Below are 72,089 nucleotides of genomic sequence, written 5' to 3'. Positions count from 1 at the left end.
AAACAAATGGCACATGAACTTCTCTGGCTACCTGTCACTTCTCAGCTCCCAAGTTACGGTGACGCTTCCCCTTCTAGTCACCATAACAGAACCATTCTAACCACCCTTCTCTATCCACTGAAGTGGCCTTTCCCCAGACCATCAATGCCTGTCATGTTACCAAATTCCATGGATATGACTGTTACCAACTTACCTAAACAGCCGATGAGTTTTAATACCCTTTTTTAAAAAAGATTTTCTTTTATTTATTTGAGACACACACACACACACACACACACACACACACACACAGAGTACAGGAGCAGGGGCAGAGACAGAGGGAGAAGCAGACTCCATGCTGAGCAGGGAGCCCGACTTGTTGCTCGATTCCAGGACCCTGGGATCATGACTGAGCTGAAGGCAGATGCTTCGCCAAATGAGCCACCAGGCATCCCGGGTTTTAATATCCTTGACCTCTTTGAAAACCTTTCTTCCTTCCACTGCCATGACTCCTCCTGGTTTTTCTTCTGCCTGACCCAGCCCTAGTCTGTGTCCCTGGCCCAGTCTCGCTGTCCCTGTCATGTGTCTCACCATCACACCTGGTTGCAGCACGCACAGTATTGTTGTGGTTCAGGGTATCTTGGGAGGGGGGACGGAGGAACTGGAACCAGCCTTCAGAGTGGAAAGGTAGTAAGCAGTAAAATGAGAGGGGTCTCCCTCTCCAAAGTAAAAAGTGCCCTAGCAGAAGGAGCAGGACTCTGTCTGCTCTATTACAAATGCCATATATGCTGTGAAGGAAAGGTCCCTTCATATTTGAATTCACTGCAGCAATCGGAAAGCAATGTCACTGGGCTATAGTCAAAGTGATAGCACAGCAGCAATTCCCGTTCCTTTAACGTGTGCTCTCAAAGGTAGGTGATAAAATCAGTTGCTGGTCAGTATCTGGGCAGTCACCAGGCACGGCCCTGCCGAGCCACAGGAAGCAGCAGCCTCCTGGGTGGACCAGAGTCAAAGTAACCCCAACAGGGCTCGGCAGCCTGCTGGAAGGTGCAATGCGTCACGGAGAGATGAATCTCCTATCAATCAGAGTGTTGCTCAGAAAGACTGGTGGTCAAGCCAGAGCTGTCAGAACAAAATGAAGGCATCAAAAATCAAAGGCAAAGCTTTGTAATTTAGTTCAGTGAGTGAACTGGGGGAGAAAAGTGAGTCCATTTCAACAGAGAGGATGAATTTGTCAAATTTGTATTAGGATTCCATTATCACCTTTAATAATGACTATTTTCTACTTCTTACTAAAGATGCACAGAGAAGAGATTTTAGATTCCATTCACTGTTCCAGCTGATGAGGGAGAGACGCATAGCCTAGTCAGTTATTAAAATGATTAATACGGGCAGCAAGCTACTGTTTTCCTAAACACAGAGCAGCAATGTGAAAGTTTTCCTATTTTTTATTGTATTTAAGAGTTGCAAGAAATGAAGGGTGAGTCAAAGGTGTACATTTTCGGATATCCATTTAATCTATAGAATTTTTGCAAACATTTCCATGTTCCAGTACATGTTCCTGAAAAAAATAGGCAATTATTCCATGCCTCCAGATTAATTTAAGTATAAGGATTTATAACCATGCCCTAATCACCCTGTGGAGGTCAACGTCTCAACTCCCAGAAAGAGCCATGTAGGTTCTGAACAGTTTTGAAGTCATCTGATTTTGCACAGTGACTTAGGAAAAAAAGGTGCACAGTCTCACCCTCTAAACCAGCGCAGTTCCCCAAGTCCTGCTGTATCCCCAAGTCCTGCTGTATCCCCAAGTCCTGCTGTATTCTGGTTCCGGGCCTCACGATACAGGTCACTGTCATCCCCATTGCGGGTGGGGTGGAGCTGGCCTTTCTGCTCAGGTCATAGCTCTGTCGATGAGGGTAGAGCTCCCCAAGTGGGAGTTTGTAAGTAGAGGAGTTTCTGCATACTGAGCAGAAGCGAACGTTCTCTGTGAAAGTGGGAAGCGCGATGAGTAGGTAGGCGGTAGAAGACAATAGCCAGACGGATAGATGATAGACAGATAGACGATGGTCAGACAGCCCAGGATCAGTTGGAGGAAGAAAGCCAGGTGTCGCACTTATGTGAAAGTGACTTGTTCCTTGCCTTCCTCCTCAGGCACCCTCTGACCCATGCACCGGATCAAGTCTCCCCTCCTGCTGTCAGAAAGCTCAGGACTACATGGAAGCTCTTCCCTGACAGGTATAAGGATCGTCATAGGCTGCGTCTCAGATGCTGACCTCAGTCTTGGGTCCCCTCATTTTGTTTTTCCTTTCCCTAGAGTTTTTGTTTTAATTTAGTCTGGTGTTTATCTTTATGAACTGTGTTTTAAAAATAAAAGGGGGGGGGGTGGAGTTGGGAGGTTCAGGCTAGAACACGGGACCAAAGAGGATAACAGGGTGGGAGAAAGGTCACTGTCCTTACCCAAGGTCCCCTTCTTTCTTTTGCAAGCCTCCATTTTGCAGCAGGGGAGGCAGAGGCTCTCAGAGGCTGTCACATCCTCTGGTAAGTGGCTGAGGGGTCTTGCGCCAGACTTGGATGACTGGACCGGTCAGGATCCCGGGGTCACGCCCTCTTCCCTCCCCAGACACCTGGGTCATCTCAGGAGCCCTGCTCTGACTGTGTCACCTTGCTCCACATCCAGGTCATGCCCTGGTCTGGCCATGCCCTGGCCTGCCTCCTCGCCTTTGTGCCCAGCCTTCCTCCGCACAGACGCTCCTCCTTCACAGCCTCCCTGTGTGCGGAACCCAGCTTAGGGACAGTCTTCTTTCAGAAATCTTCCCTGGTGCCTGGAGGCCCTCCAGTCCTCCCTGAATTCCCCACCAGGGCTTAGAACCTTCACACCGAGCTACACAAGCAACCTCTCCTGGGCTCAGTCCCACCCACACAAAGGTCTCAGACACTGAAGGTGAAGTGCTGACCTGAGCGGAGGCACCATGAGGGACTTGTCAGAGAAACTACTTTCTCGCAGAGAAACTACCGGGGAGTTTGAGAAACTACTTTCAATGGTCAGGAGACCCTTCACCTCCCCCACCCAGGCGGTTCTGGGCATCGACGCTTACAGATGGGGCTCGGTAGAGGTAGATTTCCTGAATCTCGGTGGGATTTGCTGCATGGTGGGTGAAGCAGCCAGTACCACGGAGGGACCAAGGCCTTGAAGGCCTGGAAACAGGCCAGCTTTTACGCTGAACCATCACCAGCTACACTGCTCAGGCTGGAAACCGTTTTGAGTGGCAAACAAATGTCCCATCTCCCCCAAATCCACACAAATCTGTATTAAGCAGCTCCCCCAAATCACGGCAATTGTCACCAGGCGTTGGAGGTCATCAGCTCAGGGCTCCCCCAGTGCCTGGTGAGGGATAAAAGGAATCTCCTTACATAAATCCCAGCCATGCAGAGGGGCTGTGTGAAAAGCAGTCATCGATTTTGAACTCCACAAAGCACATTCACTGAAAAATCTTGATTCAACTCCAAATTAATGATGGATTATTTACAATAACAAAATTAATATATAACACACAATATATAATAATGTAATGAATAATAAGGGATATAGATACAAGGGTACATTGCAGGGGCATCCGGGGCTCAGATATAAGTCAGGGGAGTCGGTGCCTGGTTCTGGGAAGGCAGTGTTTCCCATGGCTTTAACGACAGGGCAGAGTTCTTGCTCCAGAAAATCCAAAGGGAAGAAGAACACTCTTTTCTGAGCTTGTGGCTCCCATGGAGCCTTCCATATCCTCTCCATCTCCTCCCAGACACAGGCAAAGAGGTGGTCCCGAGCCCAGGCTTGCTAGAGCCCGTGTAGAGGGATGAGCGTGCTCTCTGCTCTCCCCAGACAGCACACTGTGGCCTCTGGGGATTCTTCCAGCTGGCATCAGGAGGCTCAGTCCTTCCCCCACTTGGAAGCAAAGTGCCCAGTATGGAAAAAGAATTCAAACTGCCGCTTAGAGTTTTGCAACCAGCCTTCCACAAACAACAAGGTGACGCACAAGCCACTGGGAACTCGGTAGCCCCCTTTGCCTCCGTTCATAGAAAGAAATACTAATATTTCCTCAATCCTTTCAACCATAATCCCACGCCGTGTTTCCTCAGTGGCTGCATTTGCATATGCATTGACTAGGATTCTTTCTGCATAGATGTGATATTTATTAGCCAAGTGGATAAATGCTACAGTTCGAAGCACATCAACAAACCAACTGGTGGTTGTTTTATGTATTTGTATCCAGCAGAGTGCTGGGGCAGCGGTTCTGTCCAGGAAGCTGGCTTTATTGTTTGAACCGAGGGGCAGGGAGAAGCCGAGAAGAGTGCCATATTGGAGCAGGCGAGCTGGGACACCACTGGTTGTAGTCGTCGGAAGCGAAGACGTGTGTTGCCCAGCCTCTCTGAGATTTGTCTAGTGAGTAATACGCTAGTGCACATTTCAGAGGATTTTTGCGAGAATTAACAAGGAGTCTATGAAATGTCTGTGAGCAGGTGCTCAGTGAATGACGTCTTTGTTCCTTTCCATGGGTACAGATCCCATGCTCAGTGCTCCCAGCATTGTCCCCTTATCTGGAGATGGGGCGGGACTTCCCCACGAACCCATGGCCAGGGAGGGACTGAGCCCTAAGCTGGGCTCCATGGACCCTGCACTGGGGACCCAGAATCTGAGCTCTCCTCGAGGGCTTCTTGAGGAGCCTGTGCAAACAAGGGGTCCTGGTGGGTTGTGGACTCTCCTCTACCATCTGCTGGGGTACGCGTGTGCCAAGTGGAACGGACAGGGTGGGAATGGAGACTGTGCCCGAAAAGGAAGGCAGACCTGCCGAGAGGGTGCCGGGGGTGGCATGGTCCCAGAGGGGCTGAGGAGCGTGGGGGTGGGGAGGCACCCCTGAGAGTCCGGGGTGTCCCCAGCCCCCCTCAGGCTCAGCTGCAGTAGTTTCTGGGAGCTTGGTTGCATGGTGTGCAAGGCTTGTGTGCTCCCTGCACGCACAGCAGGCTGCTGGGCCAAAGCTGGTTTGCCAGGTCAGAGTTGAAGCTATTTCAAGAGTTGTCTTTGATATATAAGAGCTGAGGCCTGGAAACTTCTAGAAGAGGCAAACGCCTTGCCCAGTGTGACAGCTTCTGATTATTTTCTTTGGCAGCCGATCCTCTGTAGCTGATCCAGACACGACACCACCAGGCCCTAACGGCTCCAACCAGACCAGAGACCCACTGGAGGAATGACGCCACCCCTGGGCAGCCTGAGGATTCCATGGAAAAGCCATTTCCATGGCAACAGACCCTTCACCAAAGAAACGGTGTGAGGTCACTTGGGACAGAAATAGAACTGTTTTCACCTTTGCTCCAGGATAAAGGGATTTGGGGTTTCTGTCAGTTGAGACAGAAGAATAAAAAAGATCCCTCTGGGGGCACCTGGGTGGCTCAGCGGGTTAAAGCCTCTGCCTTCGGCTCAGGTCATGATCTCAGGGTCCTGGGATCGAGCCCCCGCATCGGGCTCTCTGCTCAGCTGGGAGCCTGCTTCTTCCTCTCTCTCTCTGCCTGCTTCTCTGCCTACTTGTGATCTCTGTCTGTCAAATAAATAAATAAAATCTTTAAAAAAAAAGATCCTCTGCATTTAAGAATGAGGATAATTATGTAAAATTTTGACTGCCCTTACCTAGCTGAACGTCTTCCCAGAGAAAGTTGTTCATCATTTATTGCAGACAAAGTACAATAATGGAGAATCAAAGGAAAATGGGATTTCTGATTTATTGGTTGGGAAACAATAAAACTGATGGACATAAAATATGCAAACCTTAGTACAGCATAATTTGTTTGCTGTAATTATGCAAATGCAGTCTGTCCCTGCCCAAGCTAGTTGTTCCTTTTATAAAGCAGTGGAGGCAAACACTATTTTAAACAATGTGTTTATTATACAAGTAACAATTATTCTCAGTGAAACTCTGGAAGAAAGAGGAGAGTATAAAGAGAAAATAAACTCTGACCCAGACTTCAAGGCTGATCCTCAACTCCAGATATCATCATGCTCTCTCTCCTTCTTTCTGCATTCAGTGTTCTTGAAAAACTGTAGTCACTCAGAGGATTCTTTCTTCTTTTTCTCTTAAGACAATACCCAGGATATTGATATTATGACTATTCTTCATTCTGTGTTTAAACAAAAGTGTGGTAGTTGTCTACTTCTGAACAAAATGAAAATATGATTATTCTATTAGAGTAATTTATAAATCGTGCTTGTCTTCAAATAGAATTTCATTAAACTGCTTAGAGCCTGTCACCCAACCACAGCCAACATTCATACATGGTGTAAAATCTTCCAGTGTGTGTCCATGTAGGGATGTGTGGGAAGTACACTGCACCATGACTCACACTATGGTTGCCTGCCTTCCCATTGCTTGGCTCTGGGGTTATACATTCATTTTGGGGAACATTCCAATTTCTTACTGTTAGAACAAGGAGGTGATTAACCACTTCATCTATGTGACTGACTGCCCCTTCCCATAATTTCCTGGAAGCCTTCAGAGAGGCCAGTGTGCATGTGATCAGATTTTCTACAGACTGAAACCTTGTTACTTTCTCCCTGTAACAGAGATATACTTCTCTACCTCTCTGCCCACTAGGGGGTTTTTGAATCTTTTCATTTTTCTCCTAGTAGTTCAGAACTTCTAATCTTAACTCTTTTAAATTCAATCTTTGGTAAGTTAAGTTCAAACACTTCTTAATATAATTATTGGCCCCTCATATTTCTTCTTTATAATTCCTCAATCAAACATTTATATGTATCCTTTTCTTAATGATTTGTGAATGTTTTGAAACATTAAAAATATCAAACCTTTGCCCTATACTTTGGACAATTTCTTCCCACTTGTTCTTTGTCTTTAAACTTGATTATGGCGTTCCTAGGTATGCAAAGTGTTTTTACTTGATGTAGCAGATTATTCCCATGATGGATTTTTGTCCAGGTTTTGCTTAGAAAAGTTTTTGCAACCCTCGGATATGATAAGTCAACGAATTCTTCCTTAGAGATTTATGCTTTTATTTTACTCCATTTTAATTTATTTTATTTTAAGGCAGATAAAGAAACAAGGACCTAATTTGTAGGTCTAATGTGAATGTGGCACCTTTTTTGGCAAATAATTTTCCTGGTACTGTCCTTTACTTGTCTGCTCTAAGTACCACATTGCTCCTGTTTCTGTTCAATGTGGGAAAAGAATTCACCCCGGAATCACAGAACCAGTGTGAATGCAGAGGTGTGAAGACACGCTGTCTGACCCTCGCAACCCTGTATGTAGCTCTTGTGGAGGTGGGAGGGGAGCGGCAGGCCTGGGAGGCGGAGGCCAGTTGGGAGACGCGTGCCAGCTCTGGCAGAGATTCGACTCTCACTGCACCTCTGACAGGCTGTGTGGCTTTGGGCAAGCTGCCCACTTTTCTCAAGCCCAGTCTCCTGGAAAAGGCGAGGCATGGACCACGAGGTTCCTAGGTTCCCAGGGGTCCTATAGGACCCGGGACAGTGGACCCAGTGGCGCTGTTGGTGTGGATGGGCGGCGCTTGGCTATGCACATGCCAGGCCCCAGGGAGTTGGTGGATCCTCTGCCCCATGAGTCAGCTCTGCCATGTGGAGGCCAAAACCAGTAGCTGCAAAGAGCTGATGTGAAAGTCTGCTCAGAGAACAGGCTGATGGCCAGGTGGGTCCCAGGGCAGGGCCACCCTGCTCCAGACACCGGAGCCTGTGCTTGACTCAGGCCTCACTCTTCCAGGAAACGGTCTGGAACAGGGGACCTGAAGGTTCCAGCCTGCCCTAAGAAGTATTTATTCTGCCTAGACTTGGTCTACATGATGGGGAGTTTTGTTGGTTTGGTTTATCATTAAATTGGTTGTGAAGGTTTAAAACTCACCATAATCTTGAGGTAAAGTTTCCTTCTTTTTTTTTTAATTTAAAAAAAATTTTAATAAACATATAATGTATTATTAGCCCCAGGGGTACAGGTCTGTGAATTGCCAGGTTTACACACTTCAGAGCACTCACGATAGCACTTACCCTCCCCAATGTCCATAGCCCCCTCCCCCTCTCCCAATCCCACCTCCCCCCAGCAACCCTCAGTTTGTTTTGTGAGATTAAGAGTCTCTTATGGTTTGTCTCCCTCCCAATCCCATCTTGTTTCATTTATTCTTTTCCTACCCCCCAAACCCCCCAAATTGCATCTCTACTTCCACATATCAGGGAGATCATATGATAGTTGTCTTTCTCCGATTGACTTATTTCACTAAGCATAATACCCTCTAGTTCCATCCACGTTGTCCCAAATGGCAAGATTTCATTTCTTTTAATAAGTCAGAGAAAGACAAATGCCACATGATTTCACTTATGTGTGGAATTTAAGAAACAAAGCAAATGAGCAAAGGAAGCAAAAAAAAGAGAGAGGCAAACCAAGAAACAGACGCTTAACTATAGAGAACAAATCGATGGTTACAAGAGTGGAGGTGAATGGGGGAATGGGTGAAATAGGTGTTGGGGATTAAGGAGAGCACTTGTGATGTGAACACTGGGTGTTGTATGGAAGTGTTGAGTTACTATACTGTACACCTGAAACTAATACTACACTGTGTGTTAAGTAACTGGAAATTAAAAACTAAAAAAAAAAAAAGATTTCATTTCTTTTGAAGAAATGAAATCATGCCATTTGCGACGACGTGGATGGAACTAGAGCATATCATGCTTAGTGAAATAAGTCAATCGGAGAAAGACAACTATCATATGATCTCCCTGATATGAGGACATGGAGAAGCAACATGGGGGGTTAGGGGGATAGGAGAAGAATAAATGAAACAAGATGGGATTGGGAGGGAGACAAACCATAAATTACTCTTAATCTCACAAAACAAACTGGGGGTTGCTGGGGGGAGGTGGGATTGGGAGAGGGGAGGGGGCTATGGACATTGGGGAGGGTAAGTGCTATCGTGAGTGCTGTGAAGTGTGTAAACCTGGCGATTCACAGACCTGTACCCCTGGGGATAAAAATACATTATATGTTTATTAAAAAAAAATTTGGAAGGGGAGGTGAACCATAAGAGACTATGGACTCTGAAAAACAACCTGAGGGGTTTGAAGGGTCAGGGGTGGGAGGTTGGGGGAACAGGTGGTGGGTAATGGGGAGGGCACGTATTGCATGGAGCACTGGGTGTTGTGCAAAAAGAATGAATACTGTTACGCTGAAAAAATAAATAAAATGGAAAAAAAAAAGATTTCATTTCTTTTGATGGCTGCATAGTATTCCATTGTATATACACCACCTCTTCTTTATCCATTCATCTGTTGATTGATGGACATCTAGGTCCTTTCCATAGTTTGGTTATTGTGGACATTGCTGCTATAAACATTCGGGTGCATGTGCCCCTTTGGATCACTACGTTTGTATCTTTAGGGTAAATACCCAGTAGTGCAATTCCTGGGTCATAGGGTAGTTCTATTTTCAACATTTTGAGGAACCTCCATGCTGTTTTCCAGAGTGCTTGCACCAGCTTGCATTCCCACCAACAGTACAGGAGGTTCCCCTTTCTCCGCATCCTCGCCAGCATCTGTCATTTCCTGACTTGTTAATTTTAGCCATTCTGACTAGTGTGAGGTGGTATCTCATTGTGGTTTTGATTTGTATTTCCCTGATGCTGAGTGATATGGAGCATTTTTTCATGTGTCTGTTGGCCATCTGGATGTCTTCTTTGCAGAAATGTCTGTTCATGTCCTCTGCCCATTTCTTGGTTGGATTACTTGTTCTTTGGGTGTTGAGTCTGCTAAGCTCTTTATAGATTTTGGATACTAGCCCTTTATCTGATGTCATTTGCAAATATCTTCACCCGTTCTGTCTTTTAGGTTTGTTAACTGTTTCCTTTGCTGTGCAAAAGCTTTTGATCTTGATGAAGTCCCAATAGTTCATTTTTGCCCTTGCTTCCCTTGCCTTTGGCAAGGTTCCTAGGAAGAAGTTGCTGCGGCTGAGGTCGAAGAGGTTGCTGCCTGCATTCTCCTCAAGGATTTTGATGGATTCCTTTCTCACATTGAGATCCTTCATCCATTTTGAGTCTATTTTCATGTGTGGTGTAAGGAAGTGGTCCAATTTCATTTTTCTGCATGTGGCTGTCCAATTTTCCCAGCACCATTTGTTGAAGAGGCTGTCTTTTTTCCATTGGACATTCTTTCCTACTTTGTCGAAGATTAGTTGACCATAGAGTTGAGGGTCTATTTCTGGGCTCTCTCTTCTGTTCCATTGATCTATGTGTCTGTTTTTGCCCCAGTATCATACTGTCTTGATGATGACAGCTTTGTAATAGAGCTTGAAGTCTGGAATTGTGATGCCACCAACTTTGGCTTTCTTTTTAAATATTCCTTTGGCTATTTGAGGTCTTTTCTGGTTCCATGTAAATTTGAGGATTATTTGTTCCATTTCTTTGAAAAAAAAAAAAAAGGATGGTATTTTGACAGGGATTGCATTAAATGTATAGATTGCTTCAGGTAGCATAGACATTTTCACAATATTTGTTCTTCCAATCCAGGAGCATGAAGCATTTTTCCATTTATTTGTGTCTTCCTCAATTTCCTTCATGAGTACTTTATAGTTTTCTGCATATAGATTCTTAGCCTCTTTGGTTAGGTTTATTCCTAGGTATCTTATGGTTTGGGTGCAATTGTAAATGGGATTGACTCCTCAATTTCTCTTTCCTCTGTCTTGTTGTGGTGTAAAGAAATGCAGCTGATTTCTCTGCATTGATTTTATATCCTGACACTTTACTGAATTCCTGTACAAGTTCTAGCAGTTTTGGAGTGGAGTCTTTGGGTTTTCCACATATAGTATCATATCATCTGCAAAGAGTCATAGTTTGACTTCTTCTTTGCCAATTTGGATGCCTTTAATTTCTTTTTGTTGTCTGATTGCTGAGGACAGGACTTCTAGTACTATGTTGAATAGCAGTGGTGATAATGGACATCCCTGCCGTGTTCCTGACCTTAATGGAAAAGCTTTCAGTTTTTCTCCATTGAGAATGATATTTGCAGTGGGTTTTTCATAGATGGCTTTGATAATATTGAGGTATGTGCCCTCTATCCCTACACTGTGAAGAGTTTTGATCAGGAAGGGATGCTGTACTTTGTCAAATGCTTTTTCAGCATGTATTGAGAGTATCATATGGTTCTTGTTCTTTCTTTTATTAATGTATTGTATCATATTGATTGATTTGTGGATGTTGAACCAACCTTGCAGCCCTGGAATAAATCCCACTTGGTCGTGGTGAATAATCCTTTTAATGTACTGTTGGATCCTATTGGCTAGTACTTTGGTGAGAATTTTTGCATCTGTGTTCATCAAGGATATTGGTCTGTAATTCTCTTTTTTGATGGGATCCTTGTCTGGTTTTGGGATCAAGGTGATGCTGGCCTCATAAAATGAGTTTGGAAGTTTTCCTTCCATTTCTATTTTTTGGAACAGTTTCTGGAGAATGGGAATTAATTCTTCTATAAATATTTGGTAGAATTTTCCTGGGAAGCCGTCTGGTCCTGGGCTTTTGTTTGTTTGGAGATTTTTGATGACTGTTTCACTCTCCTTACTGGTTATGGGTCTGTTCAGGTTTTCTATTTCTTCCTGGTTCAGTTGTGGTAGTTTCTATGTCTCTAGGAATGCATCCATTTCTTCCAGATTGTCAAATTTGTTGGCTCATAGTATGTTCTTATAATTGTTTGTATTTCTTTGGTGTTGGTTATGATCTCTCCTCTTTCATTCATGATTTTATTTATTTGGGTCCTTTCTCTTTTCTTTTTGATAAGTCTGGCCAGGGGTTTATCAATTTTATTGATTCTTTCAAAGAACCAGCTCCTAGTTTCATTGATTTTTTCTATTGTTTTTTTGGTGTCTATTTCATTGATTTCTGCTCTGATCTTTATGATTTCTCTTCTCCTGCTGGGTTTAGGCTTTCTTTCTTGTTCTTTCTCCAGCTCCTTTAGGTGTAGGGTTAGGTTGTGTACTTGAGACCTTTCTTGTTTCTTGAGAAAGGCTTGTATCGCTATATATTTTCCTCTCAGGACTGCCTTTGCTGTGTCCCACAGATTTTGAACTGTTGTGTTTTCATTATCACTTGTTTCCATGAATTTTTTCAATTCTTCTTTAATTTCCTGATTGACCCATTCATTCTTTAGAAGGATGCTATTTATTCTCCATGTATTTGGGTTCTTTCCAAATTTCCTCTTGTGATTGAGTTCTAGCTTCAGAGCATTGTGGTCTGAAAATATGCAGGGAATGATCCCAATCTTTTGATACTGGTTGAGACCTGATTTATGACCCAGGATGTGATCTATTCTGGAGAATGTTCCATGTGCACCAGAGAAGAATTCTGTTGCTTTGGGATGGAATGTTCTGAATATATCTGTGATGTCCATCTGGTCCAGTGTGTCATTTAAGGCCTTTATTTCCTTGTTGATCTTTTGCTTGGATGATCTGTCCATCTCAGTGAGGGGAGTGTTAATGTCCCTGGCTATTATTGTATTATTGTCGATGTGTTTCTTTGATTTTGTTATTAATTGGTTTATATAGTTGGCTGCTCCCATGTTAGGGGCATAGATATTTAAAACTGTTAGATCTTCTTGTTGGACAGACCCTTTGAGTATGATATAGTGTCCTTCCTCATCTCTTATTATGGTCTTTGGCTTAAAATCTAATTGATCTGATATAAGGATTGCCACCCCAGCTTTCTTCTGTTGTCCATTAGCATGGTAAATTGTTTCCCACCTCTTCACTTTAAATCTGGAGGTGTCTTCAGGCCTAAAATGAGTTTCTTGTAGGCAGCATATTGATGTTTTTTTTTTTTTAATCCATTCTGATCCCCTGTGTTTTTTGATTGGGGCATTTAGCACATTTAAATTTAGGGTAACTATTAAGAGATACGAATTTAGTGCCATTGTATTGCCTGTAAGGTGACTGTTCCTTTCTGATCTACTACTTTTAGGCTCTCTCTTTGCTTAGAGGATCCCTTTCAATATTTCTTGTAGAGCTGGTTTGGTGTTTGCAAATTCTTTCAGTTTTTGTTTGTCCTGGAAGCTTTTTATCTTTCCTTCTATTTTCAATGGTAGCCTAGCTGGATATAGTATTCTTGGCTGCATGTTTTTCTCATTTAGTGGTCTGAATATATCATGCCAGCTCTTTCTGGCCTGCCAGGTCTCTGTGGATAGGTCTCCAGCCAACTAATAATTTTACCATTATATGTTACAGAGACCTCTTGTCCTGAGCTGCTTTCAGGATTTTCTCTTTGTCACTAATTGTCACTATTAGGTGACAGGGTACGGACCTATTCTTATTGATTTTGAGGTGGGTTCTCTGCACCTCCTAGATTTTGATGCTTGTTCCCTTTGCCATTAGGGAATTAGGGAAATTCTCTACAATAATTCTCTCCAATATACCTTCTGCTCCCCTCTCTCTTTCTTCTTCTGGAATCCCAATTATTCTAATGTTGTTTTGTCTTATGGTGTCACTTATCTCTTGAATTCTCCCTTCATGGTCCAGTATTTGCTTGTCTCTCTTTTGCTCAGTTTCTTTATTCTCTGTCATTTGGTCTTCTATATCATTAATTCTTTCTTCTGCCTCACTTATCCTAGCATTAAGAGCCTCCATTTTTGATTGCACCTCATTAATAGCTTTTCTGATTTTGTATTATGCCTCCATCAGAATGGATGAATACTCAAATTTTGTAGCAATGTGGATGGGACTGGAAGACATTATGATGAGTGAAATAAGTCAAGCAGAGAGAGTCAATTATCATATGGTTTCACTTATTTGCAGAGAATAACAAATTACATGGAGGACATGGGGAGATGGAGAGGAGAAGGGAGTTGAGGGAAATTGGAAGGGTAGATGAACCATGAGAGACTAAGGACTCTGAAAAACAACCTGAGGGTTTTGAAGGAGCAGGGGGTGGGAAGTTGGGGGAGCCAGGTGGTGGGTATTAAGGAGGGCATGTATTGCATGGAGCACTGGGTATTGTGCAAAAACAATGAATACTGTTATGCTGAAAAGAAATTAAAAAAAAAAAAGAAGTTGTGCTCCAAGGTGGTGCCTGAACTCAGGATGACAGACACACTCTGAGACACTGACTATGAGGGACATCCACCACTACATCAGCTGTTGGAGATGGCATCAGGAGAGCTTCATACAGAAATATGAATAATTCCAGCAGGAATAGTTGGCATAATACCACCCACTCAGAAAGAACATGTTTTCCAGGAGGTGGAGAATAGCCCTTTTCCTCTGGACTATCACCTGGCAATGCCATCTTCACTCTAATTAATTCCTTTTAAAATCTAACCTGTTTCCCTCTATTCACTAGGTATTATTTCAAGAGATATGGCAAAACAAGAGAGTTAAAGTAGGAAAATGAAAAGTGCATTTCATGGATCTTCAACAATCAAACAATCAGCATGGCAATATACACATCAGATCACATAAGCCTTGATTTGATCATTATGATAACTGGTACTATTGAAAATTTTCTCTGAAGGACAAAGCTCCAGTATATTGATTGGTGGATAACAAACATGATTAACCCTACATTTATATTGTATATTGGCACAGAGATCATACACAATAAATCTCTACATGCGCAACCAAAAAAAAAAAAAAAAAAGCTTTTCTGATTTCAACTTGGTTAGATTTTAGTTCTTTTATTTCCCCAGAGAGGGCTTTTATCTCTCCGGAGAGAGTTTCTCTAATATCTTCCATGCCTTTTTCGAGCCCAACTAGAACCTTGAGAATCATCATTCTGAACTCTAGATATGACATATTACCAATGTCCATATTGATTAGGTCCCTAGACTCCTTCAGTACTGCCTCTTGGTCTTTTTTTTTTTTTTTTTGTGGTGAGTTTTTCCACCTTGTCATTTTGTCCAGATAAGAATATATGAAGGAGCAAATAAAATACTAAAAGGGTGGCAAAGACCCCAGAAAAATGTATTTTAACCAAATCAGAAGAGACCCCAAATCATTGAGGCGGGGGGAGAAAGGGAATAAAAAGAAGTTCAGAGAAAAAATATTAAATAAAGAAAAAATATAAAAAATAAAAAAATATATATATTAGACTGGTGACTAAAACAGGGTCACCCACTTAATTTTGGAGTATTTTGGTCTCTTAGAAGAAACTACCTCCAAAAATATTAAAGAATGAAAAACATAAATAAGAGTAAACATAGTGAAGGGATGGAATATGCCTACAAAGATGAAAAAATTTGTTTTTAATTTTAATTTTAATTTTATTTTATTTTTTTAATATTTTATTTATTTATTTGACAGAGAGAGAGGTCACAAGTAGGCAGAGAGGCAGGCAGAGAGAGAGGGAGAAACAGGCTCCTCAGTGAACAGAGAGCCCGATGCGGGGCTTGATCCCAGGACCCTGAGATCATGACCTGAGCCAAAGGCAGAGGCTTAAACCACTGAGCCACCCAGGCACCCTGTTTTTAATTTTTAAAAGAGGAGTTGATAAAGTAAGTTGGTTGGGAGAATAAAGAAAAAGAAAGTGGAGAGAATTTGCTCGGGCTGGAGACTAGAACAAGCCCGGAGCTAGATGTAGAGTATATTTTGATCTATTAGAAGAAGTTGTCCCCCAAATTTTTTAGAAGAAAATACCCTATGTGTATACAAAAAATAAAGTTAGATACAATGAAAGATAAAATATGACTATAAGAATGAAGGTCCAAAAAAGATTATTATTATTTTTTTTAATGAAAGGTATTATTAAGATAAACTAGTTAAAAATGTTAAAAGTGGAAAGGATAAAAGTTAAAAAAAATAAACAGAAGAAAAAAAAAAGTAAAAAAATAATTAACTGCAGAACTAAAGAATCATGGGGAGAAAGCCATGAATTCCATGCTTTCCTTTCTCCTCCTCTAGAATTCCGCTGTTCTCCTTGGTAAGTGAACTTGGTCTTGACTGGATTTCTTGTTGATCTTCGGGGCGGGGGGGGGGGGCTGTTATAGAGATTCTCAAGTGTCCTTGCCCAAGGCAGAACTGCACCGCCCTTACCAGGGACCAGGCTAAGTAATCCACTCGGGTTCGCTTTTAGGAGATTTTGTTCCCTGAATGCTTCCCGTAGAGTTCCAGAGGACAGGAGTGAAAATGGCGGCCTCCCAATCTCCAGCCCGGAGGATCCGAGAGCTCGGGGCCCCACTCCTCAGTGCGCCTTCAGAGAAAAGCGCTCAATCACTCCCGTCTCCCTGCCCTTTGGCTGCACTCCGAGCTCACTCAGCCTGTGACCAAGTGTTCCTGTCTCTGACACACCACTCCACCTGGAGTCTCTGAACCCTGCAGATCCCTGAGCTCTTCTAGGGAGTGTCTCCCCAGATCTTGTGGGGACCCCACTCACAGAGCAGTGGCCTGTGCCATGGATTACAGCTCAAGGTAACCCCGAGTTGAGAGCTCACTCCTCAGCTTTGTCTCTGTAGCTGGCTTCCCTGCTCTAATATCTGCAAGCTCTGCGACACTCAGACACCCCCGATCCTTCTGTGACCCTGCAGGACCTGGGGCCATGCTGATCCGTGTGGGGTTTACCCCAGTTTAGCCTATGGAGTGATGTCCCTCAGTGGAACAGACTTTTAAAAGTCCTGATTTTGTGCTCCATTGTTCTGCAGCTTGCCGGGAGCCGGCACCTCCCCCCGCAGTCTATCTTCCCATCACTTTGGATTCACTTCTCCACCGGTCCTACCTTTCAGAAAGTGGTCAATTATCTGTTTCTAGAATTGTTGCTCTTCTTCTCTTCGATCTCCTTTTGGATTTGTAGGTGTTCACAATGGTTTGATAAACTACCTAGTTGATCTCCTGCTACCTGATGTCATTTCAGCCTGTTACTTCTCTGCCATCTTGACTCTTCCCCATCATGTTTCTTTTTAAAACTTACAGGGTCCTAACAGACCCCGAACAAAGGTTCCAGTACAGCCCCAAGGATTGCTTAGTGGGACACAGGCCATTCCTTCATCTCCACCATGCTCTACCACTTCAGGCAAAGTCTTCGGCTGTCATGGATACTCATTCATATGCTGCTTCTCTTGTAGTAAGAATGAGGTATTTCTTATATCCTTTCTGTGCCTATAAAAATGCAAAAACCCGCAAAAAACAAAACACAAGAGGACTGCAGCATCCAAGAGGAAAAATTAGAGCAAACCAATGGATGCGCAAAGGTGAAAAAAAAATGCTCTATGCTTACTTCACAAAGCACATCTGTTCCAAATGAATTCAAATTAAGGCATTTTTATGGAACATAAATATACACAGTAATAAGATCTATGAGCAATATAACAAAGAGAGGCATAGTGGAAAATTTAGTGAATTATGAAAAAGAAACATTCCCATAGGCCTTTTTAATTTTAATTCAGTAACTGATGTGGCTGAGAAATCTGCACATCTGCAGATTTATAGGGCACATCTGCAAATGAAGTGACAAAATTGCCCAGACATGGTGGCTCATCGCTAACATGTCATAGAGAATGATACACTCTGATGGAGCAGAATCTTGAAAAATGGAGGTCTAACTGGATTTAGTGCTGTTCAGCCTAGAGCTGTCATAGCCAAGAACTTACAGGCCAGTTCCAAGGAAAATTGAGACCAGTTAATCATTTGCAGCATTATCTCCTCATAAATGATGAGAGTCCAGGTAGAAATAATGCTCCAGGTGTCTGGCAGAATCTTTGGGAGGACAAGACATCTGTCCTGATTGTGAAAGAGAGCTTGGATATCTGAGAAGTGACTTACTCTGAAATAGTGAAGTCATCAGGTCCGACATAGACGAGTCAAAAGAACATATGTGACCACAGGGTAGGCTCCTTCTACAGTTGCTTCAAATGCTGGGCTTGTTATCCAATCCAAGATGTTCCCCCCAAAATGGTGTATCTCCAACATGGCACATGGGTTTCCCATCACGTCGCTCCGTGGGGTGCACTGTGCTGAAGCAGGGTGTGTCGTGGGTGAGGAGCTAACCCAGCAAAACTCTCACAGTCCTGTGCTGAGCCTGCTGGCAGCTCCCCCAGGCCCATGCTCTTGGGTGTGAAGTGTCATTATTGACGATGCAGAGGGGAGGTCAGTTGCTCTAGCCTGGATGTGATGCCAAAAAAAAGGTGTTTTAAACTGGAAAGTTAAGATCTTACATGGAAAGATCTCTCCCTAGTAACAAACTTGGAATCAAGACAACTTTCCCATAAATTCAACAATCTCTCTCACACCTGAGTTGTTCCTCTTCTTCTTCTTCTTCTTCTTCTCCTTCTCCTTCTCCTTCTCCTTCTCCTTCTTCTTCTTCTTCTTTTCTTTCTCTGCCAAGCTTAGTTTGTGATTCAGCTCATATCCAAAATTGCCTTTGGAAAACTCAGAATGATATAGCCCATTTTCCTTGGCTCAACCTGAATGACAGCCCTCAAATTGCAGAGCTGAAAGCTGATGTTTAAAGGAAGATTTTATGTTGTCAAGCTTTATGAATACGACCTACTATTGCCCATTTTGCCTTGCTCATTTATACGGCCATGGGAGTGAGAGCTTTTAATACAAGTTATTGAACTACCATGCCATTTAGCACAGAAAACCATAGAAAACCTAAGCAAACCTAAGATCCCAAAGGATAACTTCGGAGAACCAGAATTCTGTCATATTGGTAGAAAAACCAACCCTGCATAGGTCACTCTGATGATCAGAAGTAATGTTGAACACAAGGGCTGTTATCAACACTTTAGTACAAAAGATATTCAAGATTTTTATTCTAAATCAAGAAAGGATTTGGGGCGCTTGGGTGGGTCAGTGGGTTGAAGCCTCTGCCTTCAGCTCAGGTCATGATCCCAGGGTCCTGGGGTCAAGCCCTGCATTGGGCTCTCTGCTCAGCAGGGAGTCTGCTTCCCTTCCTCTCTCTGCCTGCCTCTCTGTCTACTTGTGATCTCTGTCAAATAAATAAATAAAATCTTAAAAAAAAGAAAGGAATACTTTTCCAATAGATAATCAGATCAAAGAATGTTCCTCTCTTTCACTTGCATTTTGTCAATTTTGACTTTAGAACAAAGTCCTTATCATGAGGTCATTCAATAACATTATAGTTTCAATTTATTCTTCTTCAGTGGCTTTCCTTCTCAGGTCCCTTTATTTGTTTATGTCACCATCTGGCCCCTGATACTGGGGATTGTGGCTGCTGGTATGAGGGCCCCTGGAGGAGTGTGGGGTCCCATGCAGACAGGCTGTGTCCTTCGGAGCCCACTGTGCTGCTCTGAATTGGTGTGGTGCCTCGGGGAACCATGGCAGAAGAAATGAGTGTGGACTATGTTTAAACTTGGGGCCCAAGTGAACATCTGCGGGGTGACTTGGGAAGGGATATGGATGGGCAAGGGCATCCCGACCAGTGACAAGCATCCCTGAGTGATGTCTGCCTGTGTCCAACAGCAAAACCTAATCCAGGGAGTGCATTCCAGATACTCACGGACTTTCCAGCCCTTTCCATCCAGGATTTGGAACAGAGCTAGGATGGAGGTCACCTCCAGAATCTTGGTCAGTTTGGAAGTGGGGCTCATAGGGGAATCACTGATTTTTGACACTAGGGGTAAAGGTTTGGCAAACAGCTAATTGGAAAGACAAGAGTTATAACCATCCTAGGACTCCTGTCAGATTAAAAAAATAGTGTTGGTTAGTTTTTATTTTTTAAAAGATAAACTTCAATTTTACAGGCTTAGATTTATAGAGAAGTTGTGAAGAGGGCTGTATAAGTCAGCTCAGGCTGCCATAAGAAACATCACAGACCAGGGGTCTTAAACGATGAACACTGATTTTTCTCATGATTTTGAAGGCTGTAGCCTGAGATGGTTGGATTCAGTGAGAGTTCTTCTCTAGCTTTTAGATGGTTACCTTCTTGCTTTTTCCTTGTGTAGCAGGGAGAGAGAGCATGAGGTCACCTTCTTCTAAGGCCACAGTCCTTTCAGATTTGGGCCCCAGCTTTATGACCTCGTTTAACCTTATTTATTACCTCCTACAGATATGATGATACATTCTCATTGGGGGTAGGGCTCCTAACATATGAATTTTAAGGAGATCAGTCCACAGTGACAGCGCATTAAGTCCTCTGTGTCCTGTGCTCTGTTCCTCCTCACGTTGACCTCTTCTGTTTCTAAGGTATACCTGTTACGGCCGATGAACTAATACTATTACCCTAGTATTGACAGAGGTCCACACTTTGTTCAGATCTCCTCCTTTTTTCCCTAAATCTCCTTTCCCCTTCCAGGATCCCACAGGATGTGGGCTATCTGGGTCTCCCTAGGCTCCTCTTAGCTATGACAGGTCCTCAGACTTTCTTCGTTTTCTTTTGATTCCTTTTGAAGGCCTTGTCAGTTTTGAGGAGTATTGATCAGGTACTTTGTAGAATGTCCCTCGTTTGGGGTTTGTCTGATGTTCTTTTTATTTTATGGGGGTTCTGTGTTTTCAAGAGGAAGATGACAGAGGAACACTGTGGTCTCATCATAACGCATCAAGGGTGTGCACTCTGAACACGACTGATTATTGCTGAAGCTGACCTTAATCACATGGCCAAGGTCGGTCGTATGTGTCAGTAACTGTAGAGTTATTCTTTCCAACCCGCCCTTGCATTCTGCTGTCTTTGGAAGGAAGTGACTCTTGCTCATTTATTTGTTTTCTCCTTTTTAATTTTTTGAACATTTCCTTATTTCCTGTCACTACAAGATGACCAAGGCTCATTTTGTCTATTTCCTGCCCCAGCCCTAAGAGTCCCCCATTTCTCCAAAGAGTACTGGTTCCTTTTATTGAAGGATATATTAGAAACCAAGATTTGGGATCAGGTGTAAAGGTTTTGCTTTTAAACTATGGTTTTAAATTTCTGTCTAATATTCTACTCTACAGATCATAATTCATTTAAACATGTTGAGTCTTAAACATTGGGGGTACATATGGCCCTTCTTTTCACTACATCTGTATCTTTGGGGTAAATACCCAGTAGTGAAATTTCAGGGCCATAGGGAAGCTCTATTTAAAATTTTTTTTAAATTTTATTTTATTTTTTCAGTGTTCCAACATTCATTATTTATGTACCACACTCAGTGCTCCATGCAATACATGCCCTCCTGAATACCCACCACCAGGATCACCTAACCTCCCACCCTTCTCCCCTCCAAAATCCTCAGTTTCTTTCTCAGAGTCCACAGACTTTCATGCTTCATCTCCCCCTTTGATTTCCCTCAATTCACTTTTCCTTTCCTTCTCTTTTTTTTTTTTTTCTCATTTTATTTATTTTTTCAGCGTAACAGTATTCATTCTTTTTGCACAACACCCAGTGCTCCATGCAAAACGTGCCCTCCCCATTACCCACCACCTGTTCCCCCAACCTCCCACCCCTGACCCTTCAAAACCCTCAGGTTGCACCAACCTCCCACCCCTGACCCTTCAAAACCCTCAGGTTGTTTTTCAGAGTCCATAGTCTCTTATGGTTCGCTTCCCCTCCCCAATGTCCATAGCCCGCTCCCCCTCCCCCAATCCCACCTCCCCGCAGCAACCCCCAGTTTGTTTTGTGAGATTAAGAGTCATTTATGGTTTGTCTCCCTCCCAATCCCATCTTGTTTCATTTATTCTTCTCCTATCTCCTACCCCCCCATGTTGCTTCTCCATGTCCTCATATCAGGGAGATCATATGATAGTTGTCTTTCTCCGATTGACTTATTTCACTAAGCATGATACGCTCTAGTTCCATCCACGTCGTCGCAAATGGCAAGATTTCATTTCTTTTGATGGCTGCATAGTATTCCATTGTGTATATATACCACATCTTCTTGATCCATTCATCTGTTGATGGACATCTAGGTTCTTTCCATAGTCTGGCTATTGTAGACATTGCTGCTATAAACATTCGGGTACACGTGCCCCTTCGGATCACTATGTTTGTATCTTTAGGGTAAATACCCAGTAGTGCAATTGCTGGGTCATAGGGTAGTTCTATTTTCAACATTTTGAGGAACCTCCATGCTGTTTTCCAGAGTGGTTGCACCAGCTTGCATTCCCACCAACAGTGGAGGAGGGTTCCCCTTTCTCCACATCCTCTCCAGCATCTGTCATTTCCTGACTTGTTCATTTTAGCCATTCTGACTGGTGTGAGGTGATATCTCATTGTGGTTTTGATTTGTATTTCCCTGATGCCGAGTGACGTGGAGCACTTTTTCATGTGTCTGTTGGCCATCTGGATGTCTTCTTTGCAGAAATGTCTGTTCATGTCCTCTGCCCATTTCTTGATTGGATTGTTTGTTCTTTGGGTGTTGAGTTTGCTAAGTTCCTTATAGATTTTGGATACTAGCCCTTTATCTGATATGTCGTTTGCAAATATCTTCTCCCATTCTGTCAGTTGTCTTTTGGTTTTGTGAACTGTTTCCTTTGCTGTGCAAAAGCTTTTGATCTTGATGAAATCCCAACAGTTCATTTTTGCCCTTGCTTCCCTTGCCTTTGCCGTTGTTCCTAGGAAGATGTTGCTACGGCTGAGGTCGAAGAGGTTGCTGCCTGCGTTCTCCTCAAGGATTTTGATGGATTCCTTTCTCACATTGAGGTCCTTCATCCATTTGGAGTCTATTTTTGTGTGTGGTATAAGGAAGTGGTCCAATTTCATTTTTCTGCATGTGGCTGTCCAATTTTCCCAGCACCATTTATTGAAGAGGCTGTCTTTTTTCCATTGGACATTTTTTCCTGCTTTGTCGAAGATTAGTTGACCATAGAGTTGAGGGTCGATTTCTGGGCTCTCTATTCTGTTCCACTGGTCTATGTGTCTGTTTTTGTGCCAGTACCATGCTGTCTTGATGATGACAGCTTTGTAATAGAGCTTGAAGTCCGGAATTGTGATGCCACCAACTTTGGCTTTGTTCTTCAATATTCCTTTGGCTATTCGAGGTCTTTTCTGGTTCCATATACATTTTAGGATTATTTGTTCCATTTCTTTGAAAAAAATGGATGGTATTTTGATAGGGATTGCATTAAATGTGTAGATTGCTTTAGGTAGCATAGACATTTTCACAATATTTATTCTTCCAATCCAGGAGCATGGAACATTTTTCCATTTTTTTGTGTCTTCCTCAATTTCTTTCATGAGTACTTTATAATTTTCTGTGTATAGATTCTTAGTCTCTTTGGTTAGGTTTATTCCTAGGTATCTTATAGTTTTGGGTACAATTGTAAATGGGATTGACTCCTTAATTTCTCTTTCTTCAGTTTTGTTGTTGGTGTACAGAAATGCAACTGATTTCTGTGCATTGATTTTATATCCTGACACTTTACTGAATTCCTGAACAAGTTCTAGCAGTTTTGGAGTGGAGTCTTTTGGGTTTTCCACATATAGTATCATATCATCTGCGAAGAGTGATAGTTTGACTTCTTCTTTACCAATTTGGATGCCTTTAATTTCTTTTTGTTGTCTGATTGCTGAGGCTAGGACTTCTAGTACTATGTTGAATAGCAGTGGTGATAATGGACATCCCTGCCGTGTTCCTGACCTTAACGGAAAAGCTTTCAGTTTTTCTCCATTGAGAATGATATTTGCGGTGGGTTTTTCATAGATGGCTTTGATAATATTGAGGTATGTGCCCTCTATCCCCACACTTTGAAGAGTTTTGATCAGGAAGGGATGCTGTACTTTGTCAAATGCTTTTTCAGCATCTATTGAGAGTATCATATGGTTCTTGTTCTTTCTTTTATTAATGTGTTGTATCACATTGATTGATTTGTGGATGTTGAACCAACCCTGCAGCCCTGGAATAAATCCCACTTGATCGTGGTGAATAATCCTTTTAATGTACTGTTGGATCCTATTGGCTAGTACTTTGGTGAGAATTTTTGCGTCTGTGTTCATCAAGGATATTGGTCTGTAGTTCTCTTTTTTGGTGGGATCCTTGTCTGGTTTTGGGATCAAGGTGATGCTGGCCTCATAAAATGAGTTTGGAAGTTTTCCTTCCATTTCTATTTTTTGGAACAGTTTCAGGAGAATAGGAATGAGTTCTTCTTTAAATGTTTGGTAGAATTCCCCTGGGAAGCCGTCTGGCCCTGGGCTTTTGTTTGTTTGGAGATTTTTGATGACTGTTTCAATCTCCTTACTGGTTATGGGCCTGTTCAGGTTTTCTATTTCTTCCTGGTTCAGTTGTGGTAGTTTATATGTCTCTAGGAATGTATCCATTTCTTCCAGATTGTCCAATTTGTTGGCGTAAAGTTGCTCATAGTATGTTCTTATAATTGTCTGTATTTCTTTGGTGTTAGTTGTGATCTCTCCTCTTTCATTCATGATTTTATTGATTTGGGTCCTTTCTCTTTTCTTTTGGATGAGTCTGGCCAGGGGTTTATCAATCTTATTGATTCTTTCAAAGAACCAGCTCCTAGTTTCATTGATTTTTTCTATTGTTTTTTTGGTTTCTATTTCATTGATTTCTGCTCTGATCTTTATGATTTCTCTTCTCCTGCTGGGTTTAGGGTTTCTTTCTTGTTCTTTCTCCAGCTCCTTTACGTGTAGGGTTAGGTTGTGTACTTGAGACCTTTCTTGTTTCTTGAGAAAGGCTTGTACCGCTATATATTTTCCTCTCAGGACTGCCTTTGCTGTGTCCCACAGATTTTGAACTGTTGTGTTTTCATTATCATTTGTTTCCATGAATTTTTTCAATTCTTCTTTAATTTCCTGGTTAACCCATTCATTCTTTAGAAGGATGCTGTTTAGTCTCCATGTATTAGGGTTCTTTCCAGCTTTCCTCTTGTGATTGAGTTCTAGCTTCAGAGCATTGTGGTCTGAAAATATGCAGGGAATGATCCTAATCTTTTGATACCGGTTGAGACCTGATTTGTGACCCAGGATGTGATCTATTCTGGAGAAGGTTCCATGTGCACTAGAGAAGAATGTGTATTCTGTTGCTTTGGGATGAAATGTTCTGAATATATCTGTGATGTCCATCTGGTCCAGTGTGTCATTTAAGGCCTTTATTTCCTTGTTGATCTTTTGCTTGGATGATCTGTCCATTTCAGTGAGGGGAGTGCCTTTCCTTCTCTTAATGTCCTCCATGTTATTCCTTATTTTCCACAAATAAGTGAAATCATATCATAATTGACTCTCTGCTTGACTTATTTCACTCAGCATAATCTCCTCCAGTCCCATCCATGTTGATACAAAAGTTGGGTATTCATCCTTTCTGATGGAGGCATAATATTCCATTGTATATATGGACTACATCTTCTTTATCCATTTGTCCATTGCAGGGCATCTTGGCTCTTTCCACAGTTTGGTGATTGTGGCCATTGTTGCTATGAACATTGGGGTACTCTGTTTTTAATTTTTTGAGGAATCTCCACACTGTTTTCTAATGTGGCTGAACCAACTTGCATTCCCACTGGAGGGGGTTGGGTGTATGGGTGAGCCTGGTGGTGGATATTAAGGAGGGCATGTATTGCATGGAGTGCCGGGTATGGTGCATAAACAATGAATCTTGGATCACAGAAAAAAATTAAAAAAAAAACGCATTGAGTCTTCTCCATTTTTCTCTGTTACAAACTTTGTTCAGTGAATCCTGTAAGCATGTGTAATGGAGAAATTTTAGAAGAACGCACTTCAATCCCTTATTTCACAATAATAACCTCTAAAATGAGTTGATCTGTCACCTTCCATCTTAGAAATAGAGGTCTGTGGGCATTGAATCTGTTGGCCATGGAGAAATTCCTCCACTCCTCCTGTCCCAATACTCCACCAGGGCTGCTCACCCTTCTGGAGTGGGAGAGAAATTGTGCCTAGAGGGTTGAGTTTCTGTGGTCTGTAGCCACACCAGCCACCCCCTGCCTCTGCTCTTCCTCTCCTCTGTGTTTACCCAATAGAAAGTGAGTAAATCCCGAGTTCTCCCTGCTCCCTCCAGCTGGCCACAGCTTCAAAGGATCCTAGCTCAGAGTAGGAGCAGGTGCCCCATTTGGTCATGTGAAAGATAAGGGCTCAGTTTATCACTGTAGGACAGAATGGGGAGGGGTGCTCATCGGCAAGGTGGGCTCTGTTAACAGGTTGGGTTTATAACTGTTTTAACCTCTGCCCCTCTGCTGTTGAGTCTCCCCAAATATGGTTTTGGAACAAACTATTGGTGGTTTTCCTTTTTTCTTGCTTTCAAATTCCCAAAGAGCCTCAAACCATACTTTTTTTTAAAGGATTTTATTTATTTATTTGACAGACAGAGATCACAAGTAGGCAGAAAGGCAGGCAGAGAGAGACAAGGAAGCAGGCTCCCTGCTGAGCAGAGAGCCCGATGTCGATCCCAGGAATCTGGGATCATGACCTGAGCTGAAGGCAGAAGTTTTAACCCACTGAGCCACCCAAGCACCCCAAACCATGCATTTTTAAAAATGTGTTAGCCTGTAAGCTGCTTCTCTTTACATCCAACATCACCTTATGTTCATTTTTAATCATTCTATTTCAAGTCCTCTTGGAAGAGCCAGCCATGCAGAGCTCTATACCATGTCCATGGAAAGTACAGCACAGACAGCTGGAAGTGGAGTGGGAGCACCAAGCATGCAAGCAACCAGCAGACTCATATGGGCTCTGGTCTCTGATGGGCCTGAGGCTGGACTCCATAGCCCCATGGTTCTTAGGAAGTGATCCACTTCTTCTTTCTTCTGCCTTCTTTTTTCCTCTCTTGCCCCCTCCTGACTTATTCTTCCTTCACCTCTTGGAGAAAACAGAACAAGAAACACTTTTCTCTGGGGGAATTATCAGGCTTTGGAGATCAGATGTCTCAAGGGTCCATGGCAGCTGTGGAAGCCTGGTCCACATATGTTTTACCCAAAGCCCTGCCAGAAAAACCACTCCCATGGAAGGCAGCTCCGAGACATGGTTGTTAGGAGCACATGCAAGAATCCAAAAAAAAAAAAAAAAAAAAATGCTTCCTGAAGTCTGGAGTTGTTAAACTGCATGCTAAAATTTGACCTCATTTTTCCTTTTCTTATTCTTTTTTCAGGTTGTAACATAAATTATTCTTGGAGAAATTAGTGAATTTCAGAGTCTTTGGGACTTCCACAACCTATGGATGTTAACACTTACCTGCCATGTGGAATTATGATGATAAAAAAGGATAATAAGGGGCCCCTGGGTGGCTCAGTGGGTTAAAACCTCTGCCTTTGGCTCAGGTCATGATCCCAGGGTCCTGGGATCGAGCCCCGCATCGGGCTCTCTGCTCCGCAGGGAGCCTGCTTCCTCCTCTCTCTCTGCCTGCCTCTCTGCCTAGTTCTGATTTCTCTCTGTCAAATAAATAAAATATTAAAAAAAGGATAATAAATGTAGCCAGGCACAGAGGTTCTTCTAATTTTTCCTTTTATAAGCAGTAGTGTTTGGAGGGTAGGAAATGTTTGAAAAAAAATCAACAGTGAGTAAACAATACTATGAATTGGAATTGTTATTTATTTATTTAGTTTTAAATTTTCAGTGTTCCAAGATTCATTGTTTATGTACCACACCCAGTGCTGCATGCAATTGGAATTATTCTTGACAGGTTTACATTCAGTTCCTGGGCATCTTGTTCTCCTTGCAATCCTAAAAGAGATCCATGACATATTGTTTAAAGACAGGGCTCTTTCTTATGGGATGCACCACACACTTTGAATCAGAGACCTTATAGCCAGGATGCATGGGTCCAAGAATCACATTGCCATCCTGGCACTTGGGGTCCGATTGTCTTGGAGGTCTTAGATTCCCAGGTGAGAACAGTTCCATCAAGTGACATTTCAATGACTCCACTAAATGGAGGAGGAGTCATCCGCTACCCTGTGGCCACTGTGAAGTCCTGAAACCACTTCCTTGCCAAAAAGCAAGGAAGTCTACTGGCTGCATTATTGCCTCTGATGACTGAGAGGGTATAGGGTAGCTACTAAACATTGGGGGCACAGAAGACCATACGGCTGGGACCGGGGGCATTCTCCAAGTGCCTCTTAGCACTTCTATGGAAGAATTAGCTAATAGTAGAGTTTAACGGAAAACTAAAGAAATATACCCCCCCCTCCAAAAAAAAGCAGGATGGCAAAGAACTCAGATCCTTTCGGAGTGAAGGCTTGGGCTCCTCCACCATGTAAAGAACTCAGAGCAGCCCAGGTTCTGGCTGAGGGCAAGGGAAACATAAAACAGTGGAAGAAAGAAGCCCTAGACAGTGGCATGACTTCATGACAAATTACAGAAATAAGTATTGTAGGCACTTTGTGTATACATTGCATATTTTCTATTTGCTTATATGTACATATTTTTTTCTATATGTTTACTGTTCTGGACTCTTCCCCATGTTTCTCTTATGTGTAATTTGTTGGACATTAATTTCATAATCTATGCAACAAACCCCAGAGAGATGGTGACTAAATGTAAAGAATGATTAATCCAGCCAACAACCAATGCAGTTGGTGGGGTGCTATATCTCTTTATCTTGGGGAAAGGGTGAGGATTTCCTCACCTCTAAGACACATGGCTGTATTTTGTTAGAAAGAAGTATAGAGCTATTTTGTTATAGGGAAGTTGTAGTTGTGTAGGAGGCCATGTGTACAAAAGGGGTGGACTGTGTCAGCTGTTGATTTATTGTCTCCACACTCCAAACTGACCCTTCATAGACCCTTTATATATTTTCCCCTTGCCAGCTGGCACAATATTTGTCAGTGAGGCTGCTGGAGAGTCATTGCCAGAGGAGGGGGTTTTCCCTCCTGGATCTGGGGTGTCCTGGCAGGCTTCTGCAGTGGCCAGTATTTCCCTAGCACTTCAGGACATCCTCTCAATAACCACCTTTTCATGAACCACCTTCTCATGAACCACTCCTGAGAACACATTTCCAGCAAGCTCTAGAGGGCTAATTTCTAGAAAGATCTATTGATGTGATACCATGGCAATTTGTCTGCCACCTGGTGAAATGTGGCTATGCCCTCTATGCCCTGTCTCACCAGGCTGAGCCCCTCTGCTCTTGGCAAGGGTGGGGGATTTCTATGAGCCCTCTGTCTCAGACCTGGGGTGGGGCTTGGAGAGTGGCGGCTGCTTCTATCTCTGCTACGCCACACTCTTGGGAGGTCTTTCATTTCTTCCTAGCCAATCCTGTGTTACTCCAACCCCCCATTTTACCCAATTCTGTATAGTAAACTTTCCCTGTCTAAATTACTCTGTGGTTTCTGTCTCCTGATGAATCTATAATTGAGAAAAGACTATAAACCCTTGAGGAGGAAAAAAATACAAGTTTGAAAATTTTAAAAATCAATGTTGGAACATATTCTTCATGGGTTTATTCATTTGATTTCTGTGGGTCCTTTCTTCTGCCCCTTTTGCTAAAGCAGCTTCATAAGATATTATTTAAAGCTTCATTTTCTCCAGTGTTGATCAGCTTAATGCATAAAATGCCTCCATTTCAGGAAAACCTTGTAAGCTGAATCCCTCCAATGCTTGCCAGCCTCAGCCTGGTCAGGCTGGAAACCATCTGGGCCTTCATGAAATTTAAAATGGGAACATGGAGGGTGGAATTTTACCAAATCTAATGTGTGCATGTTTGTGAATTCTTTGTGTCTTTTTTTTTTTTTTTACCCCAAACTGTAATCTCAAATGAAGAAAAAAATCCCCAGGACTTCAAAGGAAAATTGCTTTTTAATTTCTTAGTGGAATGTCAGTTAAGAGCAAAGCTCTCACAGCTGTACCGGATATAGATTTGAAAAGCCACTTCTCCTCATGATATCAGGCTTCTTCCATGGAAGCAATCAGAACCAGCCGAGGTTAGGATATCCCCTCTTCGGGGCAGCCAGACCGGGCAGGACTGCCTGATTTGGATTTCTGGGACTTGTTTTTCCTGGCTCTACTTCCCCTTCAACTGCTAAATAAAATTTTATTTGGGTCATGGGGTTTTAAAATTATTACCGTTTTTAGAGAGAACTGGGTTTCTTGTTGGAGAAATAGAGATTTTGGATTTATGTGCCTGGACCACCATAGGGTCCTGTCCGTACTTTCAGCTAAATCCCCTTCCTGGCATGCACCTGTGCGACTGGAGCAGAAAGCACCTCACACGTATGCTACCGCTGCCGCCGAGCCTCGAGACTCCTGGGTGGGCGCGCGGAAATGGAAGTGACCATAATGGAAGGAGACAGCATCTTCCCAGGTGAAGGTCAGAAAGCGGCAGCTCAGTATGCATGTCTGCAGTGTTGACATTCTTCCAAATGAGTCCGGGATTTTTCTGGGAAGAAGCGGGTGTGGTGTGTTAAGGAGGAAAATATGAATTTCCGCCATGGTTAACTCACCGGCGGATTTTGGGACGCTGCCTCCCCTGCTTTGGGCCGCTTCCACGCTGGCAGTGACAGGAGTTTGGTATTCCTTCAAGCTCAGGAATGTCATTACCTGACAGTTCCTCCTAAATTCCTCATAAGGAAGCCCACCGAAAAGACAGTGGCAGCAGCGAGGCGTGGACCCCCCTGCCGAGGGTGTGCATGGCTCTGCGACCTGTGCAGCACCCTGTTCACCCACTCTGACAGGGAGAATAAAGGGGACAGAGGCTTTCAAAGAATAGTCCAGAGTTAAGTCCCAAGGTGATATGGAAAAAAGGGGGCTGTGGTCAAAGTTTTGGAAGCTAAATTGGCAGAAGTCTCCAGGCAAGTCAGAGTAGGGAATAAGTGAAGTGGGCCGGCAGGTGCAAGCCTGGTGTGGCCTGTAGGAGAGGAGGGTCGGGGGGAAGCTCTGCAGTGGCCACGTGACCAGGCTCAGTTCACTTGGGATTTGGAGCATTTGCGGGGTGACACTGCTGTGCCTCATTCCTTAGCCCCTAAGTGAACATCTAGGAAGCAATCAGCCTCCTTAGGAGATGGTGAGAGTTCAGTCCCTAGGGAGCCCACACAGTCTGGCCAGATCCTGCCATTTTCAAAAACGAAACAAAACAAAACAAAACAAAGCAAAAACCACCACAAAACCCCAAACAGTTTACACAAGGGGGTTGGAGAGATTGGTCTCCTATTCCTAGTCACCCAGCCATGCTGGGAGAGCCTGCCCCTCCCTCTGCCCAATCCCTCACCATACTCTCAGTTCCAAGCTCTGGATCAAATGAGTGGGAAACACCCGTGTACCAGCAGAGGTGCTCCTGATGACAGTTTTTTCACTTCAGCAAAGCTTTCTAGAACATCTACCCTGTCGCAGGCTCTGTGCCTGTGTTTTGTGCTTGTTAGCTGTGTGATCTAGGGTGATCTACTTGCCTTCTTGAATCTTAACTTATTCATTCATAATATGGAGAGGCTACTAGCTTCCTTTATAGTGCAGTAAATATTAAATGAAGCAATGCATATGGGACTGCAGAAATGACCTTAAAACACTGCATTATAACGTATATTACCAAAAGAATATTGTCTATTGATTTCATCGCTTCTTCTTTTTTTTAGATTTTTTTTTAAAGATTTTATTTGTTTATTTGATGGACAGAGATCACAAGTAGGCAGAGAGGCAGGCAGAGAGAGGGAGAAAAGCAGGCTCCCTGCTGAGCAGAGACCATGATGCGGGGCTTGATCTTAAGACCCTGGGATCATGACCTGAGCCGAAGGCAGAGGCTTTAACCCACCAAGCCACCGAGACGCCCCTGATTTCATCACTTCTTATTGAGCATTCAGCATGGGCCTGATGCTGTTCACACACTGAAGACACAATAGTGAAAAAGGAGGACAGGATACCCACCCTCAAAATCCCACAATGCCAGTGACACAGGTCGCAGAGCAAAGGTATCCAAATTCCAGGGATGACTTGCATGACTTCAAATGGTTTTTAGAGGTAGCACTTTCCACACTGGCTCCAGGACTACCCTACAGAGAGCAGGGTGCTAGAACCCTCAACATTCTCTCTGTGATTATGTGGCTCCTCTCTACACCAAGAGTTACCAGGCTTATCTCCCTCACTCATAAGGATGTGTGCAATAGAGAATTTTTAGATGGAAAAGCTTTCTGAAATCCTTGGTGTTCACATTATTCACAAGGATATTTTATCTTACAAGAATCTACTGTTTTTAAATGTTTGAACACTTAGAAACACAGACTAATCACTTAAGGTCGATTTAGATTCAAACTAAATATAAGACTTTTTTTTTCCTCCTGCTTTCTGAGGCTCCTAGTGCAATGAGTTTTGGATGTGAAAGGAAAAGGAATCACTGCACAGTCAATAAAACATATTCAACAGCCAAAATACCAGTGACTCACTGGCATCCTGTAAATGTTCCCTCCGTCTGGGACTGTCAGGGGCTCTGACAACCTCAGGACTCCAGGATAACTTAATATATGGCTTAGCTTTCCAATTAAGAAAAAAAAAAAAAAAGATAGACTCAAGAATGCAGTTGGTTTGAAATTTCCTCGGAAGAAAAAGCCCAGATGTTTTGTTTTGGTGTTTGTGTCTTAGAACCAAGAGCTAGTTTCTGGTCTTAGGGATTTGTGGGAATCTTTTTGTAAAAATGGCATGGGAACTCCTATTTAAAGACATAACACTTTTGTATTATTAATCACCAACATGGTCATGGCATGTGGTTTAGAAACAGTAATGAATGTAATGTGGGTACCTTAGCAACAGACAAACAAGGCACCCATAAGAAAACATTAAATAAAGATAACAGGATAAATTACTTCTAGTACATTTAGTTCTTTACAAGCAGAGTACTTGACAGTTGGTCAGTAACAATCTGTGAGTTATTCAAATTACTGTCTAAGATGGTATGTTTCCAGAGATTCAATTAAGCTAATTTTGGGTGTGGATTTCCAGTGTAGCAAGCTCCAGGACTGTTCACTCTCTTCTAGTGGTTTGTGCCCAGTGGCAATTTCAGTGACGGCTGTGGGTTTCATGCCCCCAAGTACAGTGCCTGCCCATCCCCATGCAGATATTTTTCCTTAAATGATTTTGTTATCCCAATTTGTAATTGGGGAAAATAAGGGGATTTGAACTTTGATCCATAATTTTGTTGCTTTGGTTTTGGTTTGCTCAGAATTGAAATAATGATTTCAAATGGGGCAATAATGAACGCAGCTCTGTGGGCGCACAGCGAATGTCTTACACACTGTCTCATCAAATTCTCACCCTCTCATGCCACCCTGGGACATGCATTCTCAACCCGTCCTGGTGGACAGCGTCCTCAGTGTCACAGTGAAATTTCCCAGTGTCCCCAGAGCAAGAGAAATAGTGAGCGATTTTTAGTAGTTAGGTCTCACCAACCCAAGAGTTGTAGTGCTGTGATAGGCACCTATCGGAATAGACGGAATAGACTCTCAAGAGTTCATCACAGGCTCAATCCATATCTGATAGATGTCTCCATGATTCTCGGAAGATGTGGGGTGTCCATTGGTGTCCTTGTCAGTTTGCTGGGTGCATGATTTAGGAACCATGGCCTCATGAGGTAAGTCCTAGTAACATCTCAGTTTTATAGATGGGGAAACTGAGTTTGAGGAGGGTAAGGTACTTGGCCAAGATGACACACCTGGTAAGAAGCCGTGGGGCCAGGAGTCAAAGGTGGGACCACTGACTCCAGAGCACACACCGTTTGCCTCCATACTTGTCTCCAAACTTCTGATTAGCGGAGAATTTCAGGACTCCGAAGCTGGATGGCATAAGGACAAATGACAATTTGGGATGGGTGTCAGAGGCATGGGAAGTGAAAGGAAGGTCTAGAAGCAATTCATTCATTTTCCTGTTATCATTTTTCCATTTACTTCATTTGTTTGAAAAGCACACATGACTGGTTCCTGAACTGTGCTCTCACAGAGCTCCCAGTCTGGTGGGAGGGGGTGAGATGATGGGAGCCATACCAATTTGCCATCTCCGGGGGTGGGAGCACAGAGTGGGGGTCTGCATCAGGCTGGGTGGAGGCAGAGGGGCAGGCAGGATTATGGGGGGCAAGGACAGAATGAGTTATACAGAACAAAGCCAGAAAATAACAGAACAGCTTCTGGAAACTGACACAGCCCTGCCAAGACTGTCCTTATATTTCAAAATCAAATGGCCTGCACCCGGCTGACTCATCCACATTGTCTTACCTTCATCATATTGTTGCAATTACACTTTTACTAATCATGAACATATATGATCATCAGTCTTTGGGATGATCTTCCTTGTGTTTAATGGTGGTGAAACTCACCCTTGGCTCCATATGAAATTTGAAAATAGAAATTCAGTAACTTAGCAACTTTGACTTACATTTGGTTGTGTGTGTTTTTCCTTTTTAAAACCCATAAGTATGTACGACTCCACCCTTTGATCAAATAATGCATGATTTTCCCTTCATGCCAGGTCACTTTTTCCTTGGAGGAGGCCACATTTTACAAATGCAGCAATTCAAAGAGCATTTCCTGAGCACCTGTGTGTAACAGAACTCAGAAGCACTCATTTCTTCACCCAGAGCTGAGCCTGGGGGGATTGGGAGGGGAACCAAGGGACCCACCAATACCAGGACATGCCCAGGGGCTGTGGGCTTGAGCAGACACTTTAGGAATAAGTAAGATCAGGAAGAAGGGAAGAGGGGAAGGATGCAGCCAGAGGGGGCACCAGGTGCAAGCCTGGAGGCCCGTGGTAGGTGGCTGTCCAGCTTGCTGGGGCCACCAGGTCATGGAGCAGCAGGCACCTGGAGCAGCTGGCTTGCAGGAGCCAGTGAGGGCGCACTTACAGAGAAGGCAGAGGGAGACAGGGATCTGATTGTCAGGAGCTGAGCTACTTTGCTGGGAGACTGGAGTTTTCTTGAAGCCACTGAAGGGTTCTAAGCAGGTGAGGGTGATAACTCCAGTGATCTGACCCACGAAAAGGGCCACAGCTATGCAAAGGCAGCCCTTAGTACATATCATACCACTGCAAATAAATTTTTACAGTCCAGCTATTTCCCATCATCACTCGACAAATACTGATGAGGCTTTGCTTGTATGCCAGGCACCATGCTGGGGATGGCTTCTGAGGGCGACCTTCTTCCTGGACAGGAGCACCCAAGGAGCACTAGCACTCACCACCAGAGCCCCATTTGTCCCTTTCTGCCTCTGCTTTAACCTTTTATCCTCTGCTTCCCCTTCCATCTCACTGCGAAGTAGAAAGAAGGAAGAGTAAACTTCCTCGGATGCTAGATGGTTTTGTCCAAACTGAAGAGGTTTTCTGCTTTCTTCAGTTGACAGGGAATGGTTCTTGAGTCACCAGGTCATGAAGGCTGCCTATCTCTGTCCTTGAGCTTTAAAAAGAAAAAACCCCATCTACTCTATATCTTTTAAAAGATTTATCAGGGCATAAGAATATTTTTCCTTTATCCTAAGAAAGGAGTAAAGTGGTTTGTTTATGCTTTTACTCCAGCAGAAGCCCATTCTGCTGTCTGATACAAGTCTTCTTTGCCTTTTTTTCTCAACTTTTCCCTAATTCAAAAGTTCTGATAAGATAGATAACTGTTGTGTGCATATGTATGTGTGAATGCCTCTGTGTGTATATGTGTGTGTGTGTGCGTGAGAGAGAGAGAGAGAGAGAGAGAGAACGTTCTAGAGAGTTCTGGAAGATTAAGAACCTCTTGTTGGCTTTGTGCTGAGGTAGATGAGGTATCTGCGGGACAGCCTCCCCATCCTTCACCCAGCTTCTGTAATCAGGGAGGGGCCGACTTTCATGATCTACATCAACAGGACCCTCGTGTTCTCTGCCTTCTGGTAGGGTTTGGCCAACATGAGCTAGGTGCAGGAAATTGGAGGATGAGAGGCAAATGAGGTCTGAGTATCTATATACATGCTGGGTGCCCATCGAATAAGCCCCCCCCCCCCGTTTGGTTACATCCCTTCACCAAGAATCCTAGTTCCTGTCACACAGTCATCTCATAACTGTCTTGGGTTCTGGCCTGCACTGGTGATGGCTCCCAGGTTCCTACCTGCTGTTGGTTGCTCTCACTCCTCTTCAAATTCCCTCTTGGGAATGTCATTGCACCAGCTGGATTTTGCCTGAATCCTCCCTGAAGTAGGTGGGGCTGAACCACAATGACACAGAAGAGGGAGTCATGAACACCCCTGCTGCCTGCAGATGGCGGTGCACAGTGGGTCTTTCCTCTGAGGAGTGAAGCGGAGAAGTCTGTGCCCAGGAAGACATGGAAACTGAGATGTCAGCCCCACACGTGGTGTGCTGGAAGTCACAAGGCTCATGTCCTTCAATGAAAAATATTCAAGTATAACTTACATACGGTAATATAAACCCATTTTCTTGGACAATTGGGATCATTTTGACAAACATACTTCACCACATACCCATCACCACAGTGAAGACACAGAGTGGCCCCATCACCTGCCAAACCTGCCCCACGGCCTTTTGAGGTCGGCTGCCCTATCCATTCCCAGAAGAGCAATAACAGCACCACTGGTCAGTCTTACTTTAGGCATATTATATGAGGTTATTTTCAAACCACGTTTTCTTAAAACGAATTCTATAAAAAAATGAGACTACATTGTAAAAGTATGTTGTATATTTCTCATAAGGAAAGCTCGCACCCACCTTGTAAGGTAAACTATTCTATTGATGAATAGCAATGACGATTAGGGGGAAAAAACCTGCCCCAAGTGGCATCAAAATGTCTCTCTCTGCCACTCTGGTTTTTTTTATTGTAATATAATTGACGTATAAAATTGTATCCATTTTAGATGTATGGCGTAATGATTTGATGATGTATCTACACACTGTGACATGATCACCCCAATAAACGTTGTTACTATCTTTCACTGCACATTAGCTAAAATTTCTTTCTTATAATGAGAACTTTTAAAATCTACTCTTTGAGCAACTTTCGAATATATAGTACAGTACTGTTAACTAGAGTCACCACACTCTTCATCACATCCCCAGGACTTATTTATCTTATTACTGGAGATATGTATGTGACTGATTTTTTAAATTTGCAAAAGATTTGCCGTACTGAAAGTTTGTGGATTTTTACCAATGCATAATGCCATAAATGTGTCACTGCCATTTTATACAGAATAGTTTTACTGCCCTAATTATCCCCTGGACTTCAATTTTCCTTTCTTCCCCTTCTCCTCCAGTAACCACCGATCATTTTATTGTTCCTACAGTTTTGCCTTTTTCTAGAACATCATATAATTGGACTCATACAACATGTAGCTTTTCAGACCAATTTCTTTTTTTTAACTTATCAATATGCATTTAAGGTTCTTTGGTGTTTTTTCATGGCTTAATAGCTCATTTTTTTTTATCACCAGATAATATCACCATATTCTTTTCTAGTATCAGAATTCTTTGGGATTTTCTATAAAGACCACCATGCCATCTGGGAAAAAAATATTTTTATTTCTTCCTTTCCAGCTGGATGGCTTTTCTCCCTTTTCATTGTCTCATTACACAGACTAGGACCTCGGATATGGTATTGGATTTCTAAAACCCTTGCTATATGGCTACCTGAAGCCACATGAGGAAGGTTTGGTAGGAAAGGTATAGTGTGTGCTTGTGGCCATGGCATAGGGTCCTTCCACAGGTCACCAGCCTCCCCTTCAATTAGGGGGCTTTGGGACTAGAACTGGGTGAGATCCGGTTATAAGATAAATAAGAACCATGGATATATTGTGCAACCTTGCAACTAGAGCCAATACTGCCTGGTGGTAGACAGAAAGTTGCTGAGAGAGTAGATCCTAAGAGCTCTCATCATAAGATATTTTTCTCTTCTCTTTCTATTCTATCTATTGGAGATGATGAATGTTAACGGAGCCTATTGTGGCAATCATTTCACAATATATGTAAATCAGACCATCATGCTGTACACTTTAACTTACACAGTGATGTGTGTCAATTATTTCTCAGTAAAACTAGAGGAAAAAGAACTGGGTGAGAGGCCAGGGCTTCCTACTGGGTGACTCAGTCATGTTCCTGCTCACTGGACTCAGAATTTTTCTATATATATATATATATATATACACACACATATATATATATATATATATATATATATATATATATATAGTAAAACTTTAGTAGGCTTTTTATCTCTTTCATCCATAGGAAGCACTGGATAAATTAGCCATGACCATAATTCCCTGCAGTATAAAGCACATTACCACCCTGACCCTGCAGCCCCCTTTGATGTGGATGGTTAGGCGCAGCTATCCAGGCTCAGTCGCTCTGGGATTCCATCACCCCTGCTGAAATCAGGTCATAGGGGCTGTTTCACATCTCCTGTTTTATCCTCACTCACAGAGAATGCTGGGGCAAAGGTTTTCAAGGAGGCTGCTTCTCAATTCCTTGTTTTGTGTCCTTTGGGACCACCTGAAGACAAAGTCAAGATGAAAGTGAGTGGGTTCCACACAATGAAGCCTACTTCTTTATCCTCATCTCCCTAAGCATTTGGATTCCTTTCTCCACACTATGCTGCAGGAGTTCTGACATCCTGACCTTGTCAAATGTAGGTCAACAATAAATCCAAGTTTCAGTCAATGAACAACGCCAACTAGCAAAGCCATTCCAGCTGTGAGAACCAGAACACGAAGCCCTGAATCTTGTAAAAGTGTTCCCATATTAGCAAGTTGAGTCTCATCCAGTTACATTTCATCTTGCTTGGTTTGGTAGAATCTCGTGTATTTTTTTGCCTTAAAATCTACATGTACTTCTTGCTCCTGGCAATAAAATCCTTGCAGTGCTCTCTCTGTATATGCTATCACCTTCTACAGAAGACCTTGGGTCACCAGGGGCCTGAGTTATAGGAACAGAGGCAATATGAGATAGTGAGGAAGGGGCCCAGAGGGGCACAGTCATCCCAACAACTGCCCCATGTGGTGTTCCATAAGCAAGGAAGGTCTCCTTCTTCCAGGCAAGGGAGATTTGTGACCTCAAAGCTTTCAGATTATTCTAAATTGATCTAATGTCCCCCTCCCATGTTGCAGTGCCTGGCTTCTTCCAAATTAGTTGCTTTTTTCTTAACACGGGAGTCTTGTCAATGTTGCATATCAACTTGGTTGGAATTGGTTGAACTCACAATCAGCTTGGTTGGTTGAACTCACATAATTATATTTGTGACTTTCAGTTTCAATTTCATAATTTCACAATTTCATTTTTGTAATTCAATTTCATAATTTCAATTATGTCTGTCATGTGGACACATAAAAATAACTCTTTTAGGTCTACTGGAGAATCCTTTGCATTCTCTGTGCATACCTGAGCTGAGGTTAAAGTTCCAAGCATATCGTTTTCTTTGTGAAAGATGTCTAGCACCATGAGAAGCAAATATCCCACCTCAACTTGGAAAGTTGCAAGTGGCTGGAGAAATGAGAGGCCTCTCAGGAGATTAAGAAACATACCCTATAGCACTGCATGGAGCCAGTATTAATGGCTTATACCCCAATTATAATAGGCACCAGTGTGACCACCTAAAAGAGAAGTAACCTTATCATTAACTCAGCATACCTTCAAGGTAAAGCTGACAGATTCAGCTGATAAAGAAACAGAGAGACCTTGTTAGAATAAGAAAGTTTGTTCCTTACAATGACAGCAAAAGCAAGAGTAATAAAGGTACCTGCTCCCCTTGTCCCTTGTCCCACAGGATGATAACAAAACAGCAGAAACCAGACATGGTGACACGAGTCATTGGTACCCTGCTGACAAGGACCAATTTCATGCTGTACCTCGGTAGTTTTATAGGCTACAGCTGTGTCCTCAAGGTGGAGTTTGGGAATGCAATAGGGTTGGGGATTTAGACAGTCTCAGACCTTATTAGAACCTAGGAGGTTTAGGGGCACTTGGGTGGCTCAGTGGGTTAAACCTCTGCCTTCAGCTCAGGTCATGATCTCAGGATCCTGGGATTGAGCCCCACGTTGGGCTTTCTGCTCAGCAGGGAGTCTGCTTCCCCCTCTCCCTCTGCCTGCCTCTCTTCCTACTTGTGATCTCTCTCTCTGTCAAATAAATAAATAAAATCTTTAAAAAAAAAAGAACCTAGGAGGTTTAGCTGTATCTATTATGATCCATGGAGTAGAGAATGGGGACAGGAAGCCATGTTCCAGAGAAAGACCTGAATGAAGATGGCATAATAAGTGATCAAATGAGGAGGTGGTGGTAAGGCATGAGGAGATGTGAACCAGGAATAACTAGGTGGGAATAAATGGAGATTCTCTGTTTAGTTATGTTCTGTGTCACTGGTTCTTATGTCCTCTCAGCACCTCCCACCTCTACTGTAGACCAGAGACGTCCTAACCCTCACTACCACCTTTCAGTGCTTGGGTGAAAGAAGTTTCTGCTCATCCTCTTGGGCTTAGAAATGGAGACATCCACCTCTTTATCTTGATCATTATAGCTTCTGAGATGTTGGACAGCTTTGGTATCATTCATCCTGCTGCCTACCTGATAAAAGTCCTACAGCTTGGGAAACCAGGGTTCACAGAGAGAGTACAGAGCAATGAGGCAGTAGAACCATTCCATGTTCCAGGTGGAGATGGTGGACTTGAATATTCTACAGAAGGATGTGTCCCCTCTTCCTTGATCAAAACTTCCCTAAGCAGTTAATCCTGCAGCTTCTTCCTAATAATTTGCAAGGACTGAACACAAGGAGGCTAAGAAATTCCTTATTAGTTTCTGTGCAAAGAGGGTGTCTCAAGTGCTGCAAAGTGCTATCAAGATCTTTCCTATGCCCCTCATCAACACAACAGTTTTTGAGTGGTTGGCCACCTCTGGGAAGAAGGTGCAGACAAACAAAGTACTGTTTGGAAAATTCACAGACACTCTAAGAATAGGATTGCTAGTTTGCAGGAAGGGCCCCATCAATCAACCTGTTTCCTTGCTCATCCCAGTACCTGCACACTCTTTAAGGTATAGTCATGGTGGTAGGGTTGGAGGTCTTGCATGGGTCCAATCATGTGTTCACTCCTACCAAGCATTATCTCCTACTGCCACCACTGAATGGCTAGCCTGTCAACAGCAGGACTCAATGCTGAGCCCTATGAGAAAAACCAGCCAGCTGCTGGCAGTTGATTACATCATATCTTTCCACCTGTAAGGGCAGTGAATCATCTTTATGAAATGAACGTCATTCTAGATAAAAGCTTTTTTCCTCCACACAATTCTTTGATAACTGTGCTATTCCAGAGTTCACTGAATGTCTGTTTTACTGATATACAATTCTATAAAACATCGCTTCAGACCAAAAAATCCATTTTATAGGTTTATGGGCCTCACCATATACCACATCACTGTATATCACATCATCATCTGGTTTAGCAGATTAAAGTTTCAGACCTTCTGTTTCATTGGAAGTGTTGTACCCCAAGATGCAATATATGGACAAAGCTGATATGTGGTCCCATTAGCTAGAATATGTAGGATTGGGTGACAAGGGATTGAAGTAGAACTGCCTCTCATAATGTCACTTTCAATAATCCTGTGTGGAATCTGTTTCCCAGACTTTAACATCAGTCTCTTCTAGTGTGCAGACCCTGATTACCAGGCAGGGAACTTCCTCCAGGGACACAGAGTTCACTGATTTCAAAGCTGTGTGTACAGCTTGTTCACTTTGGACTCATCATGCCAGTGGATCAGCAGGCAAGTAAGGAGGAAGAGTAACTGACACTTGTAAAAAGAATTTCTGGAACCTTCAGGACTCACTAGAACTTCTTCTAGTGCTTTTAAGCCAGTGATGTCAGTAACAGACCATTTCAGCAATCAGGACCTGACAGAGGCAAGGGAACAAAGCCTGTAGGGGTGAAGATCTAGGTCATCTGACAAGGCAACCAACTTAGATCAGGTTGATCAACCTAGGTTCAACTGATCTAGGTTGGTTACGTTGTCAGATGACCTAGATCTGCTGAAGTGTTAGCTAAATGTGAGGGAGATCAGGAAAGGATGGTGACGAGGGAGGTGAGGAATAGTGATGGAGACCTTGGAAAAAAATTATAGCCCTGAGACCTTACGTTGTTCCACTAACCATGTGTTTTAAGCCTTGAAGACTCGATCTGGGTTGGACTGGATGTAATGTAAGGCAGTCATGGATTCCAGATCCAATGTAAGGGATCCATGTATCAGATATCTTTGGGTTCCTCTCTCACCTTCTTGGCCTCACCTAGATTCCAGCTGTGACTATTGTGGGAAGCTCTGCATAGCTTCCACTCACATTTTGCAGACATCTCTGGACTCAAGCATGAGCCCACATCCTTCACTTCCTGTCTTGGAGCTCCTCCAGTGCTATGGATATGGTTGGTCCCACATGGCACATATATAGGGACAGCTTAGTGGTGTGGGTATAGTGTGGGGACAACCAATGTGGCATAAGGGCTAAATAAATAAATGTGTTCCCTTTTGATCTTTGGGGAAATCAATTATAAAAGGCATTCTGTATGAAAAGGTCCCGGGTGGGAATGAACACCTGTTGCCCATAACAGTGACCCTTATAATAGATTTTACTTTTCCTCTTTCCTTTGCTCTTCCTGGTCCTTTATTTCTATTCTCTGAGATCACATCTCTAATAAAATTTCTTCCCACAAGCTTGATTCAAAATCTGCTTTCAGGGCAGTGAGTTAGAGTGGAAGCTAGGTTCAACACTCTCTTTCCCAGGGGTTGGCTGACAGATCAAATTAATCAACCATGTAGTGGGGCCAAATAGGACAGCAGTGGTAGGGCAGCCAATATGGGTGGCTAAAAGGGACAGGTCTCTGGAACTCCTTGCTCACTTTTATCCCCATGCCCTCCCGACATGGTTTCACTCATCCTCATCTCTTTCCTGAGCTCTAGATGTGCGCCAACACAGCTGTTTCGGCACCTTCATGGCTGAAAACAAGTGTGTTACCTCCCAAAGTCATCTATCTCCCCGAGCCTCCATTGGTGTTGACACTGTCACACCTTCTCAGGCTTATGACAGTGGATGCCTCCTTGATCACTTCTTTTCCCTACAACCAGTGACCAGTTGCCTGCTCAAGGTCTCTAACTTACCCCTCCATTCAGTTCCACTTGTGTGTATTCCAGACCAGATCTTCCTCATCTTTCCTGGTGTTTGACCATTATTTCAGAAGCAGTGTGTCTGTCTATAGCAGCTACTCCATCACTCAACTCAAAATCACTCTTATTACCAGAATTTTTGTTCTAAAACCTCTCATTTGCTGATAGGAAGGGGTTGGAGGATGGGGTAGCTGGGTGATAGACATTAAGGAGGGCACTTATTGTAATGAGCACTGGGTATTATATAAGACTGAGGAATCACTGACCTGTATCTCTGAAAGTAAAGAAAAAGTTATATGTTAATTAATTGAATTTAAATAAAAAATTAAAAAATTAAACCTCTAATTTGTCCATTTAACAAATATTTGCTGACTCCCCATCTTCCAGCAGCAGTGGGAAGAGACAAAATCTGAATTCACTGACTTAGTTTTCTAGAATTTTCACAAGCTGACTCATATTTATTTCTTTCACATCATTTACAACCTCCACATTCTCCATCACAACTCTACTGAGCTATGTGGTGACAAATGGACCTTATCATCTCAGTCTTTAATTCAGATGGTTAGTCTAAGGGAAGAGAGAAGGAAGTTGTTTTCTGATCCAGTGCTATTCTTAGACACAAAATAAAAGGCTTCAATGGTATCCAAACTTGGAGAAGCTGTAGAGGGAAGCTGGGTGAGATGTCTTCCAGCTCTCTAGAACAGTGTGTATAATGGCACTGTGGCAGGCAGGAAGTCTCCTTCATAGAGATGGCTCTGGGTCATCAAAGCCCTCAGGCAAAGAGTCAGTCTGAAAGACTCACATCTAGATCCTCATCCATCTGTTCCCTTCTGTAGGATTTGGATCCTGGACCACCCCTCTGTCTGTCCCAGACAACTTCTTGTTTACTCTTCCAGTGCCCAGAACTGCTACAACTTCTTGTTTACTCTTCCAGTGCCCAGACTCTGTCCTTACTGAGTTCTGACCTCACTCTTCACATTGATGGGACTTTGGTCCTTTGCTTATGCTCCTTTGTACCTGGCCACACAACATACACATCATTCTTGCTCTTGAATTTCCCAACTTATGACAAGACCATCCTACAGTGGCACCAGAAGTGACAGTTTGGGATAAAATGGGAAATCAGTGGTGGCACTAGTAAAACATCTTCCCTGATGAGACAGCATGTCTTCCTCTGAAGAGCTGTGGGAGCTTGGGGGCTGGTGGGACATGAGCAGCCAGAAGACAAACATGATGTGAGTCAAGATTTGAGAAGTGTCAAGCCTGGAGGAGACTCAAGAGCAGGTCAGACAGCCAAGGTCAGAGCTAGAAGCTTATGTGGATCTTGGCCAGGACAGTTTATGATACCTGATTGTCAAACGATCTTGGTATTACCAACCAGACTACTGCGTTGTGGTGGGAGACAGAGAAACCAATGGGGAACCAGAAGCTTGAGTTTTGTTGTGACCTTGTAAATAATCAGTGGAGTAGCTTCCCCTCACCAATGCCAGCTAATCTCCGAGGTTCCATAGTTGGCGGTTGTCTGGCCATCAATGGGTTGTTGGGGTTTCCTTTGGGAGCACCACTTCTTTCACATAGGACTTGATTCTTCCTAATGTGCACACCCAGAAAATACTGTCAATTATTTCTTATTACCTGGATGTTTGGAACTTCCTTGCTTCCCCTTTTAAGCCTGGTTTTTGGTTACTTTCTAATTATGCAAGCCACCGCACAGCCTTCCAATAAACTTATTTTTTGATTGAGGTAGTTAGAATTGATTTCTGCTGTTTGTAGCCAAAGAATCTAAAATGATGCAGAACATTTATGCCTCTGATCCTCTGTCCTCTGTGATTTCAAACATTAGGATATCATGAGTTTGGAAGGGGAGTTGTGCTATAGAAAGGCTCTTTACCTAGGAAATGCTCCTGGGGGTGGAGCTCTGACGGGACTGTGCTCTGCCTTCTCTATTCATCCCATCCCAAATGCATGCAGGTTGGGCTGACACTGGTTACTTCCTTCTTCAGTGGTATTTTTGGAGAAAACCCTGGTCTTTAGAGCAGTGACTTAGGTGTTTTAAGTCCAGTAGTAGTACTTCTGGGGTTATTTGGTGAGGGTCTGGGGGGACTTATTTGGTCTCCATTACTTTCTGCCACTTAAGCAGAATCACTCCTCCTGATCTGTTTCATATATTTTATTTATAAAATTTTATATGAAAAATTTCATTTCCTTACTTAAAAATAAGCTTAAAAGCCACTGCTTTGACAGACTCAACTCTTGAGAGATTTCCCAGATGGAAACTCACTGAAAGTCTGGTTCTACTTTGTCATGATCACTGGCTGATGACTCTCTATTGGCAAAATGCACGTAGGCATGGAAGCTATTTTCTGAAGAATCTGAGCTGAAAGCCCAGTTGTACTGACTCTGTACCACTATGTGTTTAAACATGACTCAACTAACGGATTAAGTTAATGGAGTTAATGTGTGTGCAAGGCTATTGCCAAGAGGGCCAATGGGGGGAAAAATCACTTCTAGAAGGACACTCAGAACAAGCTTGGGGAAGTCCCATATCCCTAGGCTACTGGGTGGTGTATGTAACCTGGGAAAACTCACATGAGCTGAGTGACCTATCTCCTGCCAAGGCCACCAGCACACTGGGCTGCCCTAGTCACTGTGGCTGCAGAAGCAGAGGCACAAAAATGCGCAGTAGTTTTGGAATGGGCATGGGCAGAGAGAGTTGATGTGCAGCATTTCAGCCTTGCTGAGGCTAAGATGACTGAGCATCTCAATGAATAATCACAGGAAGGGAGGGGAGTGGAGAACCTGAGTTGGAATTGTCAATGCAAAGCAATGAATGAGATGAGAATGGGGGAGCTATTTAGAACTAACAGACTAACACAGTGAGAGGAGGATAGTAAACCATAGTTTTAGAGTAGATTGTGTTAGGATTGTGATTTAGGCAAGGTTTGAGAGGGGCTCCTGATTAATGATCTGTAGATACTACGAACAGTAGGTACCATTTCTCACGTATCTATTGGTGCCAGACACTGTACTTGGCACCTGAAAACCATCATCTCATTTCGTTATTGAAACAATTCCCAACGACCAGACACACAAGATTTAGATGGTGTTAGTTCCATCTACTGATATATTTATATTTTTTAAAAAGGACCAGGAAACATTCATGACCTGCCATGGTTGTCTTGTGAGTAAGTAGCAGATGGAGTTTGAATTATGATCTTGCTGAGGAAAAGATCTCATATTTTTACCTATATGAGGCAAAACTTTAGAATTATGTAGTATATAAATGTATTGTCTTGAAATTCTCTTAAAATTAATTAAAACTCCTCTTCCAAGGAAAATTATAAATAGTAAAAATAATATACTAAGCAAACGGGAGTTTCTACACAAATTATAGGCAAGATATGTAGAAACCTTTGATAAATTTCAGTCTTCCCATAATTAACTTCCAACAAGTTGAAAAACACCAATCCCTCTCCCATTTGAAACACAAAAATGGAGTTTTTTCTCCATCTGAACACCTCTCAAATCTTTTAGCTTCTCTCCATCCCCATAGACCACCACTCCAGTGAGTACTGTGTTTATCTTTTGCTTAGATCAGTTAAATCACCTTCTGATTAGTCTTCTTGCATCCATTCTGATCCTCCAAATATTTATCACATCCAGAGCCAAAATAATCTCTGAAGAATGCTAACTCTACTCAGAACCCTTCAGTTCTTTCCCACTGCTCATATGATAAATTCTCTTCTCATGAGGTTCCAGTTTCCTTTGTCAACCTCTTTTTCTCCTCACTCCTCTCCAGCCTGTCTGCTCTCTCTGCTCAGCCAACCACTCACCTGTATTCTGTCCTCACTTGCCTCCATTTCTTTGAACATGATTTTTACTCCCCAACATTCTTCTTTTTCCTTCTGTCCTTCCCAGAAAGAAGTACTATTTACTCTTCAGTTCTCAGTAAATAATTTCCTTTCTTGAGAGAATCTCTCCTTAGTCCCCTAAATTAGGGTATTATAGAATCTAAAAGCACACTGTGCTTCTCCTTGTACCTCATTTTTACTTGCAATGAGGTGTTTGATAAGTCTCTCAGTTGTATGTAAGCCTACCATGATGTTTTGCATATTGTAGGTGCTTAATAAATATTTGTGGAAGGAATGAATACTTGAAGGTCATAACATGGCATTGATATGTCTTAGCTTATGCTCCTCAGAAAAGGGAGCCTGGGACAAACACATATTATATACAGATTAATACTTTCATTGGGAAGTGATCCTAAGAACAAAACTAAGGTATAGGGAAAGCATATCAGGAAAGAAGAGAGACCAGTGTGAGATGTGCTGTTAAGTTGACCATTGCTATAGCAGAGCGAGTGTTCAATGCCATGAAACCTGAGAAACCACACAAAATGTGAGTCAGAGTCATTATCAATGCTGTGGGATTGGATGGAAAGAAGTGTTTATTCAGCGGACCCTATCTTGCACTGTTCAAAGATTTTCCCAATGGGACATTAACTACTACTGTAGATTTAATGTTTGTATCTCTTCCAAAATTCACGTATAAAATCCTACTCTCAAGGTATGGTATTAACAGTGGGGTCTATGGGAGGTGACTAGTCATGAAGGTAGAGCCCTCATGAATGGAATCAGTGCCCTTATAAAAAGACCCCAGGGAACTCCCTCTACCATTTGAAGACACAGTGGGAAGATGACTATCTGTGAACCAGGAAGCTCTCACTAGACACCAAATCTACTGGCAACATAATCTTGGACTTCCCAGGCTCCAGAACTGTGAGAAATAAATATTTGTTTTAAAAGCCACCCAGTCCATGGTATGTTGTTTTAGCAGCCTAAATGACCATACCTCTGGGTTGTGCATATGTAGGCAGCTTTCTTCAACATCCAATGCCCCAGCTTTATCAGAAGCCATGGGTAGTAGCCAAGAGGTGTGGTGCAGGCCTGAGGCAAGTTGCTGTCAGGATGCACCTGGATGAAGCTATGAGAGCCGAGGCATTGTATCCCCAGTGAGTTGTCACTGAGTTGCTGGAATAGGAGGTGAGTGTGTGAATTGTGTCTGGGTCTACTGTTTGTGTCTCCTGTGTCTAGCCATACTGTACATTATATCTGGCCCCAATTCTAAAAATGTTATTTCACTGATTGTTCAAACAAGGTACCCTCACTCTTTCTTGCTGAAAAGCAAGATCTAGTGTGATCTGTGACTGTTTCCTTAAATGTGGTAGCCAAACCCAGTCTCTGTAGACTTAAAACAAGAGGGTTAGTGACTTAATGTTGAGTCACTGAAGATTGGTAATCCACAATTGATACTTATCTCTCCTTTTTCCATGACTCGTTCTATATTTTCCTCCCCCTACAGAAGCAATTTGTGGATCCACTGCTTGTGTGGGAGAAGAGTTAGATCTGCATCCATGAGGGGGCTGAATCCTTATGCTGACTTGCACTTATTCAATTATAATGGCTTCAATTTTCTTCTCACAGTTATCCCTGGGGAGTCCTGGAAGCACCAATATACACTTGACTGTTGCTTCTTGGTTCATCCCTCCCTTTTTCCATTGTGCAGGAGAGTGGTTCTAGAAGTGTGGTCTGCAGACCTCTGGGTGTTTCCCCAAGACCTTTAAAGTGTTCTGTACAGCCAAATCTATTTTCAAAATAAAATTAAGAATATATATATAATATATATATATATATACACACACACATATATATAAGAACATATTAAGAATATATAAGAATTAAGAATATATAAGAATATATAAGAATTAAGAATATATAAGAGTATATACTCTTATATAAGTATAAGAGTATATATACTTATATGTATATACTGATATGTATATAAGTATATATACATGTATATATACAGGGCAGAGGGAGGAGGAGCAAGATGGTGGAGGAGTAGGAAACCGAGATATCACCAGGTCCCAGAAGTTCAGCTAGATAGTTATCAAATCATTCTGAACAGCTACAAACTCAACAGGAGATAGAAGAGAAGAGCAGCTATTCTAGGAACAGAAAATTAACCACTTCCCGGAAGTGTATGTTTTTCTGGCATCATTGTTACACTTTTAGTATTTTGTTCTCTCATTCTTCTATTCTTATCTGGATAAAAAGACAAGGTGGAAAAACTCACCACAAAAAACAAACAAACAACAAAAAAACAAGAAAACAAGAACAGGAGGCAGTACCAATGGTTAGGGACCTAATCAATATGGACATTAGTAATATGTCAGAACTACAGTTCAGAATGATGATTATCAAGGTGCTAGCTGTACTTGAAAAAAAGCATGGAATATATTAGAGCATCCCTTTCTGGAGAAATAAAATTTCTTTTGGGAGAAATAAAAGAACAAAAATCTAACCAAGTTGAAATTTTAAAAAGTTATTAATGAGATCCAGTAAAACAATGGAGACTCTTACTGCTAGGACAAGTGAGGCAGAAGAGAGAATTTGTGATATAGAAGACCAAATGATGGAGAATAAAGAAGCTGAGCAGAGGAGGAGGAGTAAGATGGCGGAGAAGTAGCAGGCTGAGACTACATCAGGTAGCAGGAGATCAGCTCGATAGCTTATCTAAACATTGCAAACACCTACAAATCCAATGGGAGATCAAAGAGAAGAAGAACAGCAATTCTAGAAACAGAAAATCAACCACTTTCTGAAAGGTAGGACTGGTGGAGAAGTGAATCTAAAATGATGGGAAGATAGACCGCGGGGGGAGGGGCCGGCTCCCTGCAAGCGGTGGAGCAACGGAGCACAAAATCAAGACTTTTAAAAGTCTGTTCCACTGAGGGACATTGCTCCGAGGCTAAACCGGGGTGAAGCCCACGCGGGGTCAGCGTGGCCCCAGGTCCCACAGGGTCACAGAAGGATCGGGGGTGTCGGAGTGTTGTAGAGCATGCAGGTGTTAGAACAGAGAAGCCGGCTACAGAGACAGAGCCGAGGACTGAACTCTCAGCTCGGGGTTCCCTTGAACTGATTGCGGGCTGGGTGAGCTCGGAGTGTGGCTAGAGGCTGGGGATACGGGAGTGATTGGGTGCTGTCCTCTGGGGGCGCACTGAGGAGTGGGGCCCCGGGATCTCGGCTCCTCCGGGCCAGAGACTAGGAGGCCGCCATTTTCATTCCCATCCTCTGGAACTCTATGGAAAGCGTTCAGGGAACAGAAGCTCCCAAAAGCGAACCCAAGCGGATTACTTAGTCCGGCCCCCGGTAAGGGCGGTGCAATCCCGCCTCAGGCAAAGACACTTGAGAGTCACTACAACAGGCCCCTCCCCCAGAAGATCAACAAAATATCCAGCCAGAACGAAGTTCATCTATCAAGGAAAGCAGGTTCAATTCCTAAGACAGCAGCAGAATTCCAGAAGAGGAGAAAGCAAAGCACGGAACTCATGGCTTTCTCCCCATGATTCTTTAGTCTTGTGGTTAATTCAATTTTTTTTTCTTTTTTCAATTTTTTTCTTTCTTTTTTATTCTTCTGCTAAATTTTTTAAAACTTTTGCCCTTTTCTTTTTTACGTTTTTTGACTAGTTTATCTAAAAAATATATTTTTTCTTTCTTTTTTATATTTTTTCTTTATTTGTTTTATTTTTTAAAATTTTTTCTTTTTTTTTCAGAACCTCTTTATATCCCCTTTCCCCCCCCACAATTTGGGGTCTCTTCTGAATTGGTTACAGCGCATTTTTCTGGGGTCTTTGCCACCCTTTTAGTATTTTATTTGATCCTTCATATCCTCTTATCTGGACAAAATGACAAGGCGGAAAAAATCACCACAAACAAAAGAACAAGAGGCAGTACCAAAGGCTAGGGACCTAATCAACACAGACATTGGTAATATGTCAGATCAAGAGTTCAGAATGATGATTCTGAACGTTCTAGCCAGGCTCGAAAAAGGCATGGAAGATATTAGAGAAACCTCTCTGGAGATATAAAAGCCCTTTCTGGAGCAATTAAAGAACTAAAATCTAACCAAGTTGAAATCAAAAAAGCTATTAATGAGGTGCAATAAAAAATGGAGGCTCTCACTGCTAGGATCAATGAGGCAGAAGAAAGAATTAGTGATATAGAAGACCAAATGACAGAGAATAAAGAAGCCGAGCAAAAGAGGGACAAACAGCTACTGGACCACGAGGGGAGAATTCAAGAGATAAGTGACACCATAAGATGAAACAACATTAGAATAATTGGGATTCCAGAAGAAGAAGAAACAGAGAGGGGAGCAGAAGGTCTACTGGAGAGAATTATTGGAGAGAATTTCCCTAATATGGCAAAGGGAACAAGCATCAAAATCCAGGAGATGCAGAGAACCCCCCTCAAAGTCAACAAGAATAGGTCCACACCCCGTCACCTAATAGTAAAATTTACAAGTCTTAGTGACAAAGAGAAAATCCTGAAAGCAGCCTGGGAAAAGAAGTCTGTAACATACAATGGTAAAAATATTAGATTGGCAGCAGACTTATCCACAGAGACCTGGCAGGCCAGAAAGAGCTGGCATGATATATTCAGAGCACTAAACGAGAAAAACATGCAGCCAAGAATACTCTACCCAGCTAGGCTATCATTGAAAATAGAAGGAGAGATCAAAAGCTTCCAGGACAAACAAAAACTGAAAGAATTTGCAAACACCAAACCAGCTCTCCAGGAAATATTGAAAGGGGTCCTCTAAGCAAAGAGAGAGCCTAAAAGTAGTAGATCAGAAAGGTACAGAGACAATATACAGTAACAGTCACCTTACAGGCTAATAATGGCACTAAATTTTAGTGCCATTTAGTTACCCTGAATGTTAATGGGCTAAATGCCCCAATCAAAAGACACAGGGTATCAGAATGGATAAAAAAACAAAACCCATTAGTATGTTGCCTACAAGAAACTCATTGTAGATGCGAAGACACCTCCAGATTTAAAGTGAGGGGGTGGAAAACAATTTACCATGCTCATGGGCATCAGAAGAAAGCTGGGGTGGCAATCCTTATATCAGATCAGTTAGACTTTAAGCCAAAGACTGTAATAAGAGATGAGGAAGGACACTATATCCTTCTCAAAGGTTCTGTCCAACAAGAACATCTAACAATTTTAAATATCTATGCCCCTAACGTGGGAGCAGCCAACTATATCAACCAATTAATAACAAAATCAAAGAAACACATCAATAATAATACAATAATAGTAGGGTACTTTAACACTCCCCTCACGGAAATGGACAGATCATCCAAGCAAAAGATCAACAAGGAAATAAAGGCCTTAAATGACACACTGGACCAGATGGACATCACAGATATATTCAGAACATTTCATCCCAAAGCAACAGAATACACATTCTTCTCTAGTGCACATGGAACCTTCTCCAGAATAGATCACATCCTGGGTCACAAATCAGGTCTCAATGGGTATCAAAAGGCTAGGATCATTCCCTGAATATTTTCAGACCACAATGCTCTGAAGGTAGAACTCAATCACGAGGAAAGCTGGAAAGAACCCAAATACATGGAGACTAAACAGCATCCTTCTAAAGAATGAATGGGTTAACCAGGAAATTAAAGAAGAATTGAAAAAATTCATGGAAACAAATGATAATGAAAACACAACAGTTCAAAATCTGTGGGACACAGCAAAGGCAGTCCTGAGAGGAAAATATATAGTGGTACAAGCCTTTCTCAAGAAACAAGAAAGGTCTCAAGTACACAACCTAACCCTACACCTGAAGGAGCTGGAAGAAGAACAAGAAAGAAACCCTAAACCCAGCAGGAGAAGAGAAATCATAAAGATCAGAGCAGAAATCAATGAAATAGAAACCAAAAAAAAACAATAGAAAAAATCAATGAAACTAGGAGCTGGTTCTTTGAAAGAATCAATAAGATTGATAAACCCCTGGCCAGACTCATCAAAAAGAAAAGAGAAAGGACCCAAATCAATAAAATCATGAATGAAAGAGGAGAGATCACAACCAACACCAAAGAAATACAGACAATTAGAAGAACATACTATGAGCAACTCTACGCCAACAAATTTGACAATCTGGAAGAAATGGATGCATTCCTAGAGACATATAAACTACCACAACTGAACCAGGAAGAAATCGTAAACCTGAACAGGCCCATAACCAGTAAGGAGATTGAAACAGTCATCAAAAATCTCCAAACAAACAAAAGCCCAGGGCCAGACGGCTTCCCAGGGGAATCCTACCAAACATTTAAAGAAGAACTAATTCCTATTCTCCTGAAACTGTTCCAAAAAATAGAAATGGAAGGAAAACTTCCAAACTCATTTTATGAGGCCAGCATCACCTTGATCCCAAAACCAGACAAGGATCCCACCAAAAAAGAGAACTACAGACCAATATCCTTGATGAACACAGATGCAAAAATTCTCTCCAAAATACTAGCCAATAGGATTCAACAGTACATTAAAAGGATTATTCACCACGATCAAGTGGGATTTATTCCAGGGCTGCAGGGTTGGTTCAACATCCACAAATCAATCAATGTGATACAACACATTAATAAAAGAAAGAACAAGAACCATATGATACTCTCAATACATGCTGAAAAAGCATTTGACAAAGTACAGCATCCCTTCCTGATCAAAACTCTTCACAGTGTAGGGATAGAGGGCACATACCTCAATATTATCAAAGCCATCTATGAAAAACCCACCACAATTATCATTCTCAATGGAGAAAAACTGAAAGCTTTTCTGCTAAGGTCAGGAACATGGCAGGGATGTCCATTATCACCACTGCTATTCAACATAGTACTAGAAGTCCTAGCCTCAGCAATCAGACAACAAAAAGAAATTAAAGGCATCCAAATTGGCAAAGAAGTAATCAAAGTATCACTCTTCGCAGATGATATGATACTATATGTGGAAAACCCAAAGATTCCACTCCAAAACTGCTAGAACTTGTACAGGAATTCAGTAAAGTGTCAGGATATAAAATCAAATCACAGAAATCAGTTGCATCTCTGTACACCAACAACAAGACAGAAGAAAGAGAAATGAAGGAGTCAATCCCATTTACAATTGCACCCAAAACTATAAGATACCTAGGAATAAACCTAACCAAAGAGGCTAAGAATCTATACGCAGAAAACTATAAAGTACTCATGAAAGAAATTGAGGAAGACACAAAGAAATGGAAAAATGTTCCATGCTCCTGGATTGGAAGAATAAATATTGTGAAAATGTCTATGCTACCTAAAGCAATCTACACATTTAATGCAATCCCTATCAAAATACCATCCATTTTTTTTTTCAAAGAAATGGAACAAATAATCCTAAAATTTATATGGAACCAGAAAAGACCTCGAATAGCCAATGGAATATTGAAAAAGAAAGCCAAAGCTGGTGGCATCTCAATTCCGGACTTCAAGCTCTATTACAAAGCTGTCATCATCAAGACAGCATGGTACTGGCACAAAAACAGACACATAGATCAATGGAACAGAATAGAGAGCCCAGAAATAGACCCTCAATTCTATGGTCAACTAATCTTCGACAAAGCAGGAAAGAATGTCCAATGGAAAAAAGACAGCCTCTTCAATAAATGGTGCTGGGAAAATTGGACAGTCACATGCAGAAAAATGAAATTGGACCACTTCCTTACACCACACATGAAAATAGACTCCAAATGGATGAAGGACCTCAATGTGAGAAAGGAATCCATCAAAATCCTTGAGGAGAACGCAGGCAGCAACCTCTTCGACCTCAGCCACAGCAACATCTTCCTAGGAACATCACCAAAGGCAAGGGAAGCAAGGGCAAAAATGAACTATTGGGATTTCATCAAGATCAAAAGCTTTTGCACAGCAAAGGAAACAGTTAACAAAACCAAAAGACAACTGACAGAATGGGAGAAGATATTTGCAAACGACATATCAGATAAAGGGCTAGTGTCCAAAATTTATAAGGACCTTAGCAAGCTCAACACCCAAAGAACAAACAATCCAATCAAGAAATGGGCAGAGGACATGAACAGACATTTCTGCAAAGAAGACATCCAGATGGCCAACAGACACATGAAAAAGTGCTCCACGTCACTCGGCATCAGGGAAATACAAATCAAAACCACAATGAGATATCACCTCACACCAGTCAGAATGGCTAAAATTAACAAGTCAGGAAATGACAGATGCTGGCAAGGATGCGGAGAAAGGGGAACCCTCCTCCACTGTTGGTGGGAATGCAAGCTGGTGCAAGCACTCTGGAAAACAGCATGGAGGTTCCTCAAAATGTTGAAAATAGAACTACCCTATGACCCAGGAATTGCACTACTGGGTATTTACCCTAAAGATACAAATGCAGTGATCCGAAGGGGCACGTGTACCTGAATGTTTATAGCAGCAATGTCTACAATAGCCAAACTATGGAAAGAACCTAGATGTCCATCAACAGATGAATAGATAAAGAAGATGTGGTATATATACACAATGGAATACTATGCAGCCATCAAAAGAAATGAAATCTTGCTATTTGTGATGACGTGGATGGAACTAGAGAGTATCATGCTTAGTGAAATAAGTCAATTGGAGAAAGACAACTATCATATGATCTCCCTGATATGAGGACATGGAGATGCAACATGGGGGTTAGGGGGATAGGAGAAGAATAAATGAAACAAGATGGGTTTGGGAGGGAGACAAACCATAAATGACTCTTAATCTCACAAAAGAAACTGGGGGTTACTGGGGGGAGGTGGGGTTGGGAGAGGGGGAGGGGGTTATGGACATTGGGGAGGGTATGTGCTATGGTGAGTGCTGTGAAGTGTGTAAACCTGGCGATTCACAGACCTGTACCCCTGGGGATAAAAATACATTATATGTTTATAAAAAAAAATTGGAAGGGGAGGTGATCCATGAGAGACTATGGACTCTGAAAAACAACCTGAGGGTTTTGAAGGGGCGGGGGTGGGAGGTTGGGGGAACCAGGTGGTGGGTAATAGGGAGGGCACGTATTGCATGGAGCACTGGGTGTTGTGCAAAAACAATGAATACTGTTACACTGAAAAAAATAAATTAATTAAAAAAAAAAAAGAAGCTGAACAGAAGAGAGACAAACAACTACTGGCCACAAGGGGAGAATTCAAGAGATAAGTGATACCATAGATGAAACAATATTAGAATAATTTGGATCCCAGAAGAAGAAGAAAGAGAGAGAGGGGCAGAAGGTATATGGGAGCAAATTATAGTAGATAATTTCCCTAATTTGGTGAAGGGACCAAACATCAAAATCCAGGAGGCACAAAGAACCCCCCTCAAAATCAATAAAAATAAGTCCACACCCTGTCATCTAATAGTAAAACTTACAAGTTTTTGTGACAAAAAGAAAATCCTGAAAGCAGCTCAGGACAAGAGGTCTGTAGCATACAATGGTGGAATTATTAGATTGGCAGGAGACCTATCCACAGAGGCCTGGCAGGCCAGAAAGAACTGGCATGATACATTCAGAGAACTAAAAGAGAAAAACATGCTGCCAAAAATACTATATCCAGCTAGATTGTCATTGAAAATAGAAGGAGAGATAAAAAGCTTCCAGAACTGGGTGTGGCACATAAACAATGAATTCTGAAAACTGAAAAGAAATTAAAAAAATAAGTAAAAATTAAAAAAAAAAACTTAGGTCACAAAACAACAACAACAACAAAAAAAAACCAAACCAAATCAAACTAAACACAAATGAACTTCCAGGACAAACAGAAACTAAAAGAATTTGCAAACACCAAACCAGACCTACAGGAAATATTGAAAGGGGTCCTCTAAGCAAAGAGAGAGCCTAAAAGTAACATTAACCAGAAAGGAACAGAGACACTATAAAATAACAGTTACCTTACAGGCAATACAATGACACCAAATTCGTATTGGTCCACAGGTACCCTGAATGTAAATGGGCTAAATGCCCCAATCAAAAGACACAGTGTATTCAGAATGAATAAAAACCCAAGACCTATTGATATGCTGTCTGCAAGAAACTCATTTTAGGCACAAAGACACCTCCAGATTTAAAGTGAAGAGGTGGAAAAAATTTACCATGCTAATGGACATCAAAAGAAAGGTGGGTGGCAATCCTTATATCAGATAAATTAGATTTTAAGCCAAAGACTATAATATAAGATGGGGAAGGATACTATATCATCCTTAAAGAGACTGTCCAACAAGAAGATCTAACAATTTTAAGTATCTATGCCCCTAACATGGAGCAGTCAATTATATAAACAGGTTAATAGCAAAATCAAAGAAACACATCAACAATAATACAATAATAATAGGGGACATTAACACCCCCCCTCACTGAAATGGGTAGATCATCTAAGCAAAAGATCAACGAGGAATAAAGGCTTTACATAACGCACTGGACCAGATGGATATCGCAGATATATTCAGAACATTACATCCCAAAGCAACAGAATAACATTCTTCTCTAGTGCACAAGGAACATTCTCCAGAATAGATCACATCCTGGGCCACAAATCAGGTCTCAATCAGTACCAAAAGTTTGGGATCACTCCCTGCATATTTTCAGACCAAAATGCTCTGAAACTAGAACTCAATCACAAAAGGAAAGTTGAAAAGAACTCAAATACATGGAGGCAAAAGAGCATACTACTAAAGAATGAATGGGTCAACCCGGAAATTAAAGAAGAATTTAAAACATTCATGGAAAGAAATGAAAATGAAAACACAACTGTTCAAAATCTTTGGGACACAGCAAAGGCAGTCATGAGAGGAAAGTATATAACAATACAAGCCTTTCTCAAGAAACAAGAAAGATCTCAAGTACACAACCTAACCCTACACCTAAAGGAGCTGGAGAAAGAACAGCAAAGAAAACCTAACCAGAGCAGAAGAAGAGAAATAATAAAGATCAGAGCAGAAATCAATGAAATAGAAATCAAAAGAAAAAAAGAACAAACCAACAAAACTAGGAGGTAGTTCTTTGAAAGAATTAATAAGATTGATAAAACCCTGGCCAGACTTATCTAAAAGAAAAAGGACCCAAATTAATAAAATCATGAATGGAGGAGGAGAGATCACAACAAACACCAAAGAAATACAAACAATTATAAGAACATATTATGAGCAACTATACACCAGCAAATTTGACAATCTGGAAGAAATGGATGCACTCCTAGAAACATATAAACTACCAAAACTGAACCAGGAAGAAATAGAAAGCCTGAACAGTCTCATAACCAGTAAAGAGATTGAAGCAGTCATCAAAAATCTCCCCTCAAACAAGAGTCAAGGGCCAGATGACTTCCCAGGGGATTCTTTTTTTTTTTTTTCTTTTCAGTGTAATGTAATTCATTGTTTATGTACCACACCCTGTGCTCCATGCAATACGTGCCCTCCATAATACCCACCACCTGGCTCCCCCAACCTCCCACCCCCCCCGCCCCTTCAAAACCCTCAGGTTGTTTTTCAGAGTCCATAGTCTCTCATGGCTCACCTCCCCTTCCAATTTCCCTCAAATCCTTTCTCCTCTCCATCTCCCCATGTCCTCCATGCTATTTGTCATGCTCACAAATAAGTGAAACCATATGATAATTGACTCTCTCTGCTTGACTTATTTCACTCAGCATAATCTCTTCCAGTCCCTCTCATGTTACTACAAAAGTTGGGTATTCATCCTTTCTGATGGAGGCATAACACTCCATAGTGTATATGGACCACATCTTCCTTATCCATTTGTCCATTGAAGGGCATCTTGGCTCTTTCCACAGTTTGGCGACCATGGCCATTGCTGCTATAAACATTGGGGTACAGTTGGCCCTTCTTTTCACTACATCTGTATCTTTGGGGTAAATACCCAGTAGTGCAATTTCAGGGTCATAGGGAAGCTCTATTTTTAATTTCTTAAGGAATCTCCACACTGTTGTCCAGAGTGGCTGCACCAACTTGCATTCCACCAACAGTGTAAGAAGGTTCCCCTTTCTCCACATCCTCTCCAACACACGTTGTTTCCTGTATTGCTAATTTTGGCGATTCTGACTGGGGTAAGGTGGTATCTCAATGTGGTTTTAATTTGAATCTCCCTGATGGCTAGTGAGGATGAACATTTTTTCATGTGTCTGGTAGCCATTTGTATGTCTTCATTGGAGAAGTGTCTGTTCATGTCTTCTGCCCATTTTTTGACATGATTATCTGTTTTGTGTGTGTTGAGTTTAAGAAGTTCTTTGTAGATCCTGGATATCGACCTCTTGTCTGTACTGTCATTTGCGAATATCTTCTCCCATTCTGTGGGTTGCCTCTTTGTTTTGTTGACTGTTTCCTTTGCAGTGCAGAAGATTTGACCTGGGAATAAACCTACCCAAAGAGGTAAAGGATCTGTACTGGAGGAACTACAGAACACTCATGAAAGAAACTGAAGAAGACACAAAAAGATGGAAGACCATTCCATGCTCTTGGATCTGAAGAATAAACATTGTTAAAATGTCTATACTGCCTAGAACAATCTATACTTTTAATGCCATTGCGATCAAAATTCCACTGGTATTTTTCAAAGAGCTGGAGCAAATAATCCTAAAATTTGTATGGAATCAGAAGAGACCCCAAATTGCTAAGGAAATGTTGAAAAACAAAAATAAAACTGGCGGCATCACGTTACCTGATTTCAAGCTTTACTACAAAGCTGTGATCACCAAGACAGCATGGTACTGGCATAAAAACAGACACATAGAACAGTGGAACAGAGTAGAGAGCCCAGATATGGACCCTCAACTCTATGGTCGAATAATCTTCGACAAGGCAGGAAAAAGTATACAGTGGAAAAAATACAGTCTCTTCAATAAATGATGCTGGGAAAATTGGACAACTATATGTAGAAGAGTGAAACTCGACCATTCTCTTATACCATACACAAAGATAAACTTGAAATGGATTAAAGACCTCAACGTGAGACAGGAATCTATCAGAATCCTAGAGGAGAACATAGGCGGTAACCTCTTTGATATCAGCCACAGCAACTTCTTTCAAGATATGTCTCCAAAGGCAAAGGAAACAAAAGCAAAAATGAACTTTTGGGACTTCATCAAGATCAAAAGCTTCTGCACAGCGAAGGAAACAGTCAACAAAACAAAGAGGAAACCCACAGAATGGGAGAAGATATTCGCAAATGACAGTACAGACAAAAGGTTGCTATCCAGGATCTACAAAGAACTTCTTTTTTTTTTTTTTAAAGATTTTATTTATTTATTTGACAGACAGAGATCACAAGTAGGCAGAGAGGCAGGCAGAGAGAGAAGAGGAAGCAGGCTTCCTGCATAGCAGAGAGCCTGATGCGGGGCTCGATCCCAGGACCCCGAGATCATGACCTGAGCCGAAGGCAGCGGCTTAATCCACTGAGCCACCCAGGCACCCCCTACAAAGAACTTCTTAAACTCAACACACACAAAACAGATAATCATGTCAAAAAATGGGCAGAAGACATGAACAGACACTTCTCCAATGAAGACATACAAATGGCTACCAGACACATGAAAAAATGTTCATCCTCACTAGCCATCAGGGAGATTCAAATTAAAACCACATTGAGATACCACCTTACCCCAGTCAGAATCGCCAAAATTAGCAATACAGGAAACAACGTGTGTTGGAGAGGATGTGGAGAAAGGGGAACCTTCTTACACTGTTGGTGGAATGCAAGTTGGTGCAGCCACTCTGGACAACAGTGTGGAGATTCCTTAAGAAATTAAAAATAGAGCTTCCCTATGACCCTGAAATTGCACTACTGGGTATTTACCCCAAAGATACAGATGTAGTGAAAAGAAGGGCCAACTGTACCCCAATGTTTATAGCAGCAATGGCCATGGTCCCCAAACTGTGGAAAGAGCCAAGATGCCCTTCAATGGACAAATGGATAAGGAAGATGTGGTCCATATACACTATGGAGTATTATGCCTCCATCAGAAAGGATGAATACCCAACTTTTGTAGTAACATGAGCGGGACTGGAAGAGATTATGCTGAGTGAAATAAGTCAAGCAGAGAGAGTCAATTATCATATGGTTTCACTTATTTGTGAGCATGACAAATAGCATGGAGGACATGGGGAGATGGAGAGGAGAAAGGATTTGAGGGAAATTGGAAGGGGAGGTGAGCCATGAGAGACTATGGACTCTGAAAAACAACCTGAGGGTTTTGAAGGGGCGGGGGGGTGGGAGGTTGGGGGAGCCAGGTGGTGGGTATTATGGAGGGCACGTATTGCATGGGGCACAGGGTGTGATGCAAAAACAATGAGTACTGTTATGCTGAAAAGAAATTAAAAAAAAAAGTCACCCTAATAAATGAACTTGCAGAAAAGTGAAGCAAGCAATCAATCAAGCAAGCAAGCAGAGGACCATAGGGAAAGAGAGAGAAAACAAAATGGGAAGTCGTCAGAGAAGTAGACAAACCATGAGAGACTCCTGACTATAGGAAACACATTGAGGATTGCTGGAGGGGAGGTAGTTGGGGGATGGGGTAATTGGCTGATGAACATTGAGGACAGCACGTGGTGTGATGATCACTGGGTGTTATACGGAACTGATGGATTGCTGAATGTTACATCTGGAACCAGTGATGTACTACAGTTTGGCTAATGGAATTAAAAAAAAAAAGACCCAAAAAATAGCATTAAGAAAATAACTCATTAACCAGTAACTCATATGGCTACTTCAGCCTTCAAGAGGTGGAGTGTACTCCCTGCTTCTTAAGTGTGGGCTGCACATTGTGACTGCCTTCTGAAGGGGACAATGTGGAAAGGAGGAGCAGAAAGAATAACTATACAGCGTCTGAGAAGCACCATCTCAGTTAGGTGACCAAGGTCAGCATCAACAGTGATAAGTTATGTTGAAGGCATGGACCTTTGATATGGCATTTTGTCTCTATGGTCTTCCTCTCAAAAAATCCATAAACCGAATTTAATCAAGAGAAAACATCAGAACTATCCCAGTTAAGGAACATCCCAATAAAATATCTAACCAACATTCCTCAAAACTGCCAAGGATATCAAAACCAAGGAAAATCTGAGAAACAGATACAGTCAAGGCTAAAGAAGCATGATAACTAGTGTCACATGGTATCTTGCCTGGGATCTTGGAATAGAGGAAGGACATTAAGTAAAACCTAAAGAAAACCATATAAAATTTCAACTTTAGTTAGTAATGATATCTCAGAATTGGTTCCTTAGTTGTCACAGGTGTGTCATACTAATGAAAGATGTCAGAAATAAGTGAAAATGGATGTGGGGGTTGTGAGAATTCTCTGTTCTATCTCTGTAATGTTCCTGTAAATCTAAAAATATTGTAGAATAAAAAGCTTACTTTAAAAAGCCCGCTGGACATTTTTGCCTTTTCTCATGTGTTTGACATTTTCCCTGATGATGTGAAAACATTGAGTCAACTCCTTGGCAGGAATCTAGGCGGTGACACCAAACTCTATCAGTGTACCCTGTTCTCTCCATCGTCACACCAATACAAACTATTGATTTTATTAAATCATGACCCTTAAGTACCTGTCTTTTGAATATTCTTTTAATAACATTTATTTATTCATTTTTAAAATTTCTTTTCAGTCTTCCAGAATTCGTTGTTTACGCACCACACCCAGTGCTCCATGTGCTATGTGCACTCCAAAATACCCACCACCAGGCTCACCAAACCCCCACCCCACTCCTGTCCCAAACCCTCAGTTTGTTTCTCAGAGTCCACCATCTCTTATGGTTCATCTCCCCCTCCAATTTCCCCCAACTCCCTTCTCCTCTTCATCTCCCCATGTCCTCCATGTTATTCTTATGTTCCACAAATAAGCAAAACCATATGATAATGGACTCTCTCTGTTTAACTTATTTTACTCAGCATAATCTCTTCCAGTCCCATCCGTGTTGATACAAAAGTTGGGTATTCATCCTTTCTGAGACATATGAAAATATGTTCATCATCATTAGCCATCAGGGAGATTCAAATTAAAACCACATTGAGATACCACCTTACCCCAGTTAGAATGGTCAAAATTAACAAGACAGGAAACAACGTGTGTTGGAGAGGATGTGGAGAAAGGGGAACCCTCTTACACTGTTGGTGGGAATGAAAGTTGGTGCAGCCACTTTGGAAAACAGTGTGGAGATTCCTTAAGAAATTAAAAATAGAGCTTCCCTATGACCCTGAAATTGCACTATTGGGTATTTACCCCAAATATACAGATGTAGTGAAAAGAAAGGCCATCTGTACCCCAATGTTCATAGCAGCAATGGCCACGGTTGCCAAACTGTGGAAAGAACCAAGATGCCTTTCAACAGATTAATGGATAAAGAAGATATAGTCCATAAATACCATGGAGTATTATGCCTCTTTTGAATATTCTGAGTGACAAAATGAGAAGCACACATAAAGCACCTCAGTGTACCAAAATAGAAAGGTAGTTTACCTTGAGGAAAGCCCTTGTGTGATCAAGCTGTGAGCTGAACTCTCTCTCTCTCTCTCTCTGTATGTGATGTCATATTTACTCAGAGGAATAATTGACAGATAAATTATGGCTACTCAGACTTATGTATTTGGCAAAGTGTTGCTCAGAAATGAATGAAGTGAGCTTGCCACTTCAAGGAAACAACTGATAGTATTTGTGGTCAATGATAAAAGTTGAACTTTCAAGTACAGGTTAGATGTTATGCAATGGTCATTAATTCAGGTGGTACTCTGGAGCTCTGGATCTTTGTTCATGAGCACAGTTACTTCTAGAACTTATTTTTAATTTCTTAACTGCCTGTGGTTTTCTAACAAATAAATATCATTGTGTTATTAATATCTGAATGTATCTCTGAAACTACAGTTTATAGAGAGCATTTTCTTTTCCCACTCTCCAAGTGTCTTCACCTGGGTTTTGTGAACACTGATAATAATTACACTGTAGGGCAGAGAGTAAAGGGACAGTGGCTGTTCCAACAGCCTTGAAGATCAAAATATTGTCATTGTCTTTACCAATCCAAGCAGAATATGACTGTCCATGTGGAAGACTCCAGATGGGCTCAGTGGTCTGTGGACAGATGAGGGATTACCTAGGCAGACTGTGTTTGGTGGAGTCTTGGAAAAGTGATCTATTGAGGGAACACTATCTGCAGAGGGAATGAGGGCAGGAGGGTAAGGCAGGAGAAGTAGTTGAGCAAGGATGTGGCCTTGGCCAGACCCTGGCTTTTGCCCAACCTTATGGGGAGGCCTGTAGTTTAGGTCCCACCAGTCATTCTGACTTTGGGGCAAGGAAGGGTCTGGCCTTTTGTACTACTTACAGATTGGCCCTCAACTGCCTTGTGTGTGGGTGTGACCTTCAGGGCCAGGAAGCTGTTATTGTCCCAAGGGAACTTCTCCAGAAAAGGGCAGCTGTGAGTCCTCAGGAGCCAACACTCACAGCAGCTGGAGGCTGGTGCATCAGCCCAGAGGTCTGGCCAGGGCATAGAGAGTATCCTTAGCAAGCTTTCAGTGATCTCTGTTTGTGCAGAATCAAAGTCCACAATCCTAGGAGTCAGAATGACTGCAGTGGCCCATGTAATGCTGAACCAATATGCACTTTCTTCCTGTGGGATTCCAACAAGACTAGTTTAGGCCCTGGCAGAAATTCAAGAATGAATTGGGTCTTGGAGCTTGTAATGAGACCAGTCCATAGGATCTCAAGTTCCTCTTGACCCTTGCCTCTTCAAAGCCATCCTGGAAAATTCTTTGTGTGTATGTGTGTGCCTGCACACATGGTATGTAGATGTATATGTGAACAATCCATAGGACACAAAAATAAATGGCTTTTAGTCAATTAAAAAAATTCACATGACTCTTACAGAGCAGCTCTGTTCTATTTTGTTTGGCAAGATATGGCCATGCATCTTATGGTAGAACACAGTTACTGGTTTTTACATTGTTGTGAATCTATAAGAAAGGTTTTGACCTTACATTGTGTGGACCTATAAGAAAAGACTATTAAGGCTAACAACAGAACCAGGGGATGAGAGGGAATGATCAGGAAAAAAAAACCCTAAAAATCTAAATGTAAATTAATCTAGAAGGAGGAAAATTTTAGGGGGAGGCCAAGAAGAAGGCAAAGGGATTTTTTCTGCTTGGGTATCTGAGCATAGGGGAGCATTTCTCTGGAACGTGCTGGTGATATCAACTAGTGTTTAAACACAGAGATCCAGCTCGGGGTTGGTATGCTTTTGGACAGATAAGTTGAGGGCAGGCTACACACATTGGACTACACACATCTGGGCAGAAACTTTGCAAAATTTAACACGCTAACTTTCTACTGAGATTGTTGTTGGGGGAACTGAGAAAGCAATAGGACATGATAGCTCCATGAACAGTTTGTTCTCTGATCAAAACCCAGGTCCCCAAAGAGGCTGCAGGCACTTCAGTTTTGGAAACACAATATTGGGTTATTGTTGTTTTGGTGAAACTTCTCTGACCATAAATGAACTTTGCCTATTAAGGTTATTTTATGCCAGGATTCTTATTGCCTGGAGAGCAAATGCATGTAGAATGTTTAATCAATATTTGGTCAAGCCAATCAGTTTTTCATGAGACAAAAATGCTGTGATAGTAATATTCTGTCTCTGTAGTCTATTATTTTTCTTTACCTAATAACATAAAAAAATATTTTCTCCATGAGTGAAATGGTCATTTCCCCAAGTGTATTATAAACAGGAAGTGCACCATCTGGGGTTGCTTTTTCTCCCTTCAGTTAGCAAACCACCTGCATCTTTAATTCAACAGGCTCTGCTCCCTGTCATTCTGCCACACAGGCTAAGGGAAAATAGCTTTCTGTAAGGATGTTTTAAGAGATGTTGGCAAGCTCACAAGATGCCAGTGTCAATAGCAAAGAGAAAAAGATTTGTGCCTTTTCAAAGACACAATATAAATTTGACTTGATACCAAATTTTCAACTGACTAAAAATTAGGAAAACTAATCTTTATAGCTAATGCTTTCAAGCACTTTACTGGGTTAACCCAGTTAATCATTAGGAAGTCCCTATGAGTTAGGAATTCCTGTTATTCTTGTTTTCTTACTATTATTATTATTTTTTTAACAACTCAATTTTTTTTCAGTGTTCCAAGATTCATTGTTTATGCACCACACCCAGTGCTCCATGCAATATGTGCCCTCCTTAATACCATCCATCATGCTCATCCATCTCCCCACCCACCTCCTCTCCAAAACCCTCAGTTTGTTTCTCCAAGTCCACAGTCTCTCATTCTTGTTTTCAAAATGAGCAATTAGGACACGGAGGGGTCACCAAGTAGGAAGTGGCAGAACGGGGATTTGAACTCTGGCAGGCTGAGTCCAGTGCCCATATTTCCCATCCCAAGCCTGGGCTCTGGCCCCTGTCAGAGGAGAAGGAGGCAGTTCCTGGATTCCCCAATCAGGTGGACCTTCTTTCATGGGGCACAGCTTCACAAAACCAAGTCCAGGAATCAGAAGAAAGTCATACCCTTCTTTTCCACAGACATGGGGGAGGAATGACCACTGCCTGGAGGATGTATCGCCTCTTCTCCTTCTGAACAGAGATTGGAGAAGGGTGGAGTAATCGCTACCCACCAAATCAGAAGCCTGGTGAAAGGATGTGCAGCTAAGGGAGAAGAATATTGTCCTGTTGCTCATGGGTAGACAAGTGACACCACCTAAGCTCCACCCTACATCAACCCCATGTCCACTGATCTTCATTTTCTTCATCTATGGCAAGAGGGGTTTGGTGGATGCAAACTGATGTAGATACAAGTGTAGATGGAGATAGTCCAACACGTTGAGACTTATCAAAGTGCATGATAAAGTCAGATGCCTTATCAATTTGGGAAGGAAGGATTGCACATTATATAGTATTGGGCAATTAATAAACTGTAAATGAGTTGTTTTAGCTTCATACCTTATATCAAACACCACAATAAACTCTAAACATGTGAAAGAGCTCTGTGTAAAACAAAAAATTCCCCTAAGAAATAGCGAGAATAATTGGCAAATGTGAATTTCAGAATAGGAACTATTCAAAAAAACAAAAGAAAAAATCACAAAGAAAAAGATATATAGTAATATCTAACTTTTAAATTTTATTTTATTATTATTTAAAAATTTTTTTTGATTTTATTTTGTTTTTTTAGTGTTCCAAGTTTCATTGTTTATGCACCACACCCAGTGCTCCATACAATACATGCCCTCCTTAATATCCACCACCAGGCTCACCCATCCCTCTACCCCCTTCCCTTCCAAAACCCTCAGTTTTTTTCTCAGAGTCCATAGTCTTTCATGCTTCATTTCCCCACCCCCACCCCCGATTTCCCCCAAATCACTTTTCCTTTCCTTCTCCTAATGTCCGCCATGTTATTCCTTATGCACCACAAGTAAGTGAAACCATATGATAATGGACTTTCTCTGCTTGACTTATTTCACTCAGCATAATCTCCTCCAGTCCCACCATGTTGATGCAAAAGTTGGGTATTCATCCTTTCTGATGGCTGAGTAGTATTCCATTGTATATATGCACCATATCTTCTTTATCCATTTGTCTGTTGAAGTAATATCTAATCTTAAAAATTAAGCCTTGGGAAAACTTAGGGGAAATATTTCACAGAAAGGGCTCACATCTTTTGCTAATCTTTCAAATTCATATTAAATAGGCAGTAGTTTCTAGCTATCTTATTATTAATTTTATTTGCAGTTCTTTGATAAAGCATGAAACTGAACACTTCCAACTGTTTATTCTTTTCTTAAGTGTTTGTTCATGGTCTTATCTATTTTTTATTAATGTACTCATCTTTCCTTATTGTTAAGAAATTCTTTGAACATTAAAGAAATTAACAATTTTCTATTGTATGTTTTAAAGGTTTTTCCTTGACATATCATTGATGATGGAAGTATTGTGGAGTTTCCTTTGAACTGTTCTTTTTTGCTAAATAACAATTTTATATATTGGAATCTATTCCTTTTCCTTTATAGTTTTTGATTTTGAAATCACTCAACCTCAATATTATTGATGATTTCATTCAAAATAACTCCTCATTCTTTCATGATTTTATATTTTGTTTTTAAATATTTTATCCATCTGGAACTTATTTTAATATGAAGAATGGGCCAAAGATCCAGCTTTTTATTTTTTAATATGTTTACTGAAAAATCCATTTTCTACTTGCCAGTCCATTCTCCCTACTGACTTGAAATGACATTTTTATTATAAATTACATTCTCACATACTTATTTCTATTTCCTGGCTCTCCTTCTATTTAATTGATCTGGCAACCTGTTCCAGTGCTGGTTCTATACTTCTTACTGTCATCTTACAATGCATTTGAGAACCTGATAGGGAAGGTCTTGTTACTCCCTTTCTTCCCTACCCAGAATATTCTTAGCTCTTCTCCCATGTTGGTTCCCCTTACGCTAATTCCCTTGGAATTCCCTTGGAATTTTTATTGCCTTATTTTGAATGTATGGATATATTTAGAGATCATTAATATTCATAATAGAGTCTTTTAAAAAACATTTTATTTATTTAGTTGACAACGAGAGAGAGAGCACAAAGGGAGAGGGAGAAGCAGACTCCCCACCAAGTAGGGAGCCTGACGTGGGGCTCAATCCCAGGAACCTGAGATCATGACCCGGGACAAAGGCAGACACTTAACTGACTGAGCCACCCATGTGCTCCATAGTAGAGTCTTCTGTAAAAATATGACACATCTTATTTTGCACTTTTCTTTTAAAATTTTTTTAAAAAGTTAAAACAGAACATACATATAAGTTAAAAAGTAAAATACCACTGCAATATTTACAATGGAGACAGCTGTCCCTTGATGTGTTTACATGTCTGTTCTTTAACAGTATCCATGTTGCCATATATACTCTTTCTCACTGTGGTAAATGAGCAGTGAGCTACTTCAACAGAAGCAGAGAAAACACTTAGCAAAATTCAGCACCCATCCATGATTAAACAAACAAACAAACAAACAAACAAACCATACTTTGGCTATTGTGGACATTGCTGTTTTAAACATTGGGGTGCAGGTTCCCCTTTGGATCACAACCCAAAATTTGTATCTTTGGGGGTAAATACATAGTAGTGCAATTATTGGGTTGTATGGTAGTTCTATTTTTAACTTCTTGAGGAACCTCCATACTGTTTTACAGAGTGGCTGTACAAGCTTGCATTCCCACCATCCCACATCCTCACCAACACTTGTTTCCTGTTTTGTTAGTTTTAGCCATTCTAACTGCTATGAGGTGATATCTCACTGTGTTTTTGATTTGTATTTCCCTGATGTTGAGGGATGTGGAGCATTTTTTCATATGTCTTTTGGCCATTTGTATGTCTTCTTTGGAGAAATGTCCATTCATGTATTCTGCCCATTTCTTGACTGGATTATTTGGTTTTGAGTGTGAGTTTGATAAGTTCTTTATAGATCTTGGATACTAGCCTTTTATCTGATATGTCATTTGTAAATATTTTCTCCCATTCTGTAGGTTGCCTTTCAGTTTGGTTAATTGTTTCCCACCAAATGTCCATCAACAGATGAAGGGATATATATACACACACACACCACACAACCACACATACACACATTCAGTGGAATATTACTCAGCTATCAAAAAAGATGAAATCTTACCATTTACATCAACATGGATAAAACTGGTGGGTATTATGCTGAGAAAAATAAGTCAATCAGAGAAAGACAATTATCATATGATTCCACTCATATATGGAATATAAGAAATAGTGCAGAGGATCATAGGAGAAGGGAAGGAAAATTGAATGAAGGAATATCAGAGAAGAAAAAAAACGAGAGACTTTTAACTATGGGAAACAAACTGAGGGTTGTTGGAGAGGAAGTGGGTGAGAGGGTAAGGCAACTGGGTGATGGCATTAAGGAGGGCACGTGATGTGATGAGCACTGGGTGTTTATGCAACTGATGAATCATTGAACTCTGCATCTGAAACTAATGGTGTAATATATGTTGGCTAACTGAATTTAAATTGAAAAAAAAGAAGAAGAAGAGAAAAGAAAACCAGATACCCCAGTAAATTAAGAATAATAAAAAAAAAACTTTCTTATGTTCATAGCAGCAATGGCCACAGTCGCCAAACTGTGGAAAGAACCAAGATGCCCTTCAATGGATGAATGGATAAAGAAGATGTAGTCCATATATACTATGGAGTATTATGCCTTCATCAGAAAGGATGAATACCCAACTTTTGTATCAGCATGGATGGGACTGGAAGAGATTATGCTGAGAGAAATAAGTCAAGCAGAGAGAGTCCATTATCATATGGTTTTGCTTATCTGTGGAGCATAAGGAATAACATGGAGGATATGGGGAGATGGAGAGGAGAAGGGAGCTGGGGAAAATTGGAGGGGGAGACAAACCATGAGAGACTGTGGACTCTGAGGAACTAACTGAGGGCTTTTGAAGGGAGGGGGATGGGAGGTTGGGTGAACCTGGTGTTGGGTATTGTGGAGGGCATGTGTTGCATGGAGCACTGGGTGTGTTGCATAAACAATGAACTCTGGAACATTGAAATTAAAACAAATAAATAACAATTTAAAAAATGACTTTCTTAATCTAATAAAGTTTGTATAAAAATTATTTTAGGGATTAGCTAGACCAAGATAAAAGGAGAAAAGACTCAAAATAATATAATAAAAATGGGGAACATTACTACCAACATTACAGAATTTTAAATAAATATAAGGGAGTTCTTTGACTTAAATGGCATAGACAAAGTTCTAGAAAGACTCCAACTACTAAAGCTAAATCAAGATGAAATAGAAATCTGAAAAGAGCTGTAACAAATTAACAAATTAAATGCTATACAAATGTGTATAGCAGCAATGGCCACTGTTGCCAAACTGTGGAAATAGCCAAGATGCCCTTCAATGGATGAATGGATAAGGAAGATGTGGTCCATATACATGATGGAGTATTATGCCTCCATCAGAAAGGATGAATACCCAACTTTTGTAGTAACATTGATGAGACTGGAAGAGATTATGCTGAGTGAAATAAGTCAAGCACAGAGAGTCAAGTATTATATGGTTTCACTTATTTGTGGAGCATAACAAATAGCATGGAGGACATGGGGAGATGGAGAGGAGAAGGGAGTTGAGGGAAATTGGAAGGGGAGGTGATCCATGAGAGACTATGGACTCTGAAAAACAACCTGAGGGTTTTGAAGGGGGGGGTGGGAGGTTGGGGGAGCCAGGTGGTGGGTATTATGGAGGGCATGTATTGCATGGAGCACTGAGTGTGGTTCAAAAACAATGAATACTGTTACACTGAAAAGAAATTTTAAAAAAGGTGAAAAAAAAAGAGCTTGAATTATTAATCCAAAATCTTCCCCACCACCCGCATACACACATAGAAAATCCCAGGACAAGATGGCCTCATTGGTAAGTTCCACCAAACATTTAAAGAATTAACACCAGTCCTTCAAACTTTTCTCAAAAAACAACAAAATATGACAGACCATTATTCAAATCATTCTATAAGATCGGCACTTCTCTGCTACCAAAGCCAAACACAAACATCACAAGGAAAGAAAGTGGACCAATACCCCTCATGAGTATAGACATGAAAGTCCTCAATAAGATCCGTTCAACCCAAATCCAGCAAGACATATATAGGATTGTATACCATGACCAAGAATAGAATGTTGGTGTAGCCTTAATATTTCCATTTGGGTCACCTTATAACCTCTGTTTCTTTTCTGAGACTTTCTATGAATTCCAAGAATAGAATGTTGGTGTAGCCTTAATATTTCCACTTGGGTCACTTCATAACCTCTGTTTCTTTTCTGAGACTTTCTATGCTTTGCATTTATTTTACATTGTTTGTGATTGCGCCCTTGAGCATTTTAGTGATGGCTGCTTTATGATCTCTGTCAGATCATTCTAATCTCTGCCACCATAGTGTTGTGATCTACTTTTATTCAGCTTGAAATCCTCCTGGTTCTCTATAAGATGGGTGGTTTTTTATAGAAATCAGAACATTTGGGGTATGATTTTATGACTCTAGATGTTGTTTAAACTTTCTGTTTTAGCTGGATTCCTTGGAAACCTTCCTGGCAAAGCAGGGTTGGGGGTGGGGGTTCCCACCTTAGTGATGCCAGGTAGGGTGGAAGTACAGCTTCCCTACTCAGCCTCCATTGACACCTGATGGTTGGACTCCTCTTTACTTCTGGTTAGAGCTGGGAGTTCAGAGCT

This window comes from Meles meles, chromosome 9, assembly GCF_922984935.1.
Source record: "Meles meles chromosome 9, mMelMel3.1 paternal haplotype, whole genome shotgun sequence".
NCBI lineage: Eukaryota > Metazoa > Chordata > Mammalia > Carnivora > Mustelidae > Meles > Meles meles.
This window is presented reverse-complemented; position numbering follows the sequence as displayed.